At 40.3% G+C, this 61378-nt stretch overlaps 1 protein-coding gene across 1 annotated transcript; it reads left to right on the forward strand.

Annotated features, from left to right (window-relative positions):
* Positions 1–13747: 13747 nt before the first annotated feature.
* On the forward strand, positions 13748–57797 carry LOC310724771 (uncharacterized protein; the record flags this gene model as incomplete). Its single annotated transcript, XM_083539044.1, has 2 exons — positions 13748–15197; positions 57687–57797. The coding sequence occupies exons 1-2, from the start codon at positions 14769–14771 to the stop codon at positions 57795–57797; spliced, it is 540 nt and encodes a 179-aa protein (XP_083395170.1). The 5' UTR covers positions 13748–14768.
* Between the last annotated feature and the right edge of the window lie 3581 nt (positions 57798–61378).

Raw genomic sequence — 61378 nt, forward strand, 5'->3', positions numbered from 1 at the left:
AAATAGTGCACCAATTAATACAACATTTTACCAATTGATAGGATACAATGACTTTATTTATAATAAATGATCAATCTAAGAATGTTGGTAAACTGTGTTGTAGCTGTGTAGCAGTGTAGTTAAAGCAGGAAAGATATTTTCAATTCATTCATCTGTTTCTCCTGAAAGCTTTTTTACACCGCAGTTAAACTTTACACCGCCAACTGTAACTGAAATCACAGGTCTGTATTAATGCACTTGTTCTAATTTGTTTGTATTTCTAGAGTATCATCTAATACTGGGACATCTCTGGCTGGTTCTCCTTATGAACCTTATGAACAGTTTCTAAATAATACTGATTGATTACTTTTGCAAACATAAAGTCATTTGTTTAGCAGACATTTCCACATTGAACTGTATACTAATTCTAAACTATTGACAACATGTAATTCTTTGGTTTGTCAAGGAGCACAGTAGCACAGTAATTAAACAATTCATAGTCATTGTTGTAGTGCTAATAGTTACTCGACATCATGTCAGGCTGTACAGGCACATAACGCGCACCTACTTACATTTTTTTACCTGCATAAAAGCTCCACTCGGTGCCGTGTCTAGCAACGCATATTTGATACAAGTTTGGGGTTTCCTGCATAAAGCATATGTTAATGAAATGTTCTTATGAACATGCAAATAATTAAAGCTGCTTCATGCATCTCATTAAACATCAATTAGTATAATTACTACCAGCCTTCCTGAATCCTTTTGTCACGATGACACAAAGATGTGCTAATCCGTCCTTTCAGAAGAAGGTGTTTTTTGTGTGTGTATGTTTGTGTTTTGGTAGGGAAAGGGACTCCACTCACACAGACACACACACACACACACACACACACACACACACACACACACACACACACACACACACACACATGCACAATCTAGATGCGTAAAGCATGGATTATGGTCTCAAGTGTATTCTTTTCTCCCTTGTTCTCTTTATAATCACTCTCTTTCTCTCTCCCTATTCCTCTCTTCATGTATTTACACACATTAAAAATCCATCACCAAGGCAGGACCTGACTCAATGTCCAGAATTTAGACTACAGTTTTTAAGCTAAGGACTTCTGTCCTACAAGTCTAAAAAACAGTACTACTTTTAGTGTAAAGACTGCACCTAATGAGTCAATTAAAACATTTAATAAAAACAATGACTATAATAAAATGTAATAATAATAATAAAGGTATATAATCTGTGAAATTTTAACATTATCGATCAGATATTTGAACCTATAGAGATATACAGAGAAGATGGAGTGATATTCCAGGTGACTTAGTTCGATCATGTCAACAGCTTACTGTTTGTCTGAAGCTATGGTGCATGCAGGATCAAAGCTCTTTTTGCCCTCTTCTGCATACATAAGCGTGCAGGTTCCTGCGATTGGCTGTCACTGTGAGAAATAGTATTCCATCTTTCATACCCAAAGGGTCACAACTAATTTTGCTCTATTGATTTTAGTTTAAAAACCCATTCATAGGAAGAAAAATCCTATTTTGTATTTATTTGTCACATATACAAATATGTTGTTAGAAGTCTGGGACGAGTGTTGGGTCAGCCATTAAAATGATAAACTTTCAACTGTTGCAAAAAAATAATAAAATGGGCGTAGGATGAGGCAGCCAAACACTGGCATAATGCGTAAAAAGTCATTGTGGCTGATAGTGTGTTCTTTAAAATTGGTGTCCATGCATTTTTTACCTTTAGGCCACTACGGAAATCAGAAATTCATTTACATTTGAGCCATTTGGCAGACACACTTACCTAAAAGGACTTTCACAATTATCACATATACACATCTTAGTAGTTGAGGTTTAGGGGTAAAAGGGGCCCCCAAATGACAAAAGTTTAAAAAGGACAAGTTCATACAGATTTTGAATTCACATACAAATACTATTGACTTAAGAATTCATGAGGTTCACTGTACCAACAAATCTGTTCTACATAAACCCGACTATTTTTAAATTTTCAAATTTTTTCTCTTATTTCAGGGTAAATTTCACTGCTGTCCATTGCAATCATCTTTTTTGACATTTATCATCACCCCTTCAACTTCCAGCTTTACGTTCATCACCCTATCAGAAACTCTCTTCACATCTACTACACTCTTACTGTACTCTTCCTTCAGGATCACCCCAAACCATTTCTCTTTCCATCAACACCATGATAGAACAGTTCAAACCCACCTTCAATATTCCTGGTCTTACTCCATTTCCACTTGGTCTCCTGAACACAAAACGTATCTACCTTTCTCCACTTCATCATATCAGCTACCTCTCTCCCTTTACCAGTCATAGTACCAACATTTAAAGTACCAACCCAAACCTCCACTCTCCTACACTTCTCCTTTCCCTGCTGTCTCTGTAGACGTCTTCCTCCTCTCCTTCTCCTCCTTCGGCCAACAGTAGCCCAATTTCCACCGGTACCCTGTTGGCTAACAATACCTGTGGCGGTCGTTGGTAACTCGGGCCTCAACCGATCCGGTATGAAATTCAGGTTTGTGATCTGCATATTTGATTTGGCACATGTTTTTACGCTGGATGCCCTTCCTAACTCAACCCTCCCTATTTATCCAGGCTTGGGGCCGGCACTAAGAGTGCACTGGTTTGTGCAACCCTAATGGCTGGGTTGATATGCATGTACACAAGTGGTGTAACATATAAAGTACCCAGAATGATCTTTGTTCTAGTATGACTTTTCATTTTGACTGTATGTGAGGTGTCATTTATCAGAAAGACATGCTATGTGTTGATACAGTGTCAGTGTGAGGGGATTTTTTTTATACTCGAGGGTAATCAGAAAGCAGAGGAAAGCAGTGTAGTCATGAGTGTGTAATGATGTTGACACACATCTCTCACACAACTCTCTCCCGCTATGTTTGTGTGTGTTGGATGCATGACTTTGAGAGATTCACAACACACCAGAGAGTTCCAGTTCAACCAAGAGAAGAGGTTGGAGATTACTTTTTTTAAACTTTACACATAGACACATACACACGCACACACACACACACACACACACACACACACACACACACACACACACACACACACACACACACACATACATACACCCCCCTCCTCACCCGGGTCACATCCCGTACACTAATATGCAGGGATGCCACACACTACTGTCACCATGTTACATCACTCACTGAGTAGCCCACGCCACATGCGCATACACACACACACACACACACACACACACACACACACACACACACACACACACACACACACACACACACACACACACACACACACAAAGTTACTGACTTTCAAAGTTACTTGTAGGTAATGTCTTGGGCTTCACATACACATTTCTTTCTTTCTTTCTTTCTTTCTTTCTTTCTTTCTTTCTTTCTTTCTTTCTTTCTTTCTTTCTTTCTTTCTTTCTTTCTCGCTTTCTTTCTTTCTTAATTTCTTTCTTTTTTAATTTCTTAATTTCAGTTAAACCCTTTAAGGTTTTATGTACAACCATGCAAACAGTAGGTATCCTAGAGAAGATTTAAAGAAGTTTCCAATAGATTTACAAGGATTATAAAGATTTTTCCAAACATGATTTGGGATTTGTTTTGTGTGTTTGTGGACCCGAGCACCACCAGTTTCAATAAGAACAAATACACAGAATTATAAAGTGAAGCAGGAATCAAAGCTGTGGCTAATTTCCTCCTAACCAAGACTGTAGCAGCCAATCACAGATAAGTACATTAGATAATTCCACCCCACTTAACTGACATTTCATCACCGGTGACTGAGAAGGCATGCATCACATGTTGTGGGTGTAATGAATGTGAACGAGGTGGATTATTCTCCCTATCATGCCTTTAAAGTAGAAACTAAAACCACATCACTTAAGCACACATTGTCCAAATGAAGTAGTTTATACAAAATAACTATATGTTTTTCACAAAAGATATACAGCATTTTCATTGGCCATGCTGAAAGGACACATAGTAAGAAGCCCATAGAACATTATATTCTTAAAACATTTTTTCAATGTTTGAAATGAATGTAATAAATTAAAATTTGCAGACGTCTTTGTGTGTCTGTCTGTCTGAGTGACTCATAACTTGCGACCTCTGACTAGGAATTCCTCCTCCACTCCACAAGGAATTCCTATTTGGGAACTCAGGTCTCCTCAACCCTCCAGTTCAGCAAGTGACATAAGCCACAGTATTTGCTTGAGATCAGTCAACACAGAGACATATTAGCTAGTTAAATCTGTAACACTGACTTCTCTGTTTTCAGAAGGTAAATATACATCACTCAACACAGATGGCAAAACTGTTGCGCACGACCGTGGAGTCAGCCATGATTTTTTTCCTCTCATTTTCAGCGAAAAGAAGGTAGAAATTAGAGTTTTGTCCTCCAGCTTCTCAGGTGATTTGAACCCAAATCATTATTTTCAAGATTATTTGGTATAACTTAATGACTAATGTTTAGAAATGTTCAATATAAAAATAATGATTACTCCACACCAAAAGTTTCCATATTTCCTGGTGACCCAATTTAATCCTAATGTTTGAGTTTAACACATACTTCTACTGTGTTCATGGTTGCTTCCTGTAGGTTCCTGCAGTTCTCTGGGTACGTCATTTGTTGACTTTAAACTGTCCTTAGGCCCCATGCAGGCCCCATTTTCATCTCAACAGACAAGCCAGCTATCATTTAAACAGAGCAAGAGGCTGTCGTAAAGCCAGCAAATCCCTTCTGTTCACTAATTTTCATCTTCTTCTCTCTCTCAGCTTCATTGATTCTATGTTTATCAGTGGTCTAATGCTTGGGTGGGCACATTAAATATTTAAAATGTCTCACAAAGCCCAGCTACAGCACAACACAAGGGACTTGTACAGCCAGAAGCTCTATGTGTGTGTCTCTTCCTATCAATCCTGTACATTTATGTGTATTTGCTTTTTTCTTTTATTTCATTGCAGTCAAAGGTGTTTTATTGGCACGACAGCTGCCTAAACCCTCAAAGCCACTCCTTTCACTCTTCCTTTCCTGTTTTAGTCTCTTCAACTATCTGTTATTCTTTATATTGCTCCGGAGCAACAGACAGAAGGACGTGATGAGGTTTGAATGAAAGGATTTGGGTTATAAAAGGAAGCATAAAGAGGGAAAAGAGAATAAATCAGAAAGGAAAAGTATATCGATATGCAGATGATAGAAAATGGAGCGAACATCAAATATAAAGAAAATGGTATTTAAAAAAAAAAAATCATTAGATGTTTAGACTTGTTCCACCAGATATGTAATCTAAATACATATAAATGATCTGGCCAAAGGTAACCCATTAGGGTTGCACAAGCCAGTGCACTCTTAGTGAAGGTCCCAAGCACGGATAAATAGGGAGGGTTGCGTTAGGAAGGGAATCCAGTGTAAAACATGTGCCAAATTAAATATGTGGATTACAAATCGGAATTTCATACCGGACCAGTCGAATTGGGCTACTGTTGGCCAAAGGAGGAGAAGGAGAGGAGGAAGACGTCTAGAGAGACAGCATGGAAAGGAGAAGTGTGGGAGAGTGGAGGTTCGGGTTGGTACTTGTTGGTACTATGACTGGTAAAGGGAGAGAGATAGCTGAAATGATGGAGAGGAGAAAGGTAGATATGTTGTGTGTTCAGGAGACCAAGTGGGAAGGGAGTAAGGCCAGGAACATTGGAGGTAGGTTTAAACTGTTCTATCATGGTGTGGATGGAAAGAGAAGGAAGGAGGAAGGTGGAAGGGCAGATGGTGGTAGATTTTGCTAAAAGGATGGAAATGGCAGTGGTAAATACTTATTTTAAGAAGAAGGAGGATCATATGGTGACGTATAAGAGTAAAGCAAGGTGCACAGAGGTGCAATATGTTCTATGTAGGAGATGCAACCTGAAGGAGATTGGAGACTGTAAGGTGTTGGCAGGGGACAGTGTAGCTATACAGCATCGGATGGTGGTCTGTAGGATGGTTTTGGAGGTGAAGAAGAAGAGGAGGATGATTTGGCAACTACTGAAGAAGTGATGAGGGAGACAGCTAGAAAGGTACTTGGTGTGACATCTGGAAATAGAAAGAAAGACAAGGATACGTGGTGGTGGAATGAGGAAGTGCAGGAGAGCATAAGAAGAAAGAGGTTGGCAAAACAGAGTTGGGATCGACAGAGTGATGAGAAAAGTTGGCAGGAGTTCAAGGAGATGTGGCAGCAGGTAAAGAGGGATGTGGCAAAAGCCAAGGAAAAGGCATATGAGGAGCTGTATGAGAAGTTGGACACTAAGGAAGGAGAAAAGGATTTGTACCGATTGGCCAGGCAGAGGGACTGAGCTGGGAAGGATGTGCTGCAAGTTAGAGCAATAAAGGATGGAGAGGGAAATGTGTTGACTAGTGAGGGGAGTGTGTTGAGAAGATGGAGGGAGTATTTTGAGCAGCTGATGAATGAGGAAAATTAAGAGAGAGAAGGGTGGATGATGTGGAGCTGGTGAAGCAGGAAGTGGATAGGATTAGTAGGAAGGAAGTGAGAGCAGCGATTAAGAGTATGTAGAGTGGAAAGTCGGTTGGACCAGATGACATACAGATGGATGGAGATGTTTAAAAGAGTTGGCAGTGGAGTTTTTAGCCAGTTTGTTCAACAAGATTTTTCTAAGGTGAGAAGATGCATGAGGAATGGAGAAGGTACCGATCTTTAAGAATAAGAGAGATGTGCAGACCTGCAGTAACTACAGGGGAATTAAGTTGATCAGTCACACCATGAAGTTATCAGAAAGAGTAGTGGAATCCAGGCTGAGAGAAGAGGTGACCATCTGTGAACAACAGTATGGTTTCATGCCGAGGAAGAGCACCACTATAGTGGTAGGAGAATGCTGAGGATGGAGCCACCAAGTAGGAGGAAAAGAGGAAGGCCAAGAAAGAGGTTTATGGATATGGTGAGGAAAGACATGCAGGTAGTGGGTTTGAAAGAGGCAGATGTAGAGGACAGAGTAGTATAGAGACAGATGATCAGCTGTAGCCACCCCTAATGGGAGCAGCCCGAAAGAAGAAGAAGAAGAAGATGATGATCTGGCCAATGGTATTGGGACACCTGACTTTTTCAGCTAGATGTGATTCTTTCCCAAACTATTTCCACAAACTTGGAGTCATATACTTGTATAGGATGCGATAGCATCACATTTTCCCTTTACTTGAACTAGGAGAACCAAACTTGTTCCAGCATGACAATGCAAAAAGCCAGCTCCATGATGATATGTATTGAAGTGGCCTGCTGTAGAGCTCTGATTTAAACCTTGGCTCAAATCATAAAACACAGTCCATATCTGAAACCCCTGAAACAAAATTCCATTCACAAACTTTTGTTTTGAAATATCAGTGTGTTTGGAGCTAATTCGTCTATTGTTACTGTATTCTCATGAATTGATTGCTAAAACTCTTACAATAGAGTTTTTAGACAGATTTTACAGATTTTAGTAGGGAAAAGAACATAAGGGAAATTCTTCGTTTTCTCTCGGAGTTCAGTGTAATATTGATGAAAAATCCAGAAATCTATAAAAATAAAGCCGACAGAAAACACTGGACTCAATCATAATGCAGAAATACTGTATGACTAAATTGCAGAGATTACAGCAGAGACTTCACTTGGCTGGTTAGTGTTCTATGAGACAACAAGGTTGGTGGTGTTAGTGGTGTTATATGTATAAGTAGACGAGAGAACTGAAGAGACTAAAAGACTAAAAAGTTTAGAATCAGAATCAGAATCAGGTTTATTGGCCATGTGTTAACACACACAAGGAATTTGGTTAAAGCTGTTAGTGACTCTCAAAGAACATGTGAGACAATATAGACAGTATGAGTATTAAATAGGGATACAGATTATATGACAGTTGCTACATCATTCTATTTATGTAAAGATAAATAAGGACTAGATAGATATAACTTTATTGTAATTGCATAATACAGCACTTAAGCATCTACAAAAAGTGCAAATAATAGAATTGTGCAAACTGTACACTAATCTAAAGCCTTTGGGCATTGAAAATTGTGCTGCAGCTGTTGAGCAAGTGGTGCCACTGACATCACCATTATCAGGTAGCCGAACAGCATTGTGGGGAATGTATAAAAAAATGAAAACCGACCAAAGATGTAGATAAAAGAAGACTAAAGAGAGAGCTGATTTTTTTATTTCCATTAATTCATTGATTGATTCATTGAAAGCAAGTGACAAATTATGAAGATATATATATATATATATATATATATATATATATAATTCAGGCCAGATTTTTTCTTAAGGGGCATTTGGTTGCTTAAAAGCACCCACAATGGAGTTTTTCTTTCCGACTGAATAACTTTCTTGCCTCAGGACAGATTTTGGTATCACTTCTTAGCACAAAGGCATAAATAAATGAAACAGTTTATATTATAATACAGTTATGTTTAGCCTATATTCTGCTAGTTTAGGAAGCATTTTATGAGTGACACAAAAAAAAACCCTTTAGGAGTCAATTTGCATTATGTTAATCTGCTCACTTTCATTTTATCCAAGCGAGGCCTTGCTCATCAAATACATCTGATTGAAGTCATTTTGCTGCTTAAACCAGTGAGTTATTGCCACCCTCTCCGAATTTCATTAGATATTTAACAGGGCAGAATGCAACTCTGATCTCTCAAGGTCTTTAAGGCCTTCATTGAGGGCCTACTTAAAGAACAAATGGATTACATTGGCCATTAAGTATTATAAGAATTAGGTTCAAATTACAGCTCTTTGCAGCTTGGTAAACAGGCCACAGCCAAGTGCTGTGACAAATGAGGAACTGAGTGTCGAAGAAAAACAATGGGTCAGACTACAGCGAATACGCGGCTCATTATTACAGCATAATAATACGGTACGTATTTCTGGCGGGACAGTCTGGTGTATGATTGCATCTGTAGTGTGTAGCCTACAGATAGGACTCTCGGAAGTTCTGTCTGTACTTTATACTGTAGTGACTTTGTACTTTGTGTTCCTGTAAGTTCCTGTCGAATATATGTACTATTATAGACTTCATCATTATGTACATCAGTCAACAATAAAATATTGCGAAGTTTTCATTTGCATCATTGTTCCAGAGTGCAGTGCAGCTAAAAGAGGCAGTTGTGCAAAGCTCCACCAGAGACTTGAGCTAAACAGAGCTAAGCTAGTTAGCAATTTACACAAAGACGAGCAAAATCTTGTTGACGCTGTGAACAAGGATGGCTCAAGGCACAGAATAAGGATCCAAATCCGAGTGTTTTTTTTTTTTTGTTAAGTAGCATAGTCAAAACAGTCCACATCATCAAGATCAACATCCAAATTCACAATCTAAAGAGTGGACACACAGGGGGAGAGCAGAGGAAAGAGCAGCTCTGTGTCAAAGTCAGGCAAGCACTAGGCAAAATGTAAAAAAAAAAAAAATCAGGGTTATCACAAAAGGCAAAGAATAAGTCATGCTAGGACAGAATAAAAGAATAAACACGAACTCAGAACATAGGACAAACTGTAAGTCAGTTGAATAGCGATGGGCCGATCATGAACGATTTGATCATTTTGAACAAGTCCTTAATATGACTCAGAAGTACAAGTAGTCCCAAAAAGTGATTTGTTTATTTTTACTGGACGTACGAGCAAAGCGTCGCAAAATCTCTGTAGTTTATGTACAGGAAACAGAATTAAGTAGATCATTTCATGAGTCCGAGTCATTCGTAATTTTGTCATGTGACTCCCATAGATGCAACACAATACAATAGATCAGTTTTTTTGGTCTGAATCTTGACATTACTGTTACAATAATTATGATTCATGTGACAAAAAACTAATGATAAGGACCACAAGATATAGGAGATGAGCTACTCAAATGGTGGTCTGGGCTGGGCTGGGCTGGGCTGGGCTAAGCTGGGCTGGGCTGAGCTGGGCTGGTCTGTTCTGGGCTGGTCTGTTCTGGGCTGGGCTGGGCGCTACAACAGTGACACTATTAAATAAAGTCTAGGTTCTGAAACTGATCCGTCTTAGCATTGTGTACAGATAAGGTGGTGAGATTGATTAAAGCTCTGCTGCATCTTGATGTAGGGTCAAATTGCATCGATGTGACTATTAACATTTAGTAGAAAGGCATTATGGGTAATGCAACTTTATTTTCAAAATGAAACATATGAGACTGAACTGCCTGATTAGAATTTGTTTAACATTCAAGATCGACAAATAAATTATAAAGATGAACAATTTGCAAGCCTATCACGTCATTTAAGGTGGATTTTTCCTAAAAATTTTCAGAGAAGTTAAAAAATTTAGAACCCTCTTAGACTTCTCCTCATTCCAAAGAACTTCTGAGGGACCCTTTTGAGCATGAGCGCTTAAGTTGTTTATCCGTACTTAGTTTTGTCTGCACTGAATACAACACACTAGTGTGACGACCGCACAAAGCAGTTTTAAAGTTTTCCCTGAAATTCATGAACTATTATTAAACAACAATTGCACACAAGGGCCTGGAAAAAGAAAAAGGTGAGAGGTGTGGAACTTGAGAGCTGAATTCAGAGGGATGGCAGAGGGTAGTTGTTTTTTGGGAGTGGTGTCTCAGACCCAGTGTGAGAGAGTATGTGAACAGCATTCCAGTCATTCCAGCAGCGCTCAGCAGACTGGACGAGAGCATGTTCTCAGGAGAAAAAAAAAAACACAACACACACACACACACACACACACACACACACACACACACACACACACACACACACACACACACACACACACACACACACACACACACACACACACACACACTTATATATACAAGAATGGTGTTTACCGGGGCTACATACACCTAGTGCAGCTCTTGCATCAGGATCTGTAGGTGTACACGCAGTGTAAAGCATAATAAACTTCTAAGTTGCAAGGACGCACAGGGACGTGTTTCGTTTTACTTTATAGCTGTGGGTGGACCCTTCAAAGTTTCACTTGGGTTAAAAACATAATGCTACCTTTCACAATTATGAGGACGCCATGAGAGAGTGGTCCACACACACACACACACACACACACACACACATGCAAAGAGTATGAGCAACTGGGAGTAGAGAGAGTGCAGTGGTGAAACACACACACACACACACACACACACACACACACACACACACACACACACACACACACACACACACACACACAAACACACTTACTCACTTACACATTGTGCCTACATTACCAATGGGAATTCTCCTTTTTCATCACCACGTTTAATCTGTGTACATGAGTGTCGGCTCAAATACTGCACGCTGTAAATAAACACCCGGGCAAGAGCATGAATTCAGGTGCAGGCTACACCCTGCTTTAAAGGTTTCCTTTAACACCAGTTTTTGTTGATTTCTCTTTTATGTAACTTTCTGTGTTAACATTCACTGTGCAATTGAAGTCAGGCATAAACCGCATCTCACCACATCACAGATCCAATTGTATAAATTTACACTTCGGTTGCTTGAGAAGTGCGAAAAATAAATAACTAAAGAAAATTTAAAAAAGACTCGAGCACAAGATAAATATCGAGTGAGTGAGCAAACGTACGTCTCCGTTGGAGTTCATAACAAATGCGATGCTTTGTTTGGGATATGTCAAGCCATATGTTGTGTTTGAAATATCAATAACGTGTGATTTCACTGACCATCTTATGTGCAAAAGTCAGACTGACTCAGACAACAAACCTCCACGTGTGTATGAATGTGTGTGTTCACAAGTGTGTGTGTGTATGTTTACACAAGGCCTACTTCACGAGCTGATATTTACACACTGTAAATCTTTTACTGTGTAAAAAATATTTTTAGCATTCCCTCTCCTCATCTTCTTATAATGTCTATTTCTGTCCGAATCGAGCAGCCGCCTTGTTGTGTACAATATTTTTCATGTCTACAGTATATAGTTATATGGAGATCTCTTTGCAGATAGTTTTAAGAGAGAATATTTGAGCTAAGTTTTATTTTTACATTATAGACACTGATATCTGGGACACTCCACCTTTGCACTTTTGCATATCCTGATCATATGAAATTTTAATAAACGCACAAAGATGTAACAGATTTTCTGTTATATTAACCTCCACTCATCTGGGAAGTCATTCCACTAGGTTTTTAAGTGTGCTGGTGGAGATGTGTGAGATTCATTTACTCACAACGGTGTTAGTAAAGTCAGATATTGATGTACTGTAGGTGAAGTGAGGAAGCCTGGGAGGTGCAGTCAGTGTTGAAATTCATCCAAAAGTTGTTCAACATGGTTAAGGTTAGAACTCTATAGCAGGCCATTTAAGATGTTCCACTCCATTCCATAAAAACTATAACTTTACTTTATGAGTTGCTCAGTAGCTCCTAGTTTTATAACCATAAAGACTGTATAAGACTGTAGAAAGAACATTACTTATAATCACACACTCCAGGGCTCATGTTAGTTCTCACTCTCCAGTGTTCTGTATTGTTGATAGATTTATGATCAAACTCTTGAGGTCACCCAAATGAGGATGGGTTCCCCTTTTGAGTCTGGTTCCTCTCAAGGTTTCTTCCTCATAACATCTAAAGGGAGTTTTTCCTTGCCACAGTCGCCATGGCTGCTCATCAGGGAGAAATGCACACCATTCACCTTAACTGTTGATTTCTGTAAAGCTGCTTTGAGACAATGTCTGTTGTGAAAAGTGCTATAGCAATAAACTTGACTTGACTTGACTTGATTTAATAGAGCTGGATTTGTGCACAGGAGCGTTGTAAAGATGGTTTGGGTGTCCTAGTTGAATGAAGGGAAAATTTCATGCTACCACATCCACAGACATCCTATATAATTGTGTGCCTCCAACGTTGTGGTAACAGTTTGAAAAAGAACCACATCTGGCTGAAAGTCAGGTGTCCCAATAGTTTAGTCCATATAGTGTATGTGTATATTATTGCAGTTTGTTTTTAGAAATGTGTCTTTACTGGTAAACAAATTGGAATTTAGATATTTTGGTGGAAGGCGATTTTTTAAGGCCTCTTCCTTATTGAAGCATTCGGGTTGTTAAATGCTCACATAGAACCTTTAACACTTCTCCCACAATCAACATTACATTTCACACAAAAACCTTTTTCCCAGATGTTTTTTTTTCTGTGAATATTAATTTTTGTTTGCGAATATTCTTCTTGGTTGTTGTCTTCATCTGTTTCAGTAATAAAGTCTGAGTCTGTTTAGTAATGCCAATACTGTAAATATTGAGTTAAACAAAGTTTACAAAAATGGAAACCCTTTTCAAGAGGCAATATCTGTTTATTTTGTTTATTTTATATTATCGTTATCACTTATACTGTTAGAGTTTCAATTTGCAAAATGATTTAGGAAATATTTAAAAATAATACGAACAATTTCATATTTATTTATTACTGCGATTACCACCACTAATACTACTGATAATAATTAACAATAATAACACAGTAAGAATAATACTTATTATTGCTATTATTATTATTATTATTATTATTATTATTATTATTATTATGTATGTGTGTGTGTGTGTGTGTGTGTGTGTGTGTGTGTGTGTGTGTGTGTGTGTGTGTGTGTGTGATTATTTCTACTTATTTAATAATAATTATAATAATCATTATAATTACACTTAAAATATATGAATCGTATTTTAATTAGATTATAATTTTTAAATACATATTAATACATATAATGCGTATTTGTTTGTACAACAACAACAACAACAACAACATTTACTTTCACGTAAATGTTCTTTTTTTTTTAATTATTTTCGGTTTTAGAGCCAGTGCGCTCCTCCTCCGCGGGGGGGACTATATTCCGCGCCGCGTTTTGCGCGGAGCCGTCCCTCCGGCCGCCGTGTGCCCGCCTGGCTCTTGTCCTGATATTACTCCGCTGGCATGAAGGAGGGAGGAGAGGGGGTGGGGGAGGGTTGGAGGAGGCGGTAGAGGACTAAGGGGGGGGAGGAGGAGGAGGGGACTGGAGCGCGCGATCATTGTGATGGTGGCTGCAGCCGCCGCCGAGAGCGAACCGCACATTAGCGCGTCTGTAGGATTTCCCTCAACACACACACACACACACGCACGCACGACTTTCTGAACTGCACACCTTTCTTTGTTCACGCTCGGGAGGAGGGAAAAGAAGAAGCATTAGTAGTTAACGCGAGCGGAGCGCGCGAGAGAGAGAGAGAGAGAGAGAGAGAGAGAGAGAGAGCGCGAAGCGGAGAATGAAGTGAAATGAAACGCAGAGAAGTTCACGGAACTGCTGCTCGGGAGCGCCGGCGGCCGCGGACCGGGGAAAACTTTTCTCTTTCTCACTGTCGGTCTCTTCCTCTATCCGCGATCAAACACCACCCCATCCTCCGGCGGACCTGTTCTGATGGAGCGCTGAGCGGCCAGAGCGCAGCCTGACGCCGGGGACTTGAGGTCGCTCTCCTCCTCCCGGTCGCTCGCTCGCTCCTCTCCTCTCCTTTCCTTTCCTCTTCTCTCCTCCGTCGCCGTGTCGGCGGTGCCGTGGTGGATGGTTGACACGGCGACATTCCCAGTGGAGCGCTGCGTGTTCGGTCGCTTCCAGGCTTTCTCCGCGGTCCCTCCATCCAGCCGGACACGGGTTTGGAGTAGGGAGTCCGGCTGGGTGCCGGTCGCGGTGGCGGCGGTGCTGGTGGAGGTGGAGGTATCGGGATAGGGGGGTGGAAAAGCTTTAAGCAAACTTCTTCTTATAAAAACAAAACAAAAAAACAAAACAAAGCAAGCTTTTTTTCAACGCAGCGCAGATGATGATGGGGGATTTCTCCGGCCCCGCTGCCTCGAACATCGGCGGTGTTTGCATCAACAGCGGCGGCAACGTGAACCTGAACGCCGGGAGCAACACCACCACCACGGCCAATAACTGTAACAGCAATAGCGGGGCTGGTGCTGGAGCTGGTGCCGGGGCTGGTGTCGGAGCTGGAGTTCCGAAGCACAGCACGGTTGTGGAACGGCTTCGGCAGAGAATCGAGGGCTGCCGGCGGCATCACAACGCCTGCGAGGCCCGCTATCAGCAAGCGCACGCCGAGCAGCTGGAGCTGGAGCGCCGGGAAACCGCGGCTCTGTACCAGCGCACCCTGGAGCAGAGGGCCAAGAAGGGCAAGCAGCAGCAGCAGCAGGGCAAACAGCAAGACCCGAGCGAGTCCTCGGAGCAGCGAAACAACACTCTGATCGCGGTAAATGTGCACTACAAATATATATTTTATTATATATAATATATATGCGTCTTTGTGCGCGTGAAATGCAAATAATGTTGACACAACAGGGAGCACCATCCTGCATGCATTGATGTGCACTGATATGCACGTTAGTGACTTGCATGCACCAAAACTTTCACTCAGACAGAATTGCGTGTGCGTGTGTGTGTGTGTGTGTGTGTGTGTGTGTGTTGGGGGGGGGGGGGGTTCTTGTTGCACTTTCGGAAACAGCAGGTCGGAAGGAAGCAGAGATACTAACTGCTGATGGAAGCTGGTGAAGTTGATCACAGTGAAGTTTGCTTTGAGTGAAGCTCATTTTGCACTTTTGCAAACACCCCCCCCCCACTAAAAAAAAAAAAAAAAAAAGTTGTGCGTGTCACACCAGGATTGTCTTCAAACTTTTTTCCCCCTTTTGTTTTTTTTTTTTTTCTTATGTTTGTTTCCGCTTCGACAAATTTGCATGCCGAGGCTCGTGCAGCTCGCGCGGTCCTGTTTGCATGAACGTTTTGCTGTCAGTCAAAAAGTGATCTGGCAGTTATGTGCACGCGCTGGTGTTTCTTCTTCTTCTTCTTCTTCTTCTTCTTCTTCTTATTATTATTATTATTAATATAATAATTATTATTAGTCTCAATTGGACGCGGTGATTTAAGGGGAGCTCGCCTGACCTCGACATTAAGCTTTTAAATGCAACAATCGTTTATATCCTGGAGGATTTTGTGCATTGCATGCTTTCGGGGATGAACCGCATCCCCCCTGCACCTCCGACCCCGCGCTCGTGCCTCCGGTAGTGACACAGAGTGAAAGAGTTCGCTGAAAACTTCACTTTTTTTCGTTCCACGTCTTGTTTAAAGCTGTCTCATTTGTGGAAGCTGACAGTGGTGTTGGGTAGAGAGCAAAGCTCCCTCCGCGCTGTGTGGACATTTTACACACGCACGCACACGCAAGCGCGCGAGCGAGCATGCAAGCACGCGTGCGCGCGCACCGAGGCGGCCATTAGCTGGTAGGAGACAAACGCTTCAGATCGAAGAGATTAAAGGCCTTAAAGAGACAGTAAACTCCCTCCATGAGTGTGTGGGGTTCCTTCTCTCTCTCTCTCTCTCTCTCTCTCTCTCTCTCTCTCTCTCTCTCTCTCTCTCTCTCTCTCTCTCGCTCTCTCTCGCTCTCTTTCAATCGTTGTCTTTCTTTCCTTCTGTTTCTGTCTCTCTTTCCTGCTCTCTCCGTGTCTCTATACCCCCTTCATCTCTCTCTTTCTCCTTTCTTTCTGCTTCCTCTTTCTCTCTCTCTCTTGCTCTCTCGCTCTCTTAAGCTTTCAGAGTTACTACATGGCAGCTAGGTGGCTGTATCAAGTCAGTCTAGAGTAGCAGAGCCCAACTTATGGTTCGACACAAACACACACACACACACACACTCACTCACTCACTCTCTTTCAGGGTGCTACTGTTGAGGATACAGATGTTACTTAAAAAAAAAGGGATCTCCATGTGACTTAGGAGACCTCAGTGGTTTGTGGACCCCTGAGCAACACCGCTGTATGTGGGTCTTCTCCAACGAAGAAAGAAGCACAGAGTTAGTTAGTATAGAAAGCCCTGACCTCAACCCCACTGAACACTGAGTTCTCCCAAGGTCTTCTCATCCAACATCAGTGCAACTCTTGTGGATAAAGGAGCTGAAATCCGTTCTATGCTCCAAATTCTTTCAAGCTTACCAAGAAGAATTGAGCTAATTAGAGCAGCAAAGGCACCACAGACACATGTGAATATAGAGTGTATAGCTTTAAAAGTATATTTGACCGCAGGATTTTAGGTAAAAAAAACATGAAAATACTAGGAAACTTCACCCAGTAGAAAGGAAACCTAAGGAACCCCAACCCTGATGAACCGTAAACTGTGGTAAATGTGAAAATCTCTGTAAACACAGTTTCGAATGAGGAACCTCGGTGCAGTGAGGTAGAAACGTGCTACCACAATGAAATAAGTCAGTCTTACTAAAAGGTTGTTGCCAATATTCATGGAGAACCGTGTGCATGTGAAAAATTATCCTTTTTAGCAAGAGAGATATGCATGACATCACGAATTCAAAAGATTTAATTATTGTTCGTGTACAATGCGAAGCTCTGCAAAAACGCTACCCAAGCTCAGGATCGGATTATGGGCCCTCAAGACTTTCTAAATTGTCCAAAGATTCTGCAAAGCGAACATGGGTAACAACTTTATCTTGCATTAATCCATAACCATCTCGTATCAGCTGCATCACATTGTCCAGGTAGCTTCCAAAGCCGTTTCTCTGAACACAATTTTTGTGTAATTGCTGTCTAGATTCCGTCTTCAAAACTTTAAATGGAAACGGCTTGTGGACACCTGATTCGTATGTGCTTTTTTATGACCATCTCATCCCACATTTAGTCCCCATTTACTGTTCTAATAACCGCCACTCTTCTGGGAAGACGTTCTAGATATTGTTGTGTGCATTAGAGATTTGTTGTTTGTTCAGCACGAGGGTGTTAGAAGAGTCAGGAGGCTTGGGGTATAGCCAGTGTTCCAAACAATCCCAAAGGTGTTCCATAGTGTTGAGGTCGGAGCTTTATAATGGGCCATGCAAGCTCTTCCACTCGAACCTACGTAAAGCATATCAAGTCAAGAGCCTTTTATTGGCATTTCTACTACACACAGTGGTACACAGTACAGAGTAAAAACGAGACAACGTTCCTCCAGAACCCTGGTGCTACACTAAACAACACAGAGCTATAACACGAAGCTGCATAGAGTGCAAACAGTGCAGACGAAAAAACAGTACAGACAGACAACACAAGACAAAACATATCTTCATAGAGCTGGCTTTGGGCACAGGGGCATTGTCATGGTGGAACAAATTTGAGTCTGCTAGTTCAAGTGAAGGAAAAATGTCATGCTACCGCATCCAGAGACATCCTTTAGAATTGTATGCCTACCCTTTTGTGGTAACAGTTAGGGAAAGAAGGACATCTGGGTGGAAAATTCAGCGTTCTAGTACTTCTGCCCATATAATATCGGTATACTTATGTCTTTAGTTTGTATTGCTAAGTTAATTCTACAGAATATTCGTACCTTAAGGATGAACCATTTTCACACTAAGTTGGTTATACACAAGCAAACAGTGTTGTATAAATACAGCAATGTCACAACATCTGGGTTTATCTTGTCGCAGACGTGCCGGATACTTGGCTTTGCTTTCCGAACTGTTAAAGGCTGTGTTCCAAACACGTTTGACGTCATTTTGTACGAAACACCGTGTAAGAACAACCTTTTGCAATGCCACGATCAAACAAATATATTTGATTGTTCACACTTGCAGCAGGTCTTATTGCTTCTTGTGTTCTCACAATGACATAGAATCGGAATTGTTTTTGCCTTCGGCAAGGCTTTCCGAACTACTTAAACCTGTTTTTAGACACATTTACTATTTGTTTTTTTCCTATTAAAATAATTTGTTCCAGAATCATTACTTGATTGTATACACTGGTAATGCTTGTTCTTAATAATCAGACTATCCTGTGCAAACAGTAAACAGGAGGTATTTACTTCCGCATGGTGACGAAGCACAGAGGTAAATAAGTGTAGGCCGTGATCTGCAGTCACAAAGATCGCAGCTCCAGTTCTGGAAGGATTCATTTCTGTTGTTGGGGGGCTGAACATCGGGTGATGTTACATGGGCTGTTGCACTCTGGATTACGTCTATATTAATCCAAATATCATTTGGCCTTCAAACTATACCACAATGTTTTTTTTTTTTTTTTTTTTTTTTTTTTTTTTTTGTCAGTAGATAATGGAGATTTTTTAAAACATAGAAGGAAAGTGGATAATCAAAAAACCAAGTGTTTGTGGTGTTGTGTGGCCTGAGAAACTCAAGCCGTTCAGAAAGGTTTTTTTAAAACCTAAAGCCAAAAACGTTTAATTAAATTCAAAGAACCAGAAAGTAACTCAACACCTGACAGACACAACACTGACCAAAGCAGTTTACTTAAAAAAAAAAAAAAATAATAATAATCTCTCTTCAAACTGATGCACAATACATAATGACTACACACATTTTGGGGGGGGGGGGGTAGATTGAGAGCTTTCCTGATCGATCCGGATCTCTGTGGACCTCAATGCTGTGTATGGTGAAATGCGTGTTTTCTTTATGAAGTTCAGGGAAACCAAGTCGAGCTAGAAAACTTGAAAAACGTAACAGAAGACAACTGAAAAGCATACTTCAGGAATTCAAGTGAAACAAGTGAAAAACAATGGTGTTTTGACAGCTTGGGAGTGAGCGAAGCTCCGCCTCAGCACTAGTAGACGTTACAGTGGTTTCTTTCAATTCAGTTTTATTTGTATTGCGCTTTCAACAACATTCAAGCAGCTTTACAGAGATGAAAGAGGTTATGAAGTTGGAATGGATGAGTTTAGTGCCTAGTTGCAAAGGGGCAGTAAATTTTTGTAAACTTTGGGAAACTTTCTATGGGAACTTCATCTGGAGAATTTTGGAAGTATTCCAAGTACCAGAAATTTAATGGAATTTAATGGAATTTATTTGCTTGCTATCTATCTATCTATCTATCTATCTATCTATCTATCTATCTATCTATCTATCTATCTATCTATCTATCTATCTATCTATCTATCTATCTATCTATCTATCTACTCACAACATAAAAATAAACATTTAGTTTGGTCATAAGCTGACATTCATGCAAACAAAAACAAACAAACAAAAACCCGACAGTTTTCTACTTGATTTAATTGTTAGTGCGGTAAAGTCCCTCCGCAGTAACAGTGTGGCGCAGGTAGTAAAGCTCGTTTAAAAGCTGTGGATAAATTCAAGGATTTAGTTTGTGCAAAATTTTAGCAACTTTCTCTGAGACAAGAATACCACATCATGATACTGTGCGCGATTTAATAAATAAATACATGAGTAAGAATAATAGTTTCATTAAACAAATATTTTTCCATAACCTATTCTACACGGCCACTGCGGAGGGGCTTTTAGAGCGCACTTTATAATTTTGTTGCACAATATCTTACACACAGCACAAGGAAGTTTTAATCATAAATGTATGTAATTTACGTGAATACTTGCCAAGATGGACATTCTTTGACGTGCAGGATTCAAGAAATTGTTCTATTCTGGAGGAATGGACAGTGCATGTATGGGGTATGGCCTCAACAGTCCTGCAGTAAGTGTGCTGTGTGTAATAAATGGACATTCGGTGCCACCCAGATGAGAACGGGTTTCTTTTAAGGGTCCTTCCTTATGCCATCTCAGGGAGTTTTTCCTTAATACAGTCGCCACCTGCTTGAGGGACAAACGTACACTTAGAAAGAACAATCTTTCATTCTTTTTTACCACATTATCTGTGTAAATCTGCTTTGAGACAATGTCTGTGGTTTTAAAGTGCTTTACAAATAAAAATGAATTGATTTGAATGTATTTGATGAATGCGCAACTGAATGTCAACTGGAGTTGAATTAAACATGGTTGTTTTCACCAAGATTATCCTGCGGGACACTTCAGTTTCCTGATATCGGTTACCTGGAGTTTACGTTTCCATATTTATTCTTGTTAATTCCCATATTTTCCCATTAATCCCCTTGGAAAGTTGTCAAGGTTGTTTCTTAAGTTTATCGTTTAATGAGTGAGCCAGTGTTGACTGTGGAAAGGGAAAAACTCCCTGAGATGGCATGAGGTGGAAACATTAAAACTCCCATCCTCATCTGGGTGGCACCGAAAATCCATTCGTTATTGTTCCATCCTTGTTGAGTTGTTCTGCTCAGTGCTGGGGACTTAAATTCAGAGCTTATTCACATCTAATTCTGCCTCAACGTTGTTACCATTACAGTTACCATATGTGCTTGTTATACTTCTCATTATCAAATATGGCTCCAAACATACTAGCAATGATTGGCTGTAACGATTTCCCATTGCCCTGTGGATCCACCACCATATTCAACAGGAGACACCAGATGTTGTGTGTTGTCTGAATAGATGAACACGTCTGGGACGTGTGCAAGACAAACTCCCGTTATTCTTTCCATGGATCTGAGACGCAGGTTTAGCGCTTCTTAGACCAGGTTACGCATCTCAGCTGCGTGTGGTTTGTGAACGGCGGACATGCCGTTCTGTTCGAACTTCGGCGAACCTCGCAACATGCAATTTGCGTTAACGCCGGGTCGCAGAGGTGCTGATTCAGGTCCGGGAAATTAAGATGGAATTCTTTTATATTTAGCAGCTCCCAGGATAAACGTCCTGGAAGCGTCCAGGCGAATGTTGTTTGCCCCTATTTGGGCGTAAGTGAGCAGGTTTTCCTTGATGCATGAAATCTTTAGCTTTCTAACCGAGACTGTTGAAGTCTTGTTGATTTGTAAGGAGTCATTTACAGCTGATGCACACTGCTAATATGACTCAAGTGTCTAGCTGCATTTGTAATCGATGTAGTTACTGAAAGAACCCTTTCACTGTGTTCGTTTGTCCGGCTCCTGGTCGAGGTGGTGAGTCACTGAGGATCAGCGTTGAAGCATACACATGACCATGTGTGTGTGTGCGTGTGTGTATATGTATAAGATTTACAGTAAATGAGTAATAACACAGATCTAGCTTTGGTTTGCTGTGCAAAAAGCTCCTGGCAGTACTAGATCTTCTGGTTCCTGCTCCTGCACCAGCGAGCAGAGTTCAAAGATTAGCAAGTAAACCAAGCTAACATAGCTCTCAGTTCAGCACAGCTCTTCCCTGAAGGTTTATTTACGGGTGGAGTGGTTTGAAACCTAATATCAGGCTTTTCAGTGCATTACAATATCCGTCTTTCAATAACGTGTTTAGTTCAAAAGCCCACTAAATGTGTTTGTTCGGTTTATTAGGAATTTAGCCCGGTAGGTTTACACAGCGGGGAAAAAACTTTTTTAGTGGATTTTTTTTTTCCGCATCAAAGGTTTTCATTTGGTGGACCAAAAGCAATAATATAGCTGATAAAAGTAAACCAACTGGCCGTCTATTTGCTGGTCTAGTTTTCAGAACATGGACAATCAAGTTATTTAGTTGAAGATGGTTTTTCAGCATTGCTGGGCGAAGTACGCAAGACATGGACTTGATTAAAAGTAGTGATGGGGACACTGGGTAAAATATCACTCTGGTACAAGTGCTTCCTTTAAACTTTCACTTGAGTAAAAGTACAAAAGCATTTGCCTTCATAAAAGTCAAAGTACTATGATTTATTATGGCTCTAATATCATATATTTTACTTTTGCCACAAGACTGTTGTTTAAACATCTCAGTTTATGTGAAAAGACTCTATTACTCTTAGCACACCAATCTATTAGGTCAAACACTGATTAATATCTATTCAAATGATCGTGAGCCCAAAACCTTCTTTCCAACTTCAACTTCAAAAGAAAGATTCAGAAAATAGAGTCAGGGGTTTCTTCCATCATTTATCCCTCTGAAAATGTGCTGTTTGCTGTTGAACCGACGCTGAACTGTATGTTCGTGATAAGTAAATACAGCCAACCTGCAATCAATAAAAGTTTAAAACGGAGCGCTCGCTCGAGTCTGATTGGTGAATCGCTGTGTGTTTTGACAAGTTTTTATCCACTTTTAAATAAAAAGAAATGTAGTGAAGTTAAAGAAAAAGTCTCCTGAAGTGGAAATACTTCGGTGAAGTACAGAAAAAGCTACTTAAGTACTGTAACAAATTACTTATTTTGTTACTGTCCACAACTGATCTTCAGAATAAAGACTAGCTACAGGACTCCAGAGGTTATAGACCATAGCTTTGTTGCTTCCAGTCTGGAGTGTTTCATAAAGCTCCGGTCTACTGTGATTCTTTTACAAACAGGCTGTTATTCACACAGAGTGGCGCAAAAAACAAAAACCATCCACAGAGTGGCAGTTGCAAAAGTGGAAATGCCTTGTTGGTGAGATAGGCCAGAGGAGATGGTGCTGACAGGAAGTCAAAAATAACTCAAATAGGCAATTTTTGCTTGGTGAGCTGAAAAGCAATATGGACCATGCCAAACCTTGAGGAATGTTCAGTTGTGGAGGCTTTAATAGCTTGCAATCTCAAGGGCAAACAGCAAGATTGTGATATTGGGCGAGAATTTGGATTCCAGGGACTCTACCGAGTTTTCCAGAATCATTGGCCGAGGACATGTTTATATGCCGATTTATTTCACTATTTAGATGTAGCTGGTTGCCACGTGCTTTTGTTTTAAATTTTTGCACCGTTTAGCTAGTCAATGATTTTATGTTCAATTTCGTCCGCTCCTTTTGAACAGCGGAATGTCAGGTCTGTCTGTATGTAAGTTAGTCTGTAAGTCTGTATATCCGTTTCATCCCGTCATCTTGCTTCCATCGAGCTTTGTTTAGTTTACTCTTATTTGGTTGACCTCGGTTATAGGCCTAGTGTACGTTAGTAGTATTTGTTACTTTTGCTGATTTCTTTGGGATTAGAACTTGTTTATTACTTTGAAGAAACCCCTGCTCATCTCATTGCCTCTCTGACTTGGTCCCTATTTATGGTGCATGACCAAAGACCACATCATGTTCCACTCCTGTCAGCCAAGAACAGGCCACTGAGGCTACAGTGCGAACGGGAAAAACCAAACACGGGCGTTCAGGGATGGACAAATCCATTGCGAGCGTGTCTGGGAGTTTATTTGGATTATTTAGGCTGGAAAAACAGGGAAGTCTGCAATGTAATTTGTATAGTTTAGGTCGATATGGTGGAGCCTGTATGCCATGTTGCCGTTTGTCCTTGTCATAGTGCAGTACCTAGTTTGTATATGTTCTTTTTCTTTTTTTGTGATTGTATGTCCTTTATACTCCTATGTTTTACCATCTAATTGGTTACAAATGCTGGCCAAAAATATATGCGGGACTTTATAAAACAAAATACAAAAATTTCAGGAAGAGAAAACTGCTTTTACGAAACCTGGAAAGATTCAGCATATAAAGATTTAATACTGCGTGTAGTACAGTCACGCTAGCATCCGTTTTCTTACCTGTAAAAGTTCCTGGTTTGACTTCTCGTATATTGGCAAAACAAAATAGCTTCGTTCATTTTATTTTGTTTTAAAACTTGTTTTGTATGAGCTGTCGCACTTCTAAAAGTCCTCCATCTTGGAATGAATCGCCATGGGGCGGACGCCATATTTCGGGACCAATCACATACTTAGTAGCGTGTAGGCTACACGACGTATGCTGACATCTTAAGATTTCTCACTAACCTCCAATTAGCTTATTAGCAAGAATGCGACATTGTACAGGAGATCTTCAGTGAAGCTCCTGGGCAAACTTTTCTCCAAGACCATTAAACTCTGCTAGAGTCTGTGAGCGTATCTCGATTTTACCACAGAAGTCTAAGCTGCGGCTTCTGCCATCTAAGATCATTGGTCCATTTCCTTACGGTTCCTGAATCGAGTGTATTTGGGTGTGTGTTAAGGCCATGTACAGAGGCTAAAGGGGTGTGTGTGTGTGTGTGTGTGTGTGTGTGTGTGTGTGTGTGTGAGATGGCTCCAGCTAAAGCAGTAGTTGTGGTATCACATTGTTTTGCAGCGTCTGGGCCCGGTGCCCATGATCTAAATTTAACTCCTGAGTTGGCAGCGTCACACGAGTGCTGTGACGTCAGAGGCTCCATGAGTACAGCTACTGCTGTGTACAACATGCTTTCGTTTGGTGTGTGTGTGTGTGTGTGCGCTCGCACAGTGGTCATAGAGTGCACAGCCATTTATTTAACTGGAAGAGCTGTTTATTCCAACAGTGTGGTAGAAGAACGTGAAAGATGTGCAGTTTCTCTCGTTTTTTTTCATCATCCTATTTGTGGTGTTTGTTTTTTATAAATGAAAACACACCTTCACACAACATCTCTTTAGAATCACCAAGCAAACTCGGGCTAGATCCATGTGCTCAGCTTTCAGTTCTGTCTCGTAACTTTGAGTTCTTCCTTTACATCCAGACTCGAGATTTTTGGATGCTATTGGTTCTGTTGTTTATACAGACACTATACATACAGATACAGGCCACGATGAGCTTTTTTGTTAGTTTCATTTTTAGTTTGTGTAACTGTGATTTTGCATCTTGCTTTTGCCTGTTTCGTGTGTGTTTTTTTTTGTTTTTTTTTTTGGGGTCGTAACTTAACATTTTTGTTTTGTTCTATCGGTTTATTTCAGGGGATTTTTTTTATGCAATGTTCTTTGGATTTCTTTTTATTTCTTTATTGTATTTTATTTAGCACTCTTTTAATTATGTTTGTTTTTTGTGGGAATTTTTATTTTAGGTTTTTTTTGGGTGTATTTAGTAAAAAAATTTTGACCGGTAATTTTATAAATTTTTTTTCTTTTAAATTCCTTTTATTAATTTTTTATTTGTAGTGGGAATTTTTTTGGTAAGTTTTGATGTGTTTTTGGTTTTGTTGTTCCAAATTGATTTAATTATTTATTTTTGCTTGTGGCCTCTAGAAAATATAAACTCTATAGGAACCATGAAACATGCCTTATTCCACAGTTATATATTATATACTCTATATATGATGTGTGTATACACAAGCAGTGCTTTTTATTCTTGTATTCTGCCACATTTAACACTTCATCAGTTCATGACATTCTGACATCAAGCATTTCACTGGATTTCGGAATGTGCTTGTGGAGATTTGTGCTCGCTCAGCTTAAATGGCGTTAGTGAACTCAGGTACTGATGTAGGTGAGGTAAGGAGGCCTGGGGTGCAGTCAGCGTTCCAATTCATCACAAAGGTGTTCAATAGGGTTGAGGTCAGAGCTCTAGAGCAGGCCACTCAAGATCTTCCACACCAACCTATGTAAAGCATATGTTCATGGAGCTGGCTTTGGGCACAGGGGCATCGCCACTCTGGAACAGGTTCGGGTTCTTAGTTTAATTGTTGGGAAAATGTAATCTGAAGACATCCTATACAATTGTGTGCCTCCAACGTCGTGGTAACAGTTTGGGAAAGAAGCAAATATGGCTGGAAAAAATCAGGTGTCCCAATACTTTTTTTTTAATAAAGTGTAGTTAAAATTAAATAGAGAGATGAGACATGACAGGATATGAAGATACTATAAATCAATCCTGTGCACAAGTATTTACTTCCACCTTTGTGTTTTTTTTTTCCTCATTTCATAGTCACAACCTGCATATTCTTACTGATGGAACACACATGAAATTCAGTGATTCCTGTGGAGTTTCATGCACTTATTCAACAAGTTTTTTTTTTTCTTTTTTCCTTATTAGTGGTAATCGTCATGCCTTTCATTACATATACGTGCACAATACCAGGTTTTCTCACCGCTTCCATCCAGCTCCACAGGTTTTTTCCCAGTGAACCAGGTCACACAAGTGTCTCATGTTTGTAAACACAATAAAGGCTCTAGGCGATATATATATACCACATATATTACCGCAGGGATACTTTGAAATAACGTGGTAGTTGTCGGATGTTTTAACCGTTTATTGTAACAAATAACTCGTCTCCATGTTGTCAATGCATCAACGTTATTTTGTTTTTAATTTATTAATTGTCTTTTGGTCATGGATTTTTATTTATTTCTTTATTTTTTTGTAAAGCAACCCAAATCTAAACCCTGCTGTTAAAATGAACGAATACATGAAAAAGTCAATAAATGTTATTAAAGTAATAATAATAACGATGATGGTGATGATAGTCACATTAATTAATATTATAGTACTTATTATTGTTTTTTTTTTAATAATTATTATTAGGGGACTAAGCACTGAAGGCATGAACGCACCATGTTTTTCATCTCCTCCTCTTCCTTCTCCTCCTTCTTTTCCTCCTTCTTCTTCTTCTCCGTCTGTCTAGGTTGTCTAGAGCCATCTTGTAAAAAGTTGCGAACTTTGACACAATAATTGTTCCAAACATTTTGACTAAATAGTTGGAGACGATTATGTATTTTCGATAATAAAATTAGATTTGCCAGATTTTCTTTAACTGTATAATAATTTTGCTTGTTTGCTTCATTTGCATTAAAACAAGTCCTGGATGTTAAACACCCATTGAGTTGTATACAGTGGAGTCATCTATGCCCTTCTGCACAAAGCACACCATTAGCGGCCCAAACCAAAAGTATCCGTCTTTTTTATTTTCCCACCGTCCTCCTTTTTCTTCCCAACAGAAAGAAAGAAAGGTTGCCTGGTACCTTGTGTAGGCCATTCATTTAAGCGAGTTTTTTTTTCATTCCCGTAAATGCCTTTTAGATTATCTGACCTACTTTCTGTGGCTTGTGCGCGTAACAGCTCTGGAATCAGTCGGACAAAGCGTCTCCGCGGCAGAGCTTGGGTTCAACAATGCGCCGAAGCTGATCTCAGGACAGTGGATCGAACGCCACGCCACCGAGCACGTCCTGTCACGCGATCGTTCAGTCACCCGGATCACCTTTGCACACATTGGGAAACATTTTCTGCTCATGATGATTCCACAAGAGAATCTCCTTAATGTGTAATCGTATGCAGCTTTTCCCACTCGTGTGTGTTTGTTTGTGCGTGGGTGTGTATGCACACTACCCAGGAATGTTGTTTAAGGTGTGTGTCAGTGTTTCAGCTCGAAGAGCATCAAATTTCAACGATCCATATCCCTCATCGCTCATCTCAAACGTTCACAAGGTGCAAGTGCCAAATGAGCAGGGAGCCGGGATGACATTTTCGTCTAGCTGTCATATTTAAAACACACACACACACACTCGCACACAAGCATGGTGAAAAGCCGGTGTTTGATTCGTGTATAGAAGCTTCCCGAGCCATGATGTCGACGTGAACATGTGTGGATACTTGCTCGTAGTGCGCAACCCGATATCGAACAATTTGTTCCTTAACACCAGTATGACTGTCACTAATTCAAGGTGCTGGAAAGTTTTCCAAAAAGGTTAGAAAAAGCTGAAAAACTGAGGCCAGAGTTCAAACCAGGAGACACATCCTTCACTTAAGTAGAAGTACAGATACTTATGTTTTAAAATACTCTGGTAAAAGTTGAAGTGCAGACTACACTTTATCACTCAAGTTAAAGTAATAAGTTTGGGCTCTGACGTCTACTTTAAGTAAAAAGTAAACATTACTACTACTATTTGTTTTAGTGTCACACTGGTAACTGAACCTCATGTCATATTTATATATGAATACAAAATATTTTTTTTACCTAGTGAATGTATCCAGGCACCACCATATAGAACACAAGCAGAGCAAAGGTGATGAGTTTGTTTCCAAACTAGTCTACGTTTGTGGTGTGTGAGAGCCAGGAAATGATACACCAGTGGCAGGAGGAATAAGACACGTAATGACAAGAAACATGTTGATGGGCTGAACATGTCACACAATGAGAAGAAAAAAATATTGAACTTAATGAGCAAAAGTAAAAAAAAAAAAAAAAATGTTGGAAAAATTTTGTGCTGATACCAGAAAAATCTACTTAAGTACAGTAAAGTATTTGTACTTAGTTACTTCTAATCTCTGCTGCTGGCAAATGACGCTGGTCCAAGTGAAATAATCCTCATCCAGGTGTGTTTACTCCATTTTAACACGCATCACAGAGGCAACATCCTCCTGAACAGATGTAATAAAAAAAAATTCTTTTTTGAGTTTATATAAAGCGAACAAGGTCCAAAGGTCTTTCAAATCTCACAACACGAGTCTTTGCTCTTGTCTCACAGGACAATTCTCTGCTTTTTTGCCAGTAGAAATGTTTGCTCATCCAGCAGTGCTTTTCTCAGTCCTGCTTCTTCACAGTGATCTCAAAAGCCTGATTCAGGAGCTTGTTGTATAATCCAAATAGGAATTCCATTTAGAACTCAAATTGTGCATATTGATCGAATTATTGCATTTGAAACTAAAATTTTGGATGTAAAAATGGAGAAAGTATTAGCAGTAATATACGTTTTCATCAGCGTTTCTGATGTTAATGACACTCGACCTCTCCGCTGATAGATTTCACTATGCAACGTTGTTTGAAGCCAATTTGTTAATTAAAGTACATAAATTATTTTGGTTTGTGGTTACATTTAATGCTGTGGGGTGTCTAATATTCATTATATTTATATATATATATATATATATATATATATATATATATATATATATATATATATATATATATATATATATATATATATATATAAATAAAAAACCGAGTTCCTGTTATCACTTATGTTATAGTAGCTATAAAACGTCAATAGCTTGTTTTTTCTCTGAAGTTTTGTTTGTCAGAAAACTGAAAACGTCACCCAATAAACAATTACACACCTTTTCAACATTTTAGACTTTCAACAAATTTGAGATTAAGTGTGAACTATTTTGGTCTGCTATTATAGTAATGCTAATTTATTTGAATGAACACATTTCTCTCAACCATTCAGGTGAAATGTTACATGTCAAGTTAATCAGTACCCTCTGAACAATCTGAATTAAGAAATTCAGCAGTGGGTGATTTCTAACAGTAACACACTTCCCGCAGTCTTTTGTTAGCTTAAACACACACAATATTCATGGTGCTTTTCCGAATATTTCCTTTTCTGGATTGGACTTGTTTTGGACACGGGGGACATGAACTCTGATTCACAGGCGTGAGAAGTTGTCCCTCTCTCTCATTTGCTTTCATCTTACTTTTAATCTTTTTTATATCCCATATATACTGCATGTAACACACTTTTTACTTTTATACCTTTTTACCTACTGTGTTTTTCCATCTTGGTGGCGATCAACATGTTTCCTTTTCCGGATTGGATTTGTATTGGACATGGGGCCCTGGTGAACAGGTGTGAAGTTGTCCCAGTTGTAACATTCTTTTTTTCTCTTTTTTCTTTTTTTTGGTTTGTTACAAGATAAATTTAATGAACTGAAGAAGAAAATGTGGAGAAATAAAATATAACAAACAAAAACAAAGGAAGACGGCACAGTGAACACCAGCGGCTACATTATATTTTGAGACACGGCACAGATGCATGTAATTCACACACACAATCTCTCTCTCTCTCTCTCTCTCTCTCTCTCTCTCTCTCTCTCTCTCTCTCTCTCTCTCTCCCTCTCTCTCTCTCAATCATTTGCTTTCACTCGTTCTCTCTTACTTGTAATCTTTCTTGTAACCGTTGTAACACACTTTCCACAGTTTTTATTTTTTATTTTATTTTTTTTATCTTACTGCTTTTTTCCATCTTGGTGATTATCCACATATTTCCTTTCCTGGATTGGATTTTATTGGACATGGTGCTCTGATGGACATGTGTGAGAAGTTGCTCCTGTTGTAAGATCCTTTTCTTGTACTTTCTTTCTTTTTTGGTTTGGCACACGATAAATTTGATGAACTGGAGTAGAAAACGTTGAGAAACAGCGAACACCAACAGCTTCATTATAATTAGAGACATGGCACAGATGCATGAAATTCACACACACACATGCACACACATTCTCTCTTTCGGTCTCTCACTCGTTTGATTTCTTTCTCTCCATCTCTTACTCTCAATCTTTCTTGTAACCATTATAACGTTTTTTTTTTTATAACAGTTATCCTGGTAATTATGCACATATTCCCTTTCCTCGATTGGATTTGTTTTGGACAGATGTTAGAAGTTCTCCCTGTTGTAACATCCTGGTCTTTTTATGATTTTAGTTAGTTCTCTTTTCTCTCCCTCTTGCCGCTCTTCCTGGATTGTCTCTAAACCGTTCTCATTTTCTCCACTAGCAGCCAGAAGTCACAATTATTGAATGTAAATGTGAGGCTGCAGATCTTTCTGCGAGTTGAGGTCAAAGGTCAGGGCAGAAAACTGTGCAGAGTGCAAGAGGCACAGACTTTAATTGATTTTGTAAATATTCAATGAAACTTGAGCAGGTGACATGCAAGAAAAACAGCTGAAAATAAATAGCGAAGTCGTGTTTGTAGCTGCAGTGAAGCTCCTGAATGGTGAACCAAACTAATTAAGTACTACAGATACTACAAACTACCTCAGGCATGTGGACAAGGTGAGCAGCTGGGAAGCCTTAAGCCAATCAGTGTGAAAACACGCAATGCTTAATTTGGTCCTGAAGGCTCATAGTTAATAGTTTTTATCTGAGTTTGATTGGTGCTGCAAGTTTGTTTTCCAGACTGGGAGGTTTAATATCAAATATTAAACACATACAAATCAGTCAAAAACTCCAGCCAGGCAGAGAATCCTTCAGATGTAGCGTAGTGGGTTTAGTATACATTCTCCAGCTTTTTCTATTGACTTTTTTCTATTAACAAATACAGATTGTTGTCGATCCCGACAGATGAAAAGATGTTACGTGCGGTACATAGTTAAAATCTGAGTTCCTTCATGAACGTATTAAGCAGTGAATCGAAACTTTGTTTAGTCTCCGTCTCGTTTTTTTTAGCCGTATTTTATTTTGAAACTTGAAAACATGCACAACAATTGCAGGGGGATAAAAAAACTAAATGGGAGTGAGTGCAGTTTCACTGTGGCTACTCACTCCATACCGGAAATACGATTTGTAGTGCACCGGAATATGATTTTGTACCGCGTTGTTTTGCGCATGCGCGAAATCCCAGTCACTTCCTGGTCATCACTAGCGCTAGCGATATGGGTTCTTTAGCGGTTTATGGATAGCGGTTTTAAGAGAAATTCTTTTATATAAATAAAAGGAGAAAATCCTGACAGTTCCACATATCAAGGGAGTGAAAGAATGAAGGATGGTAGGAATAAAGACATTTGTTAAAGTATGCTGAAATAAGTAGAACAATTAAGTAGAACATATCTTTATAAAATTGTTCATAAAACGTAAAACATACACACGCACTTATATACACACCTGTATTACCCAATTGGGGTCTAACAAATTTAAACTATTTCCATGTATTACATTTTATTAAAAAAATTTAGTTTGTGCCAATTTAATTAATTTCTCAATTTAATCAAATATAATAAAAAATATATTTATTTATATATATATATATATATATATATATATATATATATATATATATATATATATATATATATATATTTATAATTATAATATAAAATGTATTATTGTTTTTATAAAATAGTATATTATTCAAGCAAGCAGGCATTTTATTTATTTTATTTAAAACAAGCAATTTTATCTTTTGCATTTCCTGACTGTACCGTAATTGAACTGAACCGTGACAAAAACCGAGGTACGTACCGAACCGTGACTTGTGTGTACCGTTATTTGCAATATAGACTTGCACACTACATGGACAAAACTTTGTGGACACCATAAGATTGTGCTTTTTTTCCAACATCTCATTCCACATATAGTCCCCATTTCCACTCTTCTGGAAAGCTGTTCTACTAGATTTTGGAGTGTGCTTGTGGGGATTTGCACTTATTCAGCCATAAGGGTGTTAGTAAACTTTTGATGCTGATGTAGGGTGAGGAGGCCTGGGGGGGTGCAGTCAGCGTTCCAGTTTATCCCAAAGGTGTTCAGTAGGGTTGAGGTTAGACAGAGCTCTATAGCAGGCCTCTAAAGATCTTCCACTCCAATCCATGTAAACCATATCTTCATGGAGCTGGCTTTGTGCACAGGAGCATTGTCATGCTGGAACAGAGTTGGGCTTATGACCCTAACTTTATTCCTACCACCTGTCGATTTGTCAAACATTCCCAAGGCTGCACTTGCAGTATTGTAGCAGAATAACTACGTTATTATGCAGACTAAAGCGGCTCATAGTAACAAAAACGCATCAGTAATAGACTCATTCACACATTCTCTAACCAGGAATAAGGCATTCGATGTGCTAAAGCGTTTACCAGAAACTGAGCTCATGCCTCCATAATGCGAGACAGAAAAACAACTTTTTTTTTTTACTAGTAAGCGGTTTGTTTGAAGGAACACTGAGTGAAATGACTCACTTCAATACCTGTTTAAGTCTTTTACAGACCTAAATAAAAATCCCTGTCAGACACCGACCCAGCAAGTGGACGAGTAAGTCACCTTTTGCAGGACTTTAATAAGGACTTTTCCTACTTTAATAAGCAAGTTGGGTCATTAATTAGGTCTTGTGTTTCAAATTGTTTCTTCAATCAATCAAGTTGAGACGAGGGATACATCAGTAACTTTTCTTTCATGGGAAGTATACAGAGACTGATACTAAAATGAGTAAGGTATTCAGTATGAATCAGTCAGAGACGTCACAGAACATGTTCTTCAACTCTGTTTAGGTTTTAGTGTTTGCTGCATGTAACACTCGGTGGAGAAAGGTATTATGGCAGCTGACTTTTCCACCCAAAAGTCCTTCTTCTTGTGGTTCCTTCTTAAAAGTTAGAGACGCACCAGATGTCTTTGGATGTTTTGCATAAGATTTTCCCTTCACTTGAACTAGGAGACCCAAACCTGCATAACAACGGCCTCCAAGGGTTGGACTTGAAGATCTTGAGTGTCCATGCTATTGAGCACTGACCTCAATCCGTTGGGATGAATGTGAAAGCTGACTGCACCCCAGGCCTCCTCACTCCACCTACATCAGTACCTGACTATTCGAACATCTTCTCAGAAGGTTATTATAACGGCAAATGAGGACTGAATGTGGAATTAGGAAAAAAAAAAAAAACCTTATACCAATTTTAGGGTGAGGTGTCCACCATATTTTGTCCATATAGTGTATGTTCAGATCTGGTGATGTCTGAAACTAAGCACACCTAGAAGGGGAAGTATAGTATATTAGCTGATATGGGTATTATTTATATATACATTGTGTATTGTTTATAGATAAGCTGGTTACTGTTCTTTACAGAATGTATATTTTTATCTGTCTATCTATTATTCACATGGTACTCATGACCAGTATTGGTAACATTCAACATGGAGTCTGGTGCAAGTAGCGTTCTTATGGTTAAACCGCTGGCCACCGTATTACATTATATTACAACACTTCCACATTTCTATCATCCAAAGCGATTTGTGTTTATCTCATTTATACAACTGATCATGTGAGGGTTAAGGGCCTTGCTGAAGAGCCGAACAGTGGTCGCTTGATGGTGCTGGGATTTTTACTTGCGTCCTTCCGATCACAAGTCCAACGACGGAGTCTTGCTTTACCCTTTAACTTTCCTGGTAAAGAATTAAACGAAAAAGCTGATTCTAAACCTGACGCTCGAATAAATATAAAGCTCCTTTTGTAAACGTGTACACAGAGTAACAAGGAGACTTTTTTTTCCCCTTGGCCAACGACCTTGTTGGAGTTTAACAGCTACAAATGTGTGTTTTTGTCTCTTTTGGAAAGACTGAAAATGAGACGGTGCTTAATAAAGCGGTATACATAGGATTTGCATACGTCGCCTCCTCTATAGCGATCTCATGAACCTTCAGACGGCGGTCGGGATGTAGTGGAAGGGAAAGAACGACTAAGAGGAAGAACTCCAGACTCCAGGCTAGACGAGACCTAGAGAAGGTCAGACTGTCGCATTTAAGGAAGTCATGTGCGATGCGTAAGGGGCCGACGTGAGCAATTAGGACGTGATTCATTCCCCCTAGCAAATGCACACGATGGCGGTAAAGTCTCCAGTTAATTTTATCAGACGGTTAAGTTTGGCGAACGTATTGCAGGTGTCTTTACAATCATGAGGCACCAGAACGAACTAACGTCTCCCATCGCTGACCAAAACAACCGCGAAGGCCGTAGCGTGCGAGTTCATTATACCATTCAGTGAGCATTTGTGCTCTGTAGCGGTGTAGGCGGAGTCTTCTGGAAAGAGACCACGCCCATCAGTATTGAAATGCAAATCATAGGATGAAAAGGACAGAAAAACAGATGATGAGAGAAAGGGGGGGGAGGAGGAGGAGGAAGTTAAGGACATGCAACTAGGCGGCTCCAGCTGACAGGAAAGCAAACACCCACTGTTGGTAGGGAAACCATTTTGGCTCATCGGACCTGTCAACCTTATTCACACACACACACACACACACACACACACAGGCTGATTGACTGACTGGTAGTGCACAAAGTAATCATACCGCGGATTCAATGCTATGCTAGAATGCATTACACATCAGTGGGTGTGATGAAGAACAAACCTAAAGGGTGTGTGTGTGTGTGTGTGTCCGTACTAAAGACACACTGATACATTATTGATAAAGGCGATGCCTTGAAGCAGGACTTTGCCTCAGCGTCTCATTGAAACCTTAAGAGATTGAGTTAAAAATAGATGAGAGTCATCAGGCGCGCACACACACACACACACACACACACACACACACACACACACACACAGCTATTTAACCAGCACTTCGTTTTCCAATATAGTTAATTATGCAGAACGCACACCACACGCATACACACACACACACACACACACACACACACACACACAAATAGAAATGTCTGCACTCTACAGGTGCTTTTATAATTTTATAGTTCAGCCTAATCAGACATGCAAAAACGTGTGTGTGTGTGTGTGTGTGTGTGTGTGTGTGTGTGTGTGTGTGTGTGTGTGTGTGTGTGTGTGTGTGTGTGTGTGTGTGTGTGTGTGTGTGCGTGCGTGCGCGCGCGCGCGAGTGGGGTTAAAAGGAGTTCAGGTGAGGTTCAAAGTGCAGGTGTGGCAATGTGAATATGGTTTTAAAACGGAAACCAAACTGTGTTTGTGCGTGCATTATTTTTTCAAACATTTAGTACCTGAATGGTGTGAATGAGTGCGTTTACACACACACACACACACACACACACACACACACACACACACACACACACACACACACACACACAGAGGCCTGTAATCGTTGTAGGTAAACAATTTTTCTCTGGCTTGCAGGTGTAAAGTGGTGACGAGCACACACACACACCACACACACACAAAAACACACTTCTGTGACTGCATGTTAAATAACAGCCCTTCTCTGTTATACTGTCTGTAGTGAACACTACATAGTAAATAGGAAGCAGTTTGGGATTTGGCCTGAAAAAACCAAAATGTTTTTAAGTTTAGGGAGGGAAACACAGTAACGAACATTGTACACGCACACACATGGGCACACACACACCTAATCCTAGTGTGTAAAGCCTTGGATTAAAGGTGTAAAAAGGCAAAAAATGGCTCCACAGCGCAACCCAAATTGTGCATAAGTGTCTGTCTCCCTCTCTTTTACACACACACACACACACACACACACACACACACACACAGCCGTACAAACTGTGATGTAAAACTTGAGGATGCATGCAATGGAATGAAACGAGGAAACGTTGGAGTTTAAACATTAACTGGCTCGACTCCTGATTCGTGATACTGTTGATGTTTTAAAGCCATGAAGTGTGTACAGCTGTTTACCTGCAACGGCTACAGGAGTGTGTGTGTGTGTGTGTGTGTGTGTGTGTGTGTGTGTGTGTGTGTGTGTGTGTGTGTGTGTGTGTGTGTGTGTGTGTGTGTGTGTGTGTGTGTGTGTGTGTGTGTGTGTGTGTGTGTGTGTGTCGGGGGGGTTCTACATGCACATTTGTTTCGAAAGTCCATTTCCTTCCTGTTCGAGCTCTTCCCCTTTCGGATGCCTTCAGGCCTGAATCACAAATGGAACAATTTCTGAAGGCAGCAACGCTCGGACCCTGAGTCACACTCAGACCTGCGTGAGGCGCTCTGCGATTCCCTCGCTAAAATCTTTAAGCGCTGTGCGATTGAACCACCACAAAGGATTTCTGCACAAATTTTTGCTCGAATTTCGGCATCAAACTCTGCTTTTCCCCCAATTTTACTATTAATATAGTAAGATTTTATTAAAAATTTGAGCTTTAAATTTAATATTATTTTATTGCAAGTTTTGAAGTAGTAATAGTATCAATAGTATACAGCCATTATTGTCAAAATAACTGGCAACAAAACTGAGTACACCCTAAGTGTCAAAACAGTGTGCAAAGTGTCAATATTTTCAGTATTTTGTGTGAGCACCATTGTTATCCAGCACTTCCTTAATCCTCCCGGGCATGGAATTCAACAGGCTGTACAGGTGGTTGCTTATATATATAAAATATATATAAAAATATAAATAATATTTGGGATGTGCGTCTTCGTAACTGAGGCCAATGCGTTTTGCATTTTGATGCACAGCCAACGATGCGATATGATTCACCCCTATCACTATGCAGCGCAATCCGATTTCCATTCCGATTCAACACAATGTGACTCAATGCAATATGATGCAATGGAAAAAACATGATGCTATGCAATTTAATATGGTACAGATAGTTCACTTTTATTTAGTTCAGACAGACAGCAAATCAATTTACTGAAGTGCCTTTTGACTTCTAAAGCATGGTCCTTTCACAAACAGGCTTTTTTAATGCAAAAAACAAGAAAAAAAACATGAAATAAAAAAGACGCTTTTTTCCTGTTCGGTCTCCAGGAAGACGCAGCTCTACCTCTGCCATGTTGATCTATATTTTTATGAGTCTCCATAGTGTTTTGATACGTCGTTCACGAAGCAGCGGTGGTGCTGAGAGAACGAGATTGAGAAACAGTTTAGCGAAGAGAAATCGATCTACATATAAATTATTATTCTCTTTCTAGATATTAAAAGTAATAAAATCTATTGATGATTATACGTAAAAAAAAATTTTTTTACTGATGCAAATATGTTAAAAATCATTCTTCGTAATACAGATGCGAACTTGTATCCCATGCACATTTCAATCGTTTTAAAACAGTTTACTTTGCGAGTTTATTTGAATACTCGATTTTGATTGGCTAGAAGGTTATCACTGTTCTAAATGATCGCTCAGCTTATGAAAAACTACAGTCACAGCCGCACCCAGACCTCACTGAGCTAGATGGATGATTTTTGAGTGCCGTTTAACTTGTATACTGAATACATTGGATTTAATAAATAGAACAGGTAAGATTGTTGAACTGTAGAAAAAAAGGTTACAATTTAGAAATAAAATTAAAAATAACTATCTCTGTCTCTCTGTGTATATACAGTATAAAGATAAGATTTGTATGTGCTTTTTTAAACATCTTTTGTCCCCATTTATTGTTATAATATCCTTCACACTTTTGGGAAGATGTTCCACTAGATTTTGGAGTGTGCTTGTGGTGATTTGTGCTCATTCAGCCACAAGGGTGTAAGTGAAGTCAGGTACAAATGTAGGGTGAGGAGGCCTGGGGGTTCAGTCAGCGTTCCAAAGGTGTTCAATAGGAGGTTGAGGTCAGAGCTCCATAGCAGGCCACTCAAGATCTTCAAGTCCAACCCATGTAAAGCATATCTTCATGGAGCTGGATTTGTGCACAAGGGTTTTATTGTGCATAAGTAATGCTGGAACAGGTTCGGGTCTCCTAGTTCAAGTGAAGTGAAAATCTAACGCTACGCATCCAAAGACATCCTTTATAATTCTTTGCGTCCAACTTTGTGGTACCAGTTTGAGAAGAACCTGAAATCTGGTGTCCCAATATTTTTTTGTATATATAATCTAACTGATAGTCTGGCTAGCAGTCTACAGCAAAGCAGAAGCAGCAGCAGTCACACAGTGTATTAGTTTAGTTTGTACAAAAATAAACTCCTCATGTGAATACAGCCTCAGGAGCTGTCAGAAAACGAGCTTTCTCTTCTCCCAGTTGTTTCCATTTTCTCTCTTGATTCAGTGAGTTTAATCATTAACCGAGTCGAACGCGATGCCTGTTATAAGCTGCGATAACTGCGATGTCGGAGGGGTTAAGTAAGTCAGCGTGGTAATCTCAGCATGTCGTGCGGATCTGCAGGGCCGAATCCTGACGCTCCTGTTACAGACGAGTAAACACACACACACACACACGTCTCGTACAGCCGGCTGAGAAATGAAATTAGCCGTGTCCGTCACTACAACTCGTCATGTAGTCACATAAAGTAGTCCATGCTCAGTTTGTCTGCTTTTTTCGTTACTTTTCTGGCAGCTGGGATTTTTGGTTTCTTTTCGCTTTGGAGCTGAAGACAAGGAAATGGCTGTGTTTAAGAGGTTCTGAAGACTCTTTAAGAGCAGGAATGTTGCCCATATAGTATGCGTACTCCTTCATGGCTTAAAGTGAAGGAATGATTATGACCTTTTGACCTCTTCAACCTCTATGTCCGCATGTTTTATTGGACTTGTAAGTATCACCCTACTCCCAAAGCTGTTTGGAGTTTCAATGCATAATGTGGTTTCAAACTTTAACACACAGCTAATACATATACCCAAGTTCCTTTTTAGTTTTTGTCTCTTTGAATTGTTTTGTTCGATCACTTCCTGGTTGAAGTAGCTAAGATGATATCTCTCTCTCTCTCTCTCTCTCTCTCTCTCTCTCTCTCTCTCTCTCTCTCTCTCTCTCTCTCTCTCTCTCTCTCTCTCTCTCTACTCATCTTTTCAGTTTGTTTGATGTTTCAGTAACGTGCTGCTTTCTGCAAAGTACTTCCAGAAATTCTTCATTATCTGAGTGTTTCCTTCAATCCTCAGTGACACAGAGTTGGAACTTGGAACGCTGCTCTGCATTGAGTTTCAGCTTTCTAGGCATAGAAAGAAGAGAAAAGTGAAACGCAGTACTCTGCTATTCACACTCATCCATATTTCAGCGGAAATGATCTTTGGGAGAGCCTGAGCACGTGTCCGGTACACACACACACACACACACACACACACACACACACACACACACACAATGCTTCTTAAGCTCCTCCTTCTTTGCAATGTGATTTTTGTTTCACTTATAGCACTTTTTTTGTGCAAACCTTTTTATTTAAACGGAAATGTGTAACTCTTAGGATGTGAATAGTTACATCTTCTTTACTACCACTGACAGCTAGAGGCTACACTTTTTTCAGTCATACCTCCTGCACTGTGAATGGCCACACCTTCTTTACTAGAACTGGCAGGTTTCATAGGCTACATCTCCTTTAACTGGTACAAAGGCCACACCTGCTACACAGAGACTGGCATGTACAGAGGCCACACCTCCTTTACTAGAACTGACCAGGATGGAGACCATGCTTAATTTACTACAACTATTAGGAACAGAGACAATGCCTCCTTTACTAGAATTGATAGGTACAAAGGACACACCTCCATTATTAGAACTAATAGGTAGAGAGGCCAAACCTCCATTACTCGAACTGATAAGTACAGAGGCCACACTCCCATGGAGCAGAGAGAAACATTACTGCAGGAATAGTAATTATACAAATTTTTTCTATAAAATGGTAATATTTCTATAATAATTTCATAATATTCATGATGTAAATATGCATGTGCATGTTCTATTGGAGGTTCAGACAGTTGAATTTCTTCGGTAATGACGCTGACTGATGGACGAGCATCTGTGGTTTCGACCTGTTTTAGCAGCTCAACCGCCTGCATCTGAAATTCTTACTTTAGCAAAAAACAGGAAGCTAAGAATAATGTAAACTTTGATCCTGTGTCTCAGACCCGACTGACGGATTGGTAACTCGAGCAGCTGAATTAAATGTAGTACTGTGAGCACAATAGCCAGTCCTGTGGGACAATACTTAGGCCTTACGCTGACCCAGTCTCAGTGTGTGTGTGTGTGTGTGTGTGTGTGTGTGTGTGTGTGTGTGTGTGTGTGTGTGTGTGTGTGTGTGTGTGTGTGTGTGTGTGTGTGTGTGTGTGTGAGGACAGCACAAGGTTGATACTGGCAGCATAACCTATGGCTCTGAGGGAAAACCTTACATCCTGTTTTTAATCCTTACCACCAACTGTTTTACTTTCTATATCTTTAGTTTCTCACTTCTTTTTTTCATTCTCTTTTTTCTTAAGCATCTCATCTTGTTCTATCTTTTAGAATCTTTCATTCTCTCTCTGTTTCTCACTCTTTCTCTTTGCCTTTTAACTGGTCCTTATCTCATTGCTACCTTCTTCCCTTTCTTTGTCTGTCTATGGCATGAATGTTATAGATCACATGGCTCTCTTTCTCTCCACCACCATCTCTTTACCTGTTTGTCATTTCTCGTTCTTCTGTCTCCCTTTAGTCTCTCATTCTCTTTCTCTGAATCTGTCTGCCTGTCTCTTTTTCTCTTTCTTGTTCACAATCTCTCATCTTTTCCCCATCTCTCTCTCTCTCTCTCTCTCTCTCTCTCTCTCTCTCTCTTTCTCTCTCTCTCTCTGTCTCTCTCTCTCTCTCTCTCTCTCTCTCTGACTTATCCAAGACGACAGCCGGGTCGTTCCTAGCTGTCTGCATCACAGTCACCATGACAACGGAGTGTGTGTTTAAGTGTGTGCTCATGTACGCGTGTGTACACGGTGCTTATTTCAGAGAGGATTCGCTCAGAGAATCACGTCCTCTCCAAATGAGAGAAAGTGATTTATTTTCCTTTCTGTATGGAGTTATTGAGTTAAACGTCTTCTCCAAGCAGGCAATTGATGTATGTCATGGTTAATTGCCCGCTGTACCTGTTACTGTAATTCTACCTGAATCAGTTTATCTGTCTCCGCCTCTCTGTTCCTCTCCGAGCGTCTTTCTCGCGTGCTCTGTCAGACATTGGTAATAGTGTGAGAGGAAAGGGAAGGGGAGATTGGGGAACGCTGACTAAAAATACTTTGAATCATTTGCAAACAGGAAGATAAAATGTCCCCCCAATGCTGGCTTTATTGTCATATGTGTGTAAAGGTGTGTATATGAGAGACATGTATTAACACCCAGAGAGTGATGCCGAGGTGGCAAAATCTTTGCACCTTTTTTTTTTAAGCACTCCTGAATTTAGTTATTTTGAAATACATCGTTTCTGTGGGCTCTTAAAATGTTTTTTTATTTTAAATCATATTTTAACAGGTCTTTTTTTTCCTGACGTCCACGCAATGCTACTTCTAATGTTTATTGAAATGTTTGCACAGCACTTTAGAATATTTTTGTTTGTTCGTTTCGTTCTTTCGCTAGACCAAATTTAATTGGCTGCCTCATGACCACAAATGAGACCAACATGCAACAGCCAATCAGCTTTCTGTCAGCTTTCAATCAGCTTTCTGAATCTCTCTTAGATTGTACCAAACACGTAAAACACATTTTTAATTTTCAGCTATTGGAAAGTGCAAGTTGAGCGATACTTGGCTTGAAAAAATATTAATTTAGGGCTCAGGTAAAGCCAGATGCTAACAATATATTTGTGTTTTTCTTTTTGTTTTGTTTTTGTGTGATACAGGTCTTAAATTCTTAATGGTCTTAAAAGGTCTCAACAAGTCTTAAATTTGACTTTGTGAAACCCTCTGAAACCCTGTAATAATATTGTTTCTAGTAGTATATTTATAGTATTATAGCTTCTTAAGATACATGGTGGATCTTGATGACTTAAAGCTGACTCAAAGCTTCCTCATGTTCTCCTTTGCTCTTCTTGATTATACTTTATTAGAGAAGCCTACATTGGGATGCAGGCGGTTACCCAGAAAGCCCAGTCATAATGTTTACCAGTGTCTCGAATATAAAGTCCATCAAGTCAATGAAGATTTAACAAATCAAAGGATCAGATATTTAACTTTTTTTTTTCCCTGATCTGATTTGCATGACATTTTCGTTTGAAGCCAATACATGCAGTGCTGTAAACCCAACACTCTAAGAAGCCTTCTGAACACTTTTATGGGTTTCTGTCGGCTAATACGGGGAAGTGGTAGCTCAGACCGTGAGTTTAAACCCCACCATTGCCAAGTTGCTGCGGTCGGGCCCTTAAGCAAGACCCTTAACTATCAACTGCTCAGTTGTAATGTAATCACATCAGCACCAGAGGTCTCCGAGTATGTGCAGGGATTACTCTATAGCATACTCTAGTGTATACACTGATTACTCTGTCAGATTCTGTAGTATGGGCATGGATTACTCTATAGCAGAAATGTCCAAACTACAGCCTGAGGGGCCATAATTGGCCTGTGGTGTGCTTTGATTTGCTCCACCATTCCATATATGAGAAAAGGGGAAAAATGGAAAATATACAATTTAGGGGGAAAAATAAACAGACCCAGCTTTGTCTCTTATTGGAGGTCACTGTATTGGGTCTTAAACTCTTTTGCAATAAATTGTATTGTTTATAAATTGTACTGTATATGAAGCAGAACTAGAAATGGATAAAAAAAAATTTTATTTGAAAATACAACTGCATTAGTTCAGTAGAGTCACGTTTTCTATTTATTTATATCGTTGCAAATATTATTAATGAATGAAAGGAACCGTAGCAATTTTAGCATAACATTTGGTATAATGTAACATTTTCTATTGGGCCCATGGATCTCATTCGTGTTTGATTTTGTAGGATGCTTTACCGTTGGCATGACACAGGACTGACGGTTTTCTTCTCCTTACAAGCTTTAATAGTTTGTCCCTGCTGTTTTTTTCTGGAGAGGAGTTGTTCTATGCTGCCCTTCTTGACACCAGGCCATCCTCCGAATGTCTTCGTGTCGCTGTTCAGCCGACTTTGCGAAAAATTCCTTCGATTGATAACTCTACCCCTATATGCATGGATTACTCTTTAGCATGGTTCAGGTGTGATAGACTCTCAACTCAGCGTTATTAATGACCAACCAAAATCTATGCTCATGAAATTATAATATTCGGTCCACAGCATACAAACATACACGCAGAACTAAAACTCTTTTTTTTTTTTTTTTTCTTTCCCCACACAAAAAGTCTGCTTCCGCAAATCTCACCTTGAGTTTGGGTTTATCGTGTGTTTTTGTCACGCGTGTACTGACCTGCTTTGGACTTAGCATTTCTCTACCTGTGCGTGTTATGTAAAAAATAATACTCTGTTTGCTACAGTTATACCTCATAATTATAAACACAATGGCACTAAAGTTTATGCTTTTCCTTTTCTTAGTAAATATAGCGCAGGAGAAGGGGGAGAGAGGAAGTGCAGGGTGGGGGGTCGACTCGTTTATGGTGTCTAATGGCTCTTTCACTGCCTTCTCTTTTAGGACTTGGAGAGAGAAAATGCCCGCTTTTGTCTTTCCCTGTGTGTGTGTGTGTGTGTGTGTGTGTGTGTGTGTGTGTGTGTGTGTGTGTGTGTGTGTGTGTGTGTGTGTGTGTGTGTGTGTGTGTGTGTGAGAGAGAGAGAATGGGTGGAAAAAGAGGAAAGAAAGGTACAAAATCACTGGTCTGTTGTGTGTAAATTAGGGCACTAAAAACTTGCCACTTTTCATTTCAGAGGTTTAGTGTGTGTTCGTTTGTGTGTGTGTGTGAGCTGTTGAGTGGATTGAGAATGACCGTGTGAGAATAATTGCTATAATAATCCCAGAATAAGGTGTTTTTTAAATACTTTCCGATGCACTGTGGTTATAAAGCTGCAGGTTTAATTTCCTCTAATAGCTAAACGCATGAACTCGCATTCGCTCAGACACGGTGTGAAAGCATAGCGCGTGCTGCGAAAGGGTCTGCATTCATGCACTCGTCTGTAAAGCCTCCTGAACAAAAGCAAAAAAATTAGTGTGTATAATTGTTTAAGAAATGCACATTTGTTTGCCGCTGATTATTAATAGTTCTTAACAAAAGCGAATATCAGAACGATTGTGTATTTATTTGGGACTAAGGATACAGGATAAAAGGCTATGCTCGCACCTTAATGATGCAGCGTGTAATAATTTAATGTGTCAAAATTTGTGTAATCACCATCCAGCAAAAATGCCTTAACAATAAAGCAGGGGTAACGTTTTATTTTAACGATCAGAAATTGGTCAGGAATTAAAGGCTAAAAACTGCATTTGTAAGCTGAAAACTGCAAGTTAAATCAGCTAGTTGATTACTAGTTTTATATAAGGCTTTGGTTCACTTTTTAGTTTAGTTTTGTTAACTCCTTTTACACTTGTTTTTGTCCTCACAATGTACTTCTTACTTGGAAATAAAAAATACTAATTGCAAATCTTGTGAAAAAATAAACACCCTTTGTAGGTGCTCAGAACACAGTGTAAATGTGTATAAGTATCAAACTAATAAAGAGTATGTTTCCCCGCTCTCAGCGCTAGACAGTAACAAAGTAAATATAATTCGTTACTGCACTTAAATAGGGAACACCTCACTAAATTTTGTGAAATCAAGTCGTTCTTATATATTTTTTTTATTTACGAGCAGATAAAACCTTAACTGGTCAAACATGCAGCAAGCCACCAATCAGGGTTAGAGCGAGCGTTCTGTTTTGAACCGATTGGCGCTCGGTGGTATCTACTGATCACCAACATACAGTTCAACATAAACTTCTGACTCGAACTTTCCACAACGAAATGATTTTTTCTCCTGAACACACAACATATCTACCTCCATCATATCAGCTACTTCTCTACCTTTACCGGTCATAGTACCAACATTTAAAATGCCAACCCAAACCTCCACTCTCCTACACGTCTCCTTTCCCTGCCGTCTCTGTAGACGTCTTCCTCCTCTCCTTCTCTTTCTTCAGCCAACAGTAGCCCAATTTCCACCGGTACCCTGTGGTGGTCGTTGATAACCCAGGCCTCGACCGATCCGGTATTAATTTCTCTTTTGTGATCCGCATATTTGATTTGGCACATGTTTTACGCTGGATGCTCTTCCTAACGCAACCCTCCCCATTTACCCGGGCTTGGGACTGGCACTAAGAGTGCACTGGTTTGTGCAACCATAATGGCTGGGTTGTTGTTTTCAAATTATACAAATCAAATCAAATACGAACGTACATTTAATATGGCAGTGAAAAATTCACTGTTTTGTGATTCAACCTGAGAACAAACTGCACATGACCAATCTCTTAAATAATCACAGTCAGTTTACTTAACATACATTTTAACATATGTCTTTTAATTGTAACAATCTTAAACATTAAAGTTGACACACCATTGTTAGGACAAAACCAAGTGTAAAGGGGCTATAAGACAAAATTAGGTTCTTGTGTCTTACACATGCAGTTCTTAATGAGTGATTACTGTCCGATTTGTGATCCTTAAAATACAGTGTCACCAAAACACGATTTTAACAACGCGATAGGTCTGGCTAGTGTTATCACATCAGAATTCGTTCGAGGGAATTTCTGGCCCAAATTAAAATTCCTTCTTAGAAGGTGGTCCAAAGACAATTGAGATCTATCTAGGCGACTATCTAGTCTCTATCTAGTGCTCGGGTTCACTTGTATGTACAATGTTTTACATGTTCTCCTTGTGTCCATGCGGGTTTCCACTGGGTTCTCCGGTTTCCTCTCACCTCTCAGAAACATGCTGGCTACTCAAAATTGCTCCCTATATGTGAATAAATGTGTGTTCATTGTGCCCTGGGGTAAACTGGCATCTCATCCAGGACTTATTCCCACCTCACACCAAGTATCCCTATAATGGGCAGAAAAACCACAAAATGTTTACTGCAGTGGACAATTAGCTAACGTATTGTGGAATACAGTATGCTGATCTGCACTTGGCCTTTTTCTCATCATTTAATCAAACGGTGCCACATGAAGATTATAGTTATTCAACCTCAGCTTGCCAAGATGACTCCATGGAGAAGGAAACATTCGAGGCTGCCTTCAAATCCTGCCAAAATGAATAATCTCAGAAATCAGCTGTCCTTATGCTGGCCTCCAGCTGAGACTGACTTTTTCCCAAGAGCGCAAACTTTGCCCAGAAATGCTGCCCACCTAGGCTTCTTAATTTAAATTTGGACCCATAGGATAGTGCTGATAAATGAAGGTGCACATTTATACTTGTATAGTGTGTGAAATTATTGCAGCACTCACAATCAGCTATAGCATTAAATCCACTGGCAGGTGAAGCAAAGGACTCCTTACAGTGGCACCTGCCAAGTGGAGGGATATATTAGGCACCGAGTGAACAACCAGTTCTCAGAATTGATTTCCTTCACCGAAAACACCTACAATGGGCAAGTGAGCATTAGAACTGGACCAGGGAGCGAAGGAATATTTTGACTTGATCTGATGAATCCTATACACTTCGACCAGGCATAACATTATGACCACCTGCCTAATATTGTTAGTTTCCCCTTGTCTGTTGAATCGGACCACACGTGCCAGACTTTGCTCCACACGTGCATCAATGATCCTCGGCCGTCCACGACCCTGTCGCCGGTTCACCACTGTTCCTTTCTTGGACCACTTTTTTTTTAAATACTGACCACTGCAGACCAGGAACATCCCACAAGAGCTGCAGTTTTGGAGATGCTCTAAACCAGTTGTCTGGACGTCACAATTTGGCCCTTGTCCAACTCTCTCAAATTCTAACACATCAACTTTGAGGACAAAATCTTGTCTAGATGCCCTCATAATCCCACCCACTAACACATGCCTCTAAGTCCACTCATTTTCCCTTTTTTTTTTTAAATGGTAACTGGCTATACTAGATCTAATATAGAGGGTCTACATTATTTAAAGTAAAATTTCTCTCCTAATTTAATATTAGGTGATATTAGGTGTAAATTCTTGAGTTTAGAGATGATATAACATCACGTCTGTTTTAGCTCTTGGTTGTAAAACAAAAAATTGGAGAAAGAGGGGAAATACTGGACCAAATGAGCAAAGATTTGAGTTTCCTTTTGGCTACAGAGGTTGAAGTGAGAGTTCAATCTACAAGTAATTAGTTGCATTAATACTGATGTCCTCACCAGGGTCAATAGTAAAGCAAACACGAGCGAGTGTGAAGTTACTTTTCAAATGTTTTGTCTGCTTCCTCAGAGGCGACGTATCGGTAACAAAAACATCACCTGAGTCATGTGAGTCTTCATGCCGCAGTCACATTTTAGATGAGGACGGAACGCGTGCTAGAGAACAGCAGTGACACTATCTTGCGACCATATTGCCGCATGTTGCGATTGTCCTATGCCTCGCGATTTATAAACAACAACAAAAACGGAGAGCATGAGACGTATCAGTGTTCGGATTTGCGCTAATTTGAACAATGTAGTTTGAACCCCTATGACGGGACGCTATTGTTACTAAAACACGCACAGATCTAGTCAACCCCCCAAAAAAAATTGGATTTATTATTGGGCTTATTTGCATTCTACAGGGTTCTGCGACGGCATTTCGAAAGATGACAGCTAACATGACGTTCTGGACATTGCTAATACTAGAAAGAAGCCCCAAGATTGTTATGTGCAGCATGTAACATTAAGAACATGCATGCAGGAGGAAAGAGAGTTGACGCGAGTGTGTCTGTGCACTTGCCCTAGTGTGTGAGAGGTCAAGGCATGGCTGTGTGTGTGTGTGTGTGTGTGTGTGTGTGTGTGTGTGTGTGTGTGTGTGTGTGGATTAGTTGTTATATAATGTCAGTATTGGGCATGCACTCAGTAGACAGTAAGAGGATTACACTGCATGCGCCTGAGACGCAGGTCCTCTGGTGTTACGCTCACACACACACACACACACACACACACATATGTACAGTGTTACTGTACACACACACCATGCAAATACGGGTGTACAAGTGCACTCTTAGCCAAGTCAGTCTCTCTCGCACGCACACACACACACACACACACACACACACACACACACACACACACACACACACACACACACACACACACACACACACAGACAGGTTGCTGTTATATAAGTGAAATATCTCTCTCTCATAAAGGTAAAATCCACCTGAATGTCTTTATACTATTTATAATTACCATTAGATCTTAATTATTTTTATTAGACAAGTTTATGGATATAAACAATATGGACAAAAGTATTGGGACTTTTCCAGCCATGTGTGGTCCTTCTCCATACACAGGTGGACAGGATGTCTTTGGAAGCGCTTGGAACTAGCAATGCCTCAATTTACACCTTTGTATTGCAAAATTACTTTATACTGTTGACACAAATATAGTAGTTTCAGTTACACTTGAGTCGAGTAAAGAAAATGTTTTTTAACTTTAAAACTGTTATTGCATACATACAATATGAATAAAAGTACTTTTCTATCCATATGCGGTTCTTCTCCACACACAATTGTATAGGATGCCTCTAGTGGTAGCATTTTATTATTTCATCACTCGTACTAGCAGACCCAAAGCTGTTCCAAGTCAAGTGTATTTCTATAGCGCTTTTCACAACAGACATTGTCTCAAAGCAGCTTTACAGAATTGAACAGTCAAGGTGAATGATGTGTTGTAATCCCTGATGAGCAGCCATGGTGACTGTGGCAAGGAAAAACTCCCTTAAATCTTATGAGAAAGAAACCTTGAGAGGAACCAGACTGAAAAGGGGAACCCATCCTCATTTGGGTGACCTCCAGCATGACAATGCCTCAGTGCACAAAGCTGGCTCCATGAAGATATGGATTTCATGGGTTGGAGTGGAAGATCTCCTGCTTTAGAGCTCAGAACACCAATGGGATGAATGCGAAGACCGACTGCACCCCAGGCCTTCTCACCTCACCTACATCAGTACCTGACATTACTAACACCCTTGAGACTGAATCAACACAAGTCTCCACAAGCACACTCCAAAATCTAGTGGAACATCTTCCCAGAAGAGTGGAGGGAATTATACCAGCAAATGGGGATGAGATGTTAGAATCGTGTGGTCAGGTGTCCACAGCCTTTTGGTCATTTGTGTCTAAAAGCATTAATTGTACAAAACATGCATTCTGACACAAAAAAAACTGAGTTTTGTCATGAGCTTATAAATTCACCAGTCTGGGGCAAACCTCTGACTGGGGGCGGGGCTTAAAGGCTCTTTACTTTAATTGGCTAGTGGGATTTTCCTCAGCAGCTTCCTGATGAATGGGGGCGGGGCTTAAAGGCTCTTTACTTTAATTGGCTAGTGGGATTTTTCTCAGCAGCTTCCTGATCTGGAGAGCCTTCAAGTCATGAGTCGGAATTAGCATTCCCATTTTCATTACAATTTACAAATTAAACTCAGTCTCAGAACTCACCTAAGTCTCTACTTTAGGTAACTGAAAAAAATTTAGGTTATCATTTTTGAAAAATGTTAAACAAATGGAAATTCTTTACATATTGGCCCATTACCCACAATGCCATTCGACAACCTGCTGATAGCATCTGTGGTATTAAGCCTTCATTCCATTACATTTCACATGATACATTTACGGGATTTGGCAGATCCCCTTTCCAGAGCGACATACAAATAAGCATTTGAGGGTTAAGGGCCATTGCTTAAGGGCCCTTGGCAGCTTGGTGGTGGTGCCAGGATTTGTATCTGTGACCTTCTGATCCAAAATTTTTGCTCGTAAACCCAGGACGAGTTTCTCTTCCTTTGAGGTCGAGTGTTTTCAAATCAACATGGATGCTCACAGAAAGAACAGCAAACAAAGCAGCACTTCTTAGGGTTAAGTGAGTTTTATTGCACATACGAGTATTTGCTTTAGATCAGTCAACACACAGATATATCCGCTTGTTAAATCTATACTATTGATCCTACAGTTTGCTGATCGGAGAAGGGTAAATCAACATCGCTCTGTCCACGGGTCCATGGGTGCGTCTCAATTAGCTCCCTGGTTCAGCAGCCAGGGATCAGGGAGTCGATTTTAAGGACCCAATGGCAAAATGTTTTCAGTGTACTGGAACTTTTGCTTTTCAAAATAATCCCATAATGCACTGCAAAAACCAGGAGCATCCATGCAATCCTGTGTTCTCTTACTGGAAATGTGGACATAATTTCCTCTCAGCTATCTTCCAAAAAATCCCTTAAATCGAGTAGTCCTGAAACTGGTCATCAGTGTCCCAATTTTGTAAACCAGTTGTAAACCAGTATTAGGGAATCTAGGGTAGTAGGGAGCTATGGAGCGGATTGAGATGCACCCCCTTTTTTTTTTTTAAGGTTTGCATGGTGGGTCAAAAACTGTAGTTCCAACTTCCCATTTCTGAGAGATCTCTAATGCAGGATTAATCTTCACTTCTCCTCTATCTAAACAAAGTGTCTCATTTGTCTGTCTTTCACTTCTCTCTCTCTCTCTCTCTCTCTCTGTCTCTCTGTCTCTCTCTCTCTGTCTCTCTCTCTCTCTCTCTCTCTCTCTCTCTCTCTCTCTCTCTCTCTGTCATTTAATTCTCTTTTGTCTGTTTCTATCAGTATGTCTCCTTCTCTCGCTTTCTCTCTCTTAATTTGCTCTTCTTTTTCTCTGGTTGTTTCTGTCTGTCCCATTTTCGCTCTTGATTCTCAACTTAGTTATCTTTGTCCCTCTGCTTCTATCACTCTCTGTCTGTCGATTTCTCACTCTTGATTCTTTGTCTGTCTGTCTATTTCTCTTTTCTTGATTCTCCTGTCTTTGTCTGTCTGTCTCTTTCCCTTTCTTGATTTTCTCCCTGCTGTCTTTACTATTTCTGTCCTTCATCTTTCTGTCTGGCTCTATACTTTTTGTTTGTTTTTCATGCAGCCATTTCATCTCTGCCATTCATTTTCTCTCCTCTCATTTTGTACTCCTCTGAAGAGAGCGATGCAGCAGCGCTTTAGTGCAGCCTTTTCATCTCCTCATTTGCTCAAACTTAACTCTCGTGCTGAAATTTTTAAATAAATCTGTTTTTTTATGCTGTAAGTGATCTTAAAATCCTGCTCCGGTCCATCCACAGACCTCCTGAGCCTCGTTCTTTAAGCTGGATGTGCAATCGTTCATAAGAAAAATTTTGTTCAAAAATTCGATTGCAAGAGCTTCAGATTTTTTGTTATTTTTACTTGTTAGACTCGTGAACGTTCGGATTCTAATCGTATGATGGATTTGAACTGCTGCCGGTTTTTATATGGATTACACTGATTTTCTTTACTTATATTTTACATGAATTTGTAAAGTGGGAGTGTAGAGATGATCGTGTGAACGGCTCACCTGACGTCCGCTTAAGAGTTTTTTCCCCCCCCCTCCCTGTGCTCATTCACACTCCTGCTCTGTGCCTCAGTCGTCTTCTTATATTCTTAACCAGACTACAACATAGGAGCGTCATGCAATGTGTGTAAAAAAACAAACAGCGACAAAACGACAAAAATTTTTTTACTCGTCTGCTTTTTGAGTGTGACATTTACACCGTGCTTCCTAACCAGGTCTAAAGAACATCATAATGTTAAACACAATAACACATTCATACCACATTAATATTATAAACCATGAGAGGGGCCGATTTTTTTAAAATGAAATTTAATGACCTTTAGAATGTCTGTCTGCTTCCTGTCTTTCTCTTTTATCCTGTCTGCCAATCTCTCTTGTGTCTCTTTCTTCTGTTTTTGTCTTTTGATCTGTCTGTTTTTCTGTTTGACATGCCGTTTCTCTGCTGTGTCTCATTCCCTTCTGTCCATCTGTCTCTTTCTCTCACTCGAATCTCCCTTGTCTTTCTTTGTCTATCTGTGTATGTCTGTCCTTCATTTTCTCTCTCTTGATTCTCTAAGTCTCTCTTATCTGCCTGCCTGCCTACCCGTGTGTGTGTGTGTGTGTGTGTGTGTGTGTCTGTCTATCTCTTTCTCTTTCTTGTTTCTCTTTCTCTCTCGTCTCTCTAGGTATCTTCTGTCTGTCTCTTTCTTTTTCGATTCTTTCCCTGCTGTCTCTCATGTCTGTCTGTCTTTTTCTCTCTTGATTGTCTCACTAGGTCTCTTCTGTGTGCCTGCTTGTCTATCTGTTTTTCTGTTTCTCTGTGTCTCTTCGGGTCTGTCTGTCTGTTTATCTCTATTGATTTTCTTCCTGTTGTCTTTCTAGGTCTCTTCTGTCTGTCTGCTTATCTGTCTGTTTGTCTCTGTGTTTCTAAATGCTTTGTCGTTTGTCCGCCTTATTCTCTCTATTCCCGTCCTGCTGTCTCTCCTGTCTGTTCATTTTTGCCAATTTGTCTGTCTCTCATTGTCTTTGCCTTTCCATCTCTCTCTCTTTCTCTCATCCTCACACATTTCTGTCTGTCTCTTTCCTCTCCGGGTTAAACTGAGGTAAACTTACATATCAAACTTAAGATTGCAAACAACTCTTCATTTATCTTTACTTCTTCTCTCTCTCTCTCTCTCTCTCTCTCTCTCTCTCTCTCTCTCTCTCTCTCTCCCACATTATCACCTAATTTTCCTCCCTCTTCTCCTCCCTCGGTGTTCCGTCCTTTCGTGCATGCTCTCCTTGTTCTGTGTGTGCATTGTGTAGGAACTTGCTTGTGTTCGTCCCTGAGTGTGTTCGAGTGTGTTGTGTCAGAGAGTGTCCTCACTCGGCCGCTGATCGTGGGGTTTGCGCAGCTGCCGCGGTAATCGCCCGAGTTTATTTAGGCTTCGCAAAACCAAGCAGACTTTTATTTTGATATACAGCCACCTGCTGGCCTGTTACGGAATGCTCCTGCGTGCGCTCGGCTCCTACAGGGTTAATCAGCCATTTGCTCCTGCTCTATTATTCGGCCTTCTGAGAACGAGAACAGTGGAGGAACAGTTTGTGGTGTTTGTTGTTTCGTGATCCGTCTGTTCCAGCTGTTTAATGAGAGCGTAGCACTCGGGAGTTTTGTGCAGTGTGTGCCGGTTCAGATTCCTCTGATAATTATGAAAAAAGGCTGAGTCCCAAAATGCAGTGTGTCTGTGTTCTAATTTTATTTTGTAATTACTACTACATGTTCTTTTACCATTGTTTATAAAACAATACGGAAGAGGTGGGAGTCCAGGGGTTAAGGCATAGAACTTTAGATCAGGGGGTTGTGGGTTTGAGCAAAGCCCTTAACCCCAATAGGTGCTCCGTTGTGGGAATGGGGATAAAGTACTGTGCCATGGACGGTCTCAGGTCTGGCCGTGAAAGGAGAGTGGACATTGGGCTAGCAGCCAAACCCTGTTAAAAAAAAAACTATGCTATGGAAACGCCAATTAAGCCATTTGGCACGTGCCGCACAATGCCCCTTATGGTGCGTGAAGACTAAAAAAATAAACAAATAAAAACAAAACAATAAGACAATACATTGCATCTACCAATACCAGAGTTCGAAAGTTTGTGCACCTGGTTTTTCGAAACAGAATGGTCATACTGTGTGTTGTGCTTCAATTCCAGCAGAACAAACACAGCCCTGCCACTCCCACATTTCAGGAGGATTACTGGAGGGTGTGTGTGTGTGTGTGTGTGTGTGTGTGTGTGTGTGCGTGTGTGTGTGTGTGCGTGTGTGTGTGTGTGCGTGTGTGTGTGTGTGCGTGTGTGTGTGTGTGCGTGTGTGTGTGTGTGCGTGTGTGTGCGTGTGCGTGTGTGTGCGTGTGCGTGCGTGTGCGTGTCTACTGCATTAAGTATAATAGAACCTTGATACATTGACCAGCCTGCAAAATCACCAAACCCTCCAAACGTATTTGGAACCTGAACAACACTGGAGCCTTGTGGGCAACATCTTTACCTGACAGGACCAGGGCTGTTTCATTCAAATTAAAATTGTGTGAGTGCTGCCATGATAGGTATTTCACAAGAAACAACACACACAATTCCTTTTTTTTTTTTTTGTCCAGGGACATTTTCAAGGTGAAAATTTCTTTTTCAAAATTGTATTCCACTAAGTACCACTTGGTTGAAGGCTGTGGAAAAAGAGCATTTGGGTAAATCATCGACCAGCCACCCCTTTTTTCCCTACAAATTCTGCCTCCTCCAGTATGATGGGCTAGTGGGTTTTAATCGGTCACGTTTACATAGTAATCGTTAGACTTGACAAGTATGACACATTGATTAGGCTAAATGCAGACCCCTTTACTGGTTGTGTTATTCAGTTACAGCTGAGTAATGAATCCATGAAAACACAGAAGGTGACTGCTATCATGTGCTTCCTCTATTACATCTGTTTAATGAGTTGCCTCTCATGGGGCTGTCTGTCCTCTTCTTCATACATGAGCTAACAGATGCACACTATTGGCTAGTGATGGTGCAAAGTCTGCTCGGTCTCTTAGAATAAAGGCACTCTATAGATGTATCCCCAATCATCATCATCATCTTCTCCCGCTTATCCGAGGCCGGGTCGCGGGGGCAGCAGTCTAAGCAGAGATGCCCAGACTTCCCTCTCCCTAGACACTTCTTCCAGCTCTTCTGGGGGGACACCGAGGCGTTCCCAGGCCAGCCGGGAGACATAGTCTCTCCAGCATGTCCTAGGTCTTCCCCGGGGTCTCCCAATCGTTCATCCATTTTGCAAACTTCCCTGGTGCATACTCAAGTGTCTGGGTGCAATATATCATTTTGAGGGAGGCGAGATTGAGAAGGTTTGGACATGTTCAGAGGAGGGACATGGGGTATATTCGGTACGAGAATGCTGAGGATGGAGCCACCAGGTAGGATGAAAAGAGGAAGGCCAAGGAGGAGGTTCATGGATGTGGTGAGGGAAGACATGCAGGCAGTTGGTTTGAAAGAGGCAGATGTAGAGGACAGGGGGGTATGGAGACAGATGATCCGCTGTGGCGACCCCTAATGGGAGCAGCTGAAAGATGATTTTTCCCAACTTTGATATGTACTGTGTCTTGATTTGTCTCTTGTTTATTAAAAGCACAGTCTTTGTAAATCAACGTATATTTTTTGAATTACAGGTACTAAAGCTGTGACTGGCTTTTGAAAGATGCTTTATACTTGTAGTATATATGTACTTTTACAGCACACTGAAATTCTTTCTTTGCATAGCTCAGCAAATTTGGGGTCAGCTGGGGTCAGCTATGATACAGTGCCTTTAAAGCACAAATGGTTAAGGGCCTTGCTCAGGGGCCCTAAGAGCGGCAGCTTGGCGATACTGGGCCTTGAACCAAGACTTACCTATCAGTAACCCAGAGCCTTAACCACCAAGTTACCACTTCCCACAAATTTTATGTTGAGTTTGGCTTATTTATGTCTGTTATTGGACTTTCTGTTTTCTTTTTGTGTAGGTAAGTTCACTCTCCACAAACAATGGTTTTGTTTGCCATTTTGATCTTAATCGACACTAGAGTTTATCCCAGTTATCACTTATATACAGTATATAGACTTAACATTCTTCCCCAAACTGTTACCACAAAGTTGGTGGCACACAATTGTTTAGGATGTCTTTGGATGCATTAAATTTACTTGAACCAAGAGACTCAACCCTGATCCAGCATGACGATGCCCCTGTGCACAAAGCAGCCTCCATGAAGATGTGGTTTACATGGGTTGGACTGGAAGATCTGGTGTAGTCTGTTTTAGATCGCTGACCTAAACCTTACTGAACACCTTCGGGAATGAATACGAACACTGGCTGTGCCTCTTCACCTCACCTACATCAGCACCTGATTTGCTGATGTATCTGAATGAACACAAATCACTACCGTCACATTCAAAAATCTAGTGGAACATCTTCCCAGAAGAGTAAAGAATGGTTTGAAGTTTGAAGAATGGGATGTTCTAAAATATATCACCTTTCAATATATCACCTACAAAGCTATATTTGTGTGTGCCTAATTTCTTACATTAAGTACCATATACTTTCTGTCCACCCTACCTGTCCACCCTACCTTAACTTGTGTTGGATGACCAACCCTAGTTTGTGTGCTATCCATAGTCACGCCACACACTATAAAGGAAAATAATTCAAATTTGCTCCATTGTGTGGATCTATATAGAGACTAAATACATCTCAGAGCAAACACTTGGTTTATTTGACTAGCTGATGGCCATGATGGACAATAGACATCGTATTCACACTCAGAAACTTAACGAGGAGGTGCATTCCCGTTCAGAGGAACACTGCGTAACTTTATCCTTGCCTGAAGGATTATTTTTTTGACGTAGTACATTGTGATATTTTGAAATCAACAAATAGTCAAGCAGTTGTTTGTGAATGTTTTGGCTGCAAGATTTTATTACGTCTGATCGCCATATTTGTTTAGTCTGGCTCTGTTGAACTGCGAGGTTACGTTCAGTTTTTGCGTCGTGCTGGCAAGAGCCACTAGGTACATGACCTGCGTTTTGTGCTGCACTTTATTTCCCTTGGTTCTGTCATTTCCCCTTTTGTGTTTTTACATTCAGCCGATGTTTGTAGTGCAGCAGACGGTGGGATTTAGACGCCTGCACTAGAGGTGGAGCATCGAGCTGCATGACGCATGATTTTTGAACCTCATTAGACAGCATTTTCATTTACTCTTTCTGGTAGTTTAACCCACTGGTTTGTCAAGCAACCGTGAATAAAATAAACTAACAACTCGTACATGGAATGCAAGTGTCCCAGGCGGCTTTTGATTGGCCAATTGATCCTTTGCTACAGGTACACTCTGTGTAAACGAGCACTGATTTATTTTTTCCGTGTTTTTTAAACATCCTGACTGCCAAGTAGGAAATGAGTGTAATGGGAATCTAACAGCATTATTGATATTAGTACATATTACATAAGTATTAAGTTATATTGTGCATTTGAGACTCTGTGTGTGTCAAAACTTCAGTATTTACAGATTAATGGTGTCTGGTTTTACACACACACACACGCTTATATTACAGTGAAACTCAGCCGACTGTGAAATCAAAGATCTCAGTTTTTCTCTGTGCACTAACGTTTTATATTCCTCTCTCTTTTTATCTTCCTGTTTCATGCTGCTTCGGGCTCAATGTCCTGTGCTGTGGTGCATTCTGGGAGCAGGTAAGTGCTATGCCCCACCCCCTCATTTTTTTAAAACGACTTTTTTTGTTTTTTTTAACCTATTGTGTAGGGTTCCTTTAGTGATAAAGGAAAAGCGCCTCTAGTGGCTGTTAGAGGTTCTGCATATATTATGGTTGGAGGTCAGTTCCTGCTCGTTGTCTGTTTGATAATCATTCATTGATCATTATGTCAGTAAATCATGTGAAAATGGCCGTTCTATCACCTGCATGAGCAAGTTACAGATGCAGATAAAAATTGCATAGAGTGCAGTTAGATTAGCGTTACCTATATAATCGCAAAAAGCTGTTTTGTGTATCTATAGCTCATGTTCAGTCCTGATTTCGACAGAACATTTACACAATATTTTGGCAAAAAACGAAAAATTGCAACCTGCTGTTGTATGGGCAAGTTGTTTCTCAGTGGGTAAGATTTTTGAGTTCTGATTGGAAGGTCTTGAGTTAAAATCCCATCACCACCAGGCTGCCACTTCTGAGCCCTTGAGCAAGGCCCTGGAAGTGCACATTTTGACATTGGCATCATGTATTCAGTAGGTTTTCATCATTTTTCCTCACACCATCTATTTATCAGGCACAAACTACCACTGCCTCTGTGTACCAGCTTTCTGAAACCAGTGTTAATGCGGTAGTGTGTCTGTGCGTGCGCATGGCATGGTGTAGCTTTGCCTGATCTAATGTAGCCGAATTAATAGCGGTGGACTAATGGATTAATGCCTCATGAATAAATAAATGAAAGGCAGAGCAAACAGAAGAGTGAATGAATTACTAACACTGTCACAGGCCAGGATCACAAGAGGTGCTTGAGCGATTATATATTAAACCGATACTTCAGCCCAAAATGAAATTTACATAATTTTTTCCACTTAGCACAAAAGTAGTCAATCAGACCAGATTTTGCTTCTTTTTTCTTTTTTTTTTTTTTTTTTTTTTTTTTTACTTTAGCACTGGAGCCGTGAAGCTAACGTAGTAAACAAGAAGGTGCTTTGCCAGAAAGAAAAAATTTAAACGGTCAACAATGAGATTTACACACTGAAATCGTTTACCTTCCTGTATCAGCATGTCGTTTGTGTTTTATTCTTTTAAAATCACACGTTTTTTTTTATACAAGGTGCTCCTTTTAAAACTAAGACAAAGAAACTGCAATTTGTTCTTGAAAAAAACTGCGAGCGCTAGCTAAACGGCGAGCGCTAGCTAAATATTGAATATTGCTTGCTGTTTGATTGAAATATTGAACGGGGATCACTATTTAAACAGCAAGCATGGCAATCAATAGGGATCACTAAACAGGGATCACTTAGCTAAATAGTGAACAATAGCTAAATAGCTAGGCGTTAATATATTTATATAACAGCGATGTGGTTAAAATGTTGGACTTCTCATTGGAGGTTTGCGAGTTCAAATCCCTGAAACGCCGAGCTGCCACTACTGGGCCCTTGGGCACGGCTTTAACCCTCAACTGCTCAAGTTGTATAAATGAGATAAAAAGTTGCTCCGGATGAAAAGTTGCTCTGCCAAAATGCCGTAAATGTAAATAGCGATGACTAGCTAAATAACGAGTAAAAGTGAGCAGTAAACACTAACAAAACAGTGAGCACTAGCTAGTGAGCAATAGGATGTTTGCATGTGGGTTCCAAGGTTCCAGTTTTACCTCAGACTGTTTGAAACCACTGACACTGGAGACTCCTTCCAATCATGTTAAATAAACATCTCCTTACAATAAAATCCACACAATTTTGACAGTTTTTTCTTTTGTTAGACATCATGCTGTTTTGTTGTTGTTCAATTCTTATTAATCTGTGTGTCCAGAATCGCGCCCCTTGTGATGAAAAGGTCCTACAGAAACGATATCCAGTGCATTAATATTAACCTGTGATTTTACTTTGCACCTGGAACTACTGTATTACTTCCCCACAGACTGAGCTGACTATAGTGAACATTTCTCATTACCTTACTGAGCTCAACTGATGATTTGTCCATGTCTGTAATCTTATACGGTGAATATGGTCATTTCGATAAACGACGAATTCGATGAACAGAAGAAGGAAATGTTGAGTGCAATATCACGAAAAACGTCATAAGGAATTACCACCAATCACAAAAATCTCTCTAAAATACCTATTTGCTTTTTACTTCAATTGGCGCCAGGCGGTTCTTTGTCTCCTCATCGTGCAAGTTCATAGCCGTGGCTCATCCAATACTTTTAACATGAATTATTATCAGGCATTTGAAAAAAATTCCAGTGTAGTAATGGAGACCTGGCTGTAGCTCAGCTTTTTTTTTAAATAAAATACTGAACATATTTGTTGATGATTTTGAACTGAGCTCTTTTTAACAGCTTCAGAAAAAAAACCATACCATGCCTAAATACACCACAATAATTGACACTATGATTTGTTTCTTTTTCTGAGGATTGAAGTGACAGAAAAATGTAATTCCAACGCATTTACATTTTTTTTTCCTCCATTCAGTTTAAGTTCAGTAAGGCGACGTGTCAAAAGTAGGATGCTCCACTTGTGTACCGTCTCTGCTATATACATTATAGTAATTAGTACGTCTACTCATCATTCGTACGAGGAGAATTTCTTTGACATAATTTAACGTCACGCCGTCACATGACTGCACACGCCACACGTCAGGATTCGACCCTGAGCAGAGCGGCGCGCGTTCACCCGGCGTGATATCTGTGTTCTGTCCAGAACTGTATGTAGTGTTAAGAATCAAATGTACTGACATTGAGTTTCTGATTTTTGAGCAGCGTCTCCTCTCTCTCTCTCTCTCTCTCTCTCTCTCTCTCTCTCTCTCTCTCTCTCTCTTTCCTCCTCCCATCATCTCGTGTTTTTTTTCTCTACTCCCTGCGTTCTTGAAAGCGAGTGTTCTTCCTTTTTTTTTTTTTCTCTTCTGCTCCCCCTGTTTTGCCCCTCATGTTCACTCCCTCGCACATGTCCCTTCCTTCCGTACGTTTTTTCTCTCACTCTCTCTCTCTTTTACTCACTCACTCACTCTAACACTCAAAGAGACACACACACACACACACACACTCCATGCAGCCACAGGAATGCATGTGGAGGAAGAACTGGCAGAAGAACTGCCCTGAACTTGTTCCATCCAGCCTTTCTGTCTGTCTCTCTCTCCCTCTCTCTCTTTCTCTCTCTCCCTTGTTTTTTCCTTTCCTGCCAAACAAAGGCGTGATTTGAATGACAGCAAGAGAGGGGAAATCAGCCGACCCCTGGGGAGCGGTGGTAGAGAGGGGGAGGCTGCAAAACAAGCTTTTTTGCACGCCCTCCTCGTGTATACGCTTGTGTGTGTGTGTTTTGTTTGCGATGTGTAACTGTGTGTGTGTGTGTGTGTGTGTGTGTGTGTGTGTGTGTGTGTGTGTGTGTGTGTGGGGATGCGGATGTTTGTAATGGCCATTTGCTCATTGCTATCGACACTGCTTCTGGCATTAAACACACATTCCTGGTGTTTGCATGAACAGGGTGAGTGGTATTAGCCAGCTTGTGTGTCCGGTAAGCAGGCGGACGTTCTGATTGGCAGCGGTTGCCGCGGCAGTGCCCGGCGTACGTTGACGCGCTTGCCGAGCGCCTACGGGCTGTTTGTCAAATGCCTAGAAAAAGAGAAAGAGACACGGAGACAGAGAAAAAAAGAGAGAATGTGTCTGTTCTTTGTCTTAGCATAAAGACTAGCCATGGTGTGTGTGTGTGTGTGTGTGTGTGTGTGTGTGTGTGTGTGTGTCTGCACTTGTATG

This window comes from Silurus aristotelis (assembly GCF_946808225.1).
Source record: "Silurus aristotelis genome assembly, chromosome: 4".
Lineage (NCBI taxonomy): Eukaryota > Metazoa > Chordata > Actinopteri > Siluriformes > Siluridae > Silurus > Silurus aristotelis.